The following is a 72089-nucleotide window of genomic DNA, read 5'->3' as shown; positions in this document are numbered from 1 at the left end:
GTGTTCATATGTAGTAAAAACCTGAGAAATTCGTCCGTTTTCGTCATTTGTTATCGAATCGACTTAAAGCCAGATCGTCACATTGGCCGCTCCTCTCTCTGAAACGCTTGTACTTATCGTCTGCAAAGCTATGTCGCATGCTGCGGTATGCTGAGACACTACAAGCAGCATAGTAGAACACAGATGAGGCTTCTAAGTTGATGTAATAGCCAGTAAGAATTAGTACAATTCAAGTTTTAGGTATCGATTATTGACGTTTTAGCTAGCTTTGGTGCCTTGGACATGAGCTAGGACCTTAAGATTCTGCATGAAAGGAGGACTAGCAGCCGAGTAGCACGGGAGAATGTGAAAAGTGTTCATATGTAGTAAAAACCTGAGAAATTCGTCCGTTTTCGTCATTTGTTATCGAATCGACTTAAAGCCAGATCGTCACATTGGCCGCTCTTCTCTCTGAAACGCTTGTACTTATCGTCTGCAAAGCTATTTTGCATGCTGCGGTATGCTGAGATACTACAAACAGCATAGTAGAACACAGATGAGGCTTCTAAGTTGATGTAATAGCCAGTAAGAAGTAGTACAATTCAAGTTTTAGGTATCGATTATTGACTTTTTAGCTGGCTTTGGTGTGTTGGACATGAGCTAGGACCTTAAGATTCAGCATGAAAGGAGGACTAGCAGCCGAGTTGCACGGGAGAATGTGAAAAGTGTTCATATGTAATAAAAACCTGAGAAATCCGTCCGTTTTCGTCATTTGTTATCGAATCGACTTAAAGCCAGATCGTCACATTGGCCGTTCTGCTCTCGGAAACGGTTGTACTTATCGTCTACTAAGCTATGTCGCGTGCTGCGGTATGTGGAGACACTAAAAGCACCATAGTAGAACACAGATGAAGCTTCTAAGTTAATGTAATAGCCAGTAAGAAGTAGTAGAATTCAAGTTTTAGGTATCGATTATTGACTTTTTAGCTGGCTTTGGTGCCTTGGACATGAGCTAGGACCTTATGATTCTGCATGAAAGGAGGACTAGCAGCCATGTTGCACGGGAGAATGTGAAAAGTGTTCATATGTAATAAACACCTGAGAAATCCGTCCGTTTTCGTCATTTGTTATCGAATCGACTTAAAGCCAGATCGTCACATTGGTCGCTCTGCTCTCGGAAACGGTTGTACTTATCGTCTACTAAGCTATTTCGCGTGCTGCGGTATGCGGAGACACTAAAAGCACCATAGTAGAACACAGATTAAGCTTCTAAGTTAATGTAATAGCCAGTAAGAAGTAGTACAATTCAAGTCTTAGGTATCGATTATTGACTTTTTAGCTGGCTTTGGTGCCTTGGACATGAGCTAGGACCTTAACATTCTGCATGAAAGGATTACTAGCAGCCGAGTTGCACGGGAGAATGTGAAAAGCGTTCATATGTAGTAAAAACCTTAGAAATCCGTCCGTTTTCGTAATTTGTTATCGAATCGACTTAAAGCCAGATCGTCACATTGGCCGCTCTTCTCTCTGAAACGGTTGTACTTATCGTCTGCAAAGCTATGTCGCGTGCTGCGGTATGTGGACACACTAAAAGCACCATAGTAGAACACAGATGAAGCTTCTAAGTTGATGTAATAGCCAGTAAGAAGTAGTAGAATTCAAGGTTTTGGTATCGATTATTGACTTTTTAGCTGGCTTTGGTGCCTTGGACATGAGCTAGGACCTTAAGATTCTGCATGAAAGGAGGACTAGCAGCCGAGTTGCACGGGAGAATGTGAAAAGTGTTCATATGTAGTAAAAACCTGAGAAATCCGTCCGTTTTCGTCATTTGTTATCGAATCGACTTAAATCAGATCGTCACATTGGCCGCTCTTCTCTCTGAAACGGTTGTACTTATCGTCTACAAAGCAATGTCGCGTGCTGCGGTATGCGGAGACACTAAAATCACCATAGTACAACACAGATGAAGCTTCTAAGTTGATGTAATAGCCGGTAAGAAGTAGTACAATTCAAGTTTTAGGTATCGATTATTGACTTTTTAGCTAGCTTTGATGCCTTGGACATGAGCTAGGACCTTAAGATTCTGCATGAAAGGAGGACTAACAGCCGAGTAGCACGGGAGAATGTGAAAAGTGTTCATATGTAGTAAAAACCTGAGAAATTCGTCCGTTTTCATCATTTGAAATCGAATCGACTTAAAGCCAGATCGTCACATTGGCCGCTCTTCTCTCTGAAACGCTTGTATTTATCGTCTGCAAAGCTATGTCGCGTACTGCGGTATGTGGAGACACTAAAAGCACCATAGTAGAACACAGATGAACCTTCTAAGTTGATGTAATAGCCAGTAAGAAATAGTACAATTCAAGTTTTAGATATCGATTATCGACTTTTTAGCTGGCTTTAGTGCCTTGGACATGAGCTAGGACCTTAAGATTCTGCATGAAAGGAGGACTAGCAGCCGAGTTGCACGGGAGAATGTGAAAAGTGTTCATATGTAGTAAAAACCTGAGAAATCCGTCCGTTTTCGTCATTTGTTATCGAATCGACTTAAAGCCAGATCGTCACATTGGCCGCTCTTCTCTCTGAAACGGGTGTACTTATCGACTGCAAAGCTATGTCGCGTGCTGCGGTATGTGGAGACACTAAAATTACCATAGTAGAACACAGATGAAGCATCTAAGTTGATGTAATAGCCAGTAAGAAGTAATCCAATTCAAGTTTTAGGTATCGATTATTGACTTTTTAGCTGGCTTTGGTGCCTTGAACATGAGCTAGGACCTTAAGATTCTGCATGAAAGGAGACCTAGCAGCCGAGTTGCACGGGAGAATGTGAAAAGTGTTCATATGTAATAATAACCTGAGAAATCCGTCCGTTTTCGTCATTTGTTATCGAATCGACTTAAAGCCAGATCGTCACATTGGCCCCTCTTCTCTCCGAAACGCTTGTACTTATCGTCTGCAAAGCTATGTCGCGTGCTGCGGTATGCGGAGACACTAAAATCACCATAGTAGAACACAGACCAAGCTTCTAAGTTGATGTAATAGCCAGTAAGAAGTAGTACAATTCAAGTTTTAGGTATCTATTATTGACTTTTTAGCTGGCTTTGGTGCCTTGGACATGAGCTAGGACCTTAAGATTCTGCATGAAAGGAGGACTAGCAGCCGAGTTGCAGGGGAGAGTGTGAAAAGTGTTCATATGTAGTAAAAAGCTGAGAAATCCGTCCGTTTTCGTAATTTGTTATCGAATCGACTTAAAGCTAGATCGTCACATTGGCCGCTCTTCTCTCTGAAACGCTTGTACTTATCGTCTGCAAAGCTATGTCGCATGCTGCGGTATGCTGAGACACTACAAGCAGCATAGTAGAACACAGATGAGGCTTCTAAGTTGATGTAATAGCCAGTAAGAAGTAATCCAATTCAAGTTTTGGGTATCGATTATTGACTTTTTAGCTGGCTTTGGTGCCTTGGACATGAGCTAGGACCTTAAGATTCAGCATGAAAGGAGGACTAGCAGCCGAGTTGCACGGGAGAATGTGAAAAGTGTTCATATGTAATAAAAACCTGAGAAATCCGTCCGTTTTCGTCATTTGTTATCGAATCGACTTAAAGCCAGATCGTCACATTGGCCGCTCTGCTCTCTGAAACGGTTGTACTTATCGTCAACTAAGCTATGTCGCGTGCTGCGGTATGCGGAGACACTAAAAGCACCATAGTAGAACACAGATGAAGCTTCTAAGTTAATGTAATAGCCAGTAAGAAGTACAATTCAAGTTTTGGGTATCGATTATTGACTTTTTAGCTGGCTTTGGTGCCTTGGACATGAGCTAGGACCTTACGATTCTGCATGAAAGGAGGACTAGCAGCCGACTTGCACGGGAGAATGTTAAAAGTGTTCATATGTAGTAAAAACCAGATAAATCCGTCCGTTTTTGTCATTTGTTATCGAATCGACATAAAGCCAGATCGTCACATTGGAAGCTCTTCTCTCTGAAACGGTTGTACTTACCGTCTACTAAGCTATGTCGCGTGCTGCGGTATGCGGAGACACTAAAAGCACCATAGTAGAACACAGACGAAGCTTCTAAGTTAATGTAATAGCCAGTAAGAAGTAGTACAATTCAAGTTTTAAGTATCGATTATTGACTTTTTAGCTGGCTTTGGTGCCTTGGACATGAGCTAGGACCTTAAGATTCTGCATGAAAGGAGGACTAACAGCCGAGTTGCACGGGAGAATGTGAAAAGTGTTCATATGTAGTAAAAACCTGAGAAATTCGTCCGTTTTCGTCTTTTGTTATCGAATCGACTTAAAGCCAGATCGTCACATTGGCCGCTCTTCTCTCTGAAACGCTTGTACTTATCGTCTACTAAGCTATGTCGCGTGCTGCGGTATGTGGAGACACTAAAAGCACCATAGTAGAACACAGATGTAGCTTCAAAGTTAATGTAATAGCCAGTAAGAAGTAGTAGAATTCAAGTTTTAGGTATCGATTATTGACTTTTTAGCTGGCTTTGGTGCCTTGGACATGAGCTAGGACCTTAAGATTCTGCATGAAAGGAGGACTAGCAGCCGTGTTGCACGGGAGAATGTGAAAAGTGTTCATATGTAATAAAAACCTGAGAAATCCGTCCGTTTTCGTCATTTGTTATCGAATCGACTTAAAGCCAGATCGTCACATTGGTCGCTCTGCTCTCGGAAACGGTTGTACTTATCCTCTACAAAGCTATGTCGCGTGCTGCGGTATGCGGAGACACTAAAAGCACCATAGTAGAACACAGATTAAGCTTCTAAGTTAATGTAATAGCCAGTAAGAAGAAGTACAATTCAAGTCTTAGGTATCGATTATTGACTTTTTAGCTGGCTTTGGTGCCTTGGACATGAGCTAGGACCTTAAGATTCAGCATGAAAGGAGGTCTAGCAGCCGAGTTGCACAGGAGAATGTGAAAAGTGTTCATATGTAATAAAAACCTGAGAAATCCGTCCGTTTTCGTCATTTGTTATCGAATCGACTTAAAGCCAGATCATCACATTGGCCGCTCTTCTCTCTGAAACGCTTGTACTTATCGTCTGCAAAGCTATGTCGCGTACTGCGGTATGTGGAGACACTAAAAGCACCATAGTAGAACACAGATGAACCTCCTAAGTTGATGTAATAGCCAGTAAGAAATAGTACAATTCAAGTTTTAGGTATCGATTATTGAATTTTTAGCTGGCTTTGGTGCCTTGGACATGAGTTAGGACCTTAAGATTCTGCATGAAAGAAGGACTAGCAGCCGAGTTGCACGGGAGAATGTGAAAAGGTTCATATGTAGTAAAAACCTGAGAAATCCGTCCGTTTTCGTCATTTGTTATCGAATCGACTTAAAGCCAGATCGTCACATTGGCCGCTCTTCTCTCTGAAACGGGTGTACTTATCGTCTGCAAAGGTATGTCGCGTGCTGCGGTATGTGGAGACACTAAAATTCCCTTAGTAGAACACAGGTGAAGCATCTAAGTTGATGTAATAGCCAGTAAGAAGTAATCCAATTCAAGTTTTGGTTATCGATTATTGACTTTTTAGCTGGCTTTGGTGCCTTGGACATGAGCTAGGACCTTACGATTCTGCATGAAAGGAGGACTAGCAGCCGAGTTGCACGGGAGAATGTGAAAAGTCTTCATATGTAGTAAAAACCTGAGAAATCCGTCCGTTTTCGTCATTTGTTATCGAATCGACTTAAAGCCAGATCATCACATTGGCCGCTCTTCTCTCTGAAACGGTTGTACTTATCGTCTGCAAAGCTATGTCGCGTACTGCGGTATGTGGAGACACTAAAAGCACCATAGTAGAACACAGATGAACCTTCTAAGTTGATGTAATAGCCAGTAAGAAACAGTACAATTCAAGTTTTAAATATCGATTATTGACTTTTTAGCTGGCTTTAGTGCCTTGGACATGAGCTAGGACCTTAAGATTCTGCATGAAAGGAGGACTAGCAGCGGAGTTGCACGTGAGAATGTGAAAAGTGTTCATATGTAGTAAAAACCTGAGAAATCCGTCCGTTTTCGTCATTTGTTATCGAATCGACTTAAAGCCAGATCGTCACATTGGCCGCTCTTCTCTCTGAAACGGGTGTACTTATCGACTGCAAAGCTATGTCGCGTGCTGCGGTATGTAAAGACACTAAAATTACCATAGTAGAACACAGATGAAGCATCTAAGTTGATGTAATAGCCAGTAAGAAGTAATCCAATTCAAGTTTTAGGTATCGATTATTGACTTTTTAGCTGGCTTTGGTGCCTTGAACATGAGCTACTACCTTAAGATTCTGCATGAAAGGAGGACTAGCAGCCGAGTTGCACGGGAGAATGTGAAAAGTGTTCATATGTAATAAAAACCTGAGAAATCCATCCGTTTTCGTCATTTGTTATCGAATCGACTTAAAGCCAGATAGTCACATTGGCCCCTCTTCTCTCCGAAACGCTTGTACTTATCGTCTGCAAAGCTATGTCGCGTGCTGCGGTATGGGGAGACACTAAACTCACCATAGTAGAACACAGAACAAGCTTCTAAGTTGATGTAATAGCCAGTAAGAAGTAGTACAATTCAAGTTTTAGGTATCGATTATTGACTTTTTAGCTGGCTTTGGTGCCTTGGACATGAGCTAGGACCTTAAGATTCTGCATGAAAGGAGGACTAGCAGCCGAGTTGCAGGGGAGAATGTGAAAAGTGTTCATATGTAGTAAAAAGTTGAGAAATCCGTCCGTTTTCGTAATTTGTTATCGAATCGACTTAAAGCCAGATCGTCACATTGGCCGCTCTTCTCTCTGAAACGCTTGTACTTATCGTCTGCAAAGCTATGTCGCATGCTGCGGTATGCTGAGACACTACAAGCAGCATAGTAGAACACAGATGAGGCTTCTAAGTTGATGTAATAGCCAGTAAGAAGTAGTATAATTCAAGTTTTAGGTATCGATTATTGACATTTTAGCTGGTTTTGGTGCCTTGGACATGAGCTAGGACCATAAGATTCAGCATGAAAGGAGGACTAGCAGAAGAGTAGCACGGGAGAATGTGAAAGGTGTTCATATGTAATAAAAACCTGAGAAATCCGTCCGGTTTCTTCATTTGATATCGAATCGACTTAAAGCCAGATCGTCACATTGGCCGCTCTTCTCTCTGAAACGGTTGTACTTATCGTCTACTACGCAATGTCGCGTGCTGCGTTATGCGGAGACACTAAAAGCACGATAGTAGAACACAGCTGAAGCTTCTAAGTTAATGTAATAGCCAGTAAGAAGTAGTACAATTCAAGTTTTGGGTATCGATTATTGACTTTTTAGCTGGCTTTGGTGCCTTGGACATGAGCTAGGACCTCACGATTCTGCATGAAAGGAGGACTAGCAGCCGAGTTGCACGGGAGAATGTGAAAAGTGTTCATATGTAGTAAAAACCTGATAAATCCGTCCGTTTTCGTCATTTGTTATCGAATCGACATAAAGCCAGATCGTCACATTGGCCGCTATTCTCTCTGAAACGGTAGTACTTATCGTCTACAAAGCAATGTCGCGTGTTGCGATATGCGGAGACACTAAAAGCACCATAGTAGAACACATATGAAGCTTCTATGTTGATGTAATAGCTAGTAAGAAATAGTACAATTCAAGTTTTAGGTATCGATTATTTACTTTTTAAATAGCTTTGATGCCTTGGACATGAGCTACGACCTTAAGATTCTGCATGAAAGGAGGACTAGCAGCCGAGTAGCACGGGAGAATGTGAAAAGTGTTCATATGTAGTAAAAACCTGAGAAATTCGTCCGTTTTCGTCATTTGATATGGAATCGACTTAAAGCCAGATCATCACATTGGCCGCTCTTCTCTCTGAAACGCTTGTACTTATCGTCTGCAAAGCTATGTTGCATGCTGCGGTATGCTGAGATACTACAAGCAGCATAGTAGAACACAGATTAAGCTTCTAAGTTAATGTAATAGCCAGTAAGAAGTAGTACAATTCAAGTCTTAGGTATCGATTATTGACTTTTTAGCTGGCTTTGGTGCATTGGACATGAGCTAGGACCTTAACATTCTGCATGAAAGGATTACTAGCAGCCGAGTTGCACGGGAGAATGTGAAAAGTCTTCATATGTAGTAAAACCTGAGAAATCCGTCCGTTTTCGTAATTTGTTATCGAATCGACTTAAAGCCAGATCGTCACATTGGCCGCTCTTCTCTCTGAAACGGTTGTACTTATCGTCTGCAAAGCTATGTCGCGTGCTGCGGTATGTGGACACACTAAAAGCACCATAGTAGAACACAGATGAAGCTTCTAAGTTGATGTAATAGCCAGTAAGAAGTAGTAGAATTCAAGTTTTTGGTATCGATTATTGACTTTTTAGCTGGCTTTGGTGCCTTGGACATGAGCTAGGACCTTAGGATTCTGCATGAAAGGAGGACTAGCAGCCGAGTTGCACGGGAGAATGTGAAAAGTGTTCATATGTAGTAAAAACCTGAGAAATCCGTCCGTTTTCGTCATTTGTTATCGAATCGACTTAAATCAGATCGTCACATTGGCCGCTCTTCTCTCTGAAACGGTTGTACTTATCGTCTACAAAGCAATGTCGCGTGCTGCGGTATGCGGAGACACTAAAATCACCATAGTAGAACACAGATGAAGCTTCTAAGTTGATGTAATAGCCGGTAAGAAGTAGTACAATTCAAGTTTTAGGTATCGATTATTGACTTTTTAGCTAGCTTTGATGCCTTGGACATGAGCTAGGACCTTAAGATTCTGCATGAAAGGAGGACTAGCAGCCGAGTTGCACGGGAGAATGTGAAAAGTGTTCATATGTAGTAAAAACCTTAGAAATTCGTCCGTTTTCGTCATTTGTTATCGAATCGACTTAAAGCCAGATCGTCACATTGGCCGCTCTTCTCTCTGAAACGGGTGTACCTATCGTCTGCAAAGCTATGTCGCGTGCTGCGGTATGTGGAGACACTAAAATTACCATAGTAGAACACAGATGAAGCATCTAAGTTGATGTAATAGCCAGTAAGAAGTAGTAGAATTCAAGTTTTTGGTATCGATTATTGACTTTTTAGCTGGCTTTAGTGCCTTGGACATGAGCTAGGACCTTAAGATTCTGCATGAAAGGAGGACTAGCAGCCGAGTTGCACGGGAGAATGTGAAAAGTGTTCATATGTAATAATAACCTGAGAAATCCGTCCGTTTTCGTCATTTGTTATCGAATCGACTTAAAGCCAGATCGTCACATTGGCCGCTCTTCTCTCTGAAACGCTTGTACTTATCGTCTGCAAAGCTATGTTGCATGCTGCGGTATGCTGAGATACTACAAGCAGCATAGTAGAACACAGATGAGGCTTCTAAGTTGATGTAATAGCCAGTAAGAAGTAGTACAATTCAAGTTTTAGGTATCGATTATTGACTTTTTAGCTAGCTTTGGTGCCTTGGACATGAGCTAGGACCTTAAGATTCTGCATGAAAGGAGGACTAGCAGCCGAGTAGCACGGGAGAATGTGAAAAGTGTTCATATGTAGTAAAAACCTGAGAAATTCGTCCGTTTTCTTCATTTGTTATCTAATCGGCTTAAAGCCAGATCGTCACATTGGCCGCTCTTCTCTCTGAAACGCTTGTATTTATCGTCTGCTAAGCTATGTCGAGAGCTGCGGTATGCGGAGACACTAAAATCACCATAGTAGGAAACAGATGAAGCACATAAGTTGATGTAATAGCCAGTAAGAAGTAATCCAATTCAAGTTTTAGGTATCGATTATTGACTTTTTAGCTGGCTTTGGTGTGTTGGACATGAGCTAGGACCTTAAGATTCAGCATGAAAGGAGGACTAGCAGCCGAGTTGCACGGGAGAATGTGAAAAGTGTTCATATGTAATAAAAACCTGAGAAATCCGTCCGTTTTCGTCATTTGTTATCGAATCGACTTAAAGCCAGATCGTCACATTGGCCGTTCTGCTCTCGGAAACGGTTGTACTTATCGTCTACTAAGCTATGTCGCGTGCTGCGGTATGTGGAGACACTAAAAGCACCATAGTAGAACACAGATGAAGCTTCTAAGTTAATGTAATAGCCAGTAAGAAGTAGTAGAATTCAAGTTTTAGGTACCGATTATTGACTTTTTAGCTGGCTTTGGTGCCTTGGACATGAGCTAGGACCTTATGATTCTGCATGAAATTAGGACTAGCAGCCGTGTTGCACGGGAGAATGTGAAAAGTGTTCATATGTAATAAAAACCTGAGAAATCCGTCCGTTTTCGTCATTTGTTATCGAATCGACTTAAAGCCAGATCGTCACATTGGTCGCTCTGCTCTCGGAAACGGTTGTACTTATCGTCTACTAAGCTATTTCGCGCGCTGCGGTATGCGGAGACACTAAAAGCACCATAGTAGAACACAGATTAAGCTTCTAAGTTAATGTAATAGCCAGTAAGAAGTAGTACAATTCAAGTCTTAGGTATCGATTATTGACTTTTTAGCTGGCTTTGGTGCCTTGGACATGAGCTAGGACCTTAACATTCTGCATGAAAGGATTACTAGCAGCCGAGTAGCACGGGAGATTGTGAAAAGCGTTCATATGTAGTAAAAACCTTAGAAATCCGTCCGTTTTCGTAATTTGTTATCGAATCGACTTAAAGCCAGATCGTCACATTGGCCGCTCTTCTCTCTGAAACGGTTGTACTTATCGTCTGCAAAGCTATGTCGCGTGCTGCGGTATGTGGACACACTAAAAGCACCATGGTAGAACACAGATGAAGCTTCTAAGTTGATGTAATAGCCAGTAAGAAGTAGTAGAATTCAAGTTTTTGGTATCGATTATTGACTTTTTAGCTGGCTTTGGTGCCTTGGACATGAGCTAGGACCTTAAGATTCTGCATGAAAGGAGGACTAGCAGCCGAGTTGCATGGGAGAATGTGAAAAGTGTTCATATGTAGTAAAAACCTGAGAAATCCGTCCGTTTTCGTCATTTGTTATCGAATCGACTTAAATCAGATCGTCACATTGGCCGCTCTTCTCTCTGAAACGGTTGTACTTATCGTCTACAAAGCAATGTCGCGTGCTGCGGTATGCGGAGACACTAAAATCACCATAGTAGAACACAGATGAAGCTTCTAAGTTGATGTAATAGCCGGTAAGAAGTAGTACAATTCAAGTTTTAGGTATCGATTATTGACTTTTTAGCTAGCTTTGATGCCTTGGACATGAGCTAGGACCTTAAGATTCTGCATGAAAGGAGGACTAACAGCCGAGTAGCACGGGAGAATGTGAAAAGTGTTCATATGTAGTAAAAACCTGAGAAATTCGTCCGTTTTCATCATTTGTAATCGAATCGACTTAAAGCCAGATCGTCACATTGGCCGCTCTTCTCTCTGAAACGCTTGTATTTATCGTCTGCAAAGCTATGTCGTGTACTGCGGTATGTGGAGACGCTAAAAGCACCATAGTAGAACACAGATGAACCTTCTAAGTTGATGTAATAGCCAGTAAGAAATAGTACAATTCAAGTTTTAGATATCGATTATCGACTTTCTAGCTGGCTTTAGTGCCTTGGACATGAGCTAGGACCTTAAGATTCTGCATGAAAGGAGGACTAGCAGCGGAGTTGCACGTGATAATGTGAAAAGTGTTCATATGTAGTAAAAACCTGAGAAATCCGTCCGTTTTCGTCATTTGTTATCGAATCGACTTAAAGCCAGATCGTCACATTGGCCGCTCTTCTCTCTGAAACGGGTGTACTTATCGACTGCAAAGCTATGTCGCGTGCTGCGGTATGTGGAGACACTAAAATTACCATAGTAGAACACAGATGAAGCATCTAAGTTGATGTAATAGCCAGTAAGAAGTAATCCAATTCAAGTTTTAGGTATCGATTATTGACTTTTTAGCTGGCTTTGGTGCCTTGAACATGAGCTAGGACCTTAAGATTCTGCATGAAAGGAGACCTAGCAGCCGGGTTGCACGGGAGAATGTGAAAAGTGTTCATATGTAATAAAAACCTGAGAAATCCGTCCGTTTTCGTCATTTGTTATCGAATCGACTTAAAGCCAGATCGTCACATTGGCCCCTCTTCTCTCCGAAACGCTTGTACTTATCGTCTGCAAAGCTATGTCGCGTGCTGCGGTATGCGGAGACACTAAAATCACCATAGTAGAACACAGACCAAGCTTCTAAGTTGATGTAATAGCCAGTAAGAAGTAGTACAATTCAAGTTTTAGGTATCTATTATTGACTTTTTAGCTGGCTTTGGTGCCTTGGACATGAGCTAGGACCTTAAGATTCTGCATGAAAGGAGGACTAGCAGCCGAGTTGCAGGGGAGAATGTGAAAAGTGTTCATATGTAGTAAAAAGCTGAGAAATCCGTCCGTTTTCGTAATTTGTTATCGAATCGACTTAAAGCTAGATCGTCACATTGGCCGCTCTTCTCTCTGAAACGCTTGTACTTATCGTCTGCAAAGCTATGTCGCATGCTGCGGTATGCTGAGACACTACAAGCAGCATAGTAGAACACAGATGAGGCTTCTAAGTTGATGTAATAGCCAGTAAGAAGTAGTACAATTCAAGTTTTAGGTATCGATTATTGACTTTTTAGCTAGCTTTGGTGCCTTGGACATGAGCTAGGACCTTAATATTCTGCATTAAAGGAGGACTAGCAGCAGAGTAGCACGGGAGAATGTGAAAAGTGTTCATATGTAGTAAAAACCTGAGAAATTCGTCCGTTTTCGTCATTTGTTATCGAATCGACTTAAAGCCAGATCGTCACATTGGCCGCTCTTCTCTCTGAAACGCTTGTATTTATCGTCTGCAAGGCTATGTCGCGAGCTGCGGTATGCGGAGACACTAAAGTCACCATAGTAGGAAACAGATGAAGCATCTAAGTTGATGTAATAGCCAGTAAGAAGTAATCCAATTCAAGTTTTGGGTATCGATTATTGACTTTTTAGCTGGCTTTAGTGCCTTGGACATGAGCTAGGACCTTAAGATTCAGCATGAAAGGAGGACTAGCAGCCGAGTTGCACGGGAGAATGTGAAAAGTGTTCATACGTAATAAAAACCTGAGAAATCCGACCGTTTTCGTCATTTGTTATCGAATCGACTTAAAGCCAGATCGTCACATTGGCCGCTCTGCTCTCTGAAACGGTTGTACTTATCGTCAACTAAGCTATGTCGCGTGCTGCGGTATGCGGAGACACTAAAAGCACCATAGTAGAACACAGACGAAGCTTCTAAGTTAATGTAATAGCCAGTAAGAAGTAGTACAATTCAAGTTTTAAGTATCGATTATTGACTTTTTAGCTGGCTTTGGTGCCTTGGACATGAGCTAGGACCTTAAGATTCTGCATGAAAGGAGGACTAACAGCCGAGTTGCACGGGAGAATGTGAAAAGTGTTCATATGTAGTAAAAACCTGAGAAATTCATCCGTTTTCGTCTTTTGTTATCGAATCGACTTAAAGCCAGATCGTCACATTGGCCGCTCTGCTCTCGGAAACGGTTGTACTTATCGTCTACTAAGCTATGTCGCGTGCTGCGGTATGTGGAGACACTAAAAGCACCATAGTAGAACACAGATGAAGCTTCTAAGTTAATGTAATAGCCAGTAAGATGTAGTAGAATTCAAGTTTTAGGTATCGATTATTGACTTTTTAGCTGGCTTTGGTGCCTTGGACATGAGCTAGGACCTTAAGATTCTGCATGAAAGGAGGACTAGCAGCCGTGTTGCACGGGAGAATGTGAAAAGTGTTCATAAGTAATAAAAACCTGAGAAATCCGTCCGTTTTCGTCATTTGTTATCGAATCGACTTAAAGCCAGATCGTCACATTGGTCGCTCTGCTCTCTGAAACGGTTGTACTTATCGTCTACTAAGCTATTTCGCGTGCTGCGGTATGCGGAGACACTAAAAGCACCATAGTAGAACACAGATTAAGCTTCTAAGTTAATGTAATAGCCAGTAAGAAGTAGTACAATTCAAGTCTTAGGTATCGATTATTGACTTTTTAGCTGGCTTTGGTGCCTTGGACATGAGCTAGGACCTTAACATTCTGCATGAAAGGATTACTAGCAGCCGAGTTGCACGGGAGAATGTGAAAAGTGTTCATATGTAGTAAAAACCTTAGAAATCCGTCCGTTTTCGTAATTTGTTATCGAATCGACTTAAAGCCAGATCGTCACATTGGCCGCTCTTCTCTCTGAAACGGTTGTACTTATCGTCTGCAAAGCTATGTCGCGTGCTGCGGTATGTGGACACACTAAAAGCTCCATAGTAGAACACAGATGAAGCTTCTAAGTTGATGTAATAGCCAGTAAGAAGTAGTAGAATTCAAGTTTTTGGTATCGATTATTGACTTTTTAGCTGGCTTTGGTGCCTTGGACATGAGCTAGGACCTTAAGATTCTGCATGAAAGGAGGACTAGCAGCCGAGTTGCACGGGAGAATGTGAAAAGTGTTCATATGTAGTAAAAACCTGAGAAATCCGTCCGTTTTCGTCATTTGTTATCGAATCGACTTAAATCAGATCGTCACATTGGCCGCTCTTCTCTCTGAAACGGTTGTACTTATCGTCTACAAAGCAATGTCGCGTGCTGCGGTATGCGGAGACACTAAAATCACCATAGTAGTACACAGATGAAGCTTCTAAGTTGATGTAATAGCCAGTAAGAAGTAGTACAATTCAAGTTTTAAGTATCGATTATTGACTTTTTAGCTAGCTTTGATGCCTTGGACATGAGTTAGGACCTTAAGATTCTGCATGAAAGGAGGACTAGCAGCCGAGTAGCACGGGAGAATGTGAAAAGTGTTCATATGTAGTAAAAACCTGAGAAATTCGTCCGTTTTCGTCATTTGTTATCGAATCGACTTAAAGCCAGATCGTCACATTGGCCGCTCTTCTCTCTGAAACGCTTGTATTTATTGTCTGCAAAGCTATGTCGCGAGCTGCGGTATGCGGAGACACTAAAATCACCATAGTAGGAAACAGATGAAGCATCTAAGTTTATGTAATAGCCAGTAAGAAGTAATCCAATTCAAGTTTTCGGTATCGATTATTGACTTTTTAGCTGGCTTTGGTGCCTTGGACATGAGCTAGGACCTTAAGATTCAGCATGAAAGGAGGTCTAGCAGCCGAGTTGCACAGGAGAATGTGAAAAGTGTTCATATGTAATAAAAACCTGAGAAATCCGTCCGTTTTCGTCATTTGTTATCGAATCGACTTAAAGCCAGATCATCACATTGGCCGCTCTTCTCTCTGAAACGGTTGTACTTATCGTCTGCAAAGCTATGTCGCGTACTGCGGTATGTGGAGACACTAAAAGCACCATAGTAGAACACAGATGAACCTCCTAAGTTGATGTAATAGCCAGTAAGAAATAGTACAATTCCAGTTTTATGTATCGATTATTGAATTTTTAGCTGGCTTTGGTGCCTTGGACATGAGCTAGGACCTTAAGATTCTGCATGAAAGAAGGACTAGCAGCCGAGTTGCACGGGAGAATGTGAAAAGGTTCATATGTAGTAAAAACCTGAGAAATCCGTCCGTTTTCGTCATTTGTTATCGAATCGACTTAAAGCCAGATCGTCACATTGGCCGCTCTTTTCTCTGAAACGGGTGTACTCATCGTCTGCAAAGGTATGTCGCGTGCTGCGGTATGTGGAGACACTAAAATTCCCTTAGTAGAACACAGGTGAAGCATCTAAGTTGATGTAATAGCCAGTAAGAAGTAATCCAATTCAAGTTTTGGTTATCGATTATTGACTTTTTAGCTGGCTTTGGTGCCTTGGACATGAGCTAGGACCTTACGATTCTGCATGAAAGGAGGACTAGCAGCCGAGTTGCACGGGAGAATGTGAAAAGTCTTCATATGTAGTAAAAACCTGAGAAATCCGTCCGTTTTCGTCATTTGTTATCGAATCGACTTAAAGCCAGATCATCACATTGGCCGCTCTTCTCTCTGAAACGGTTGTACTTATCGTCTGCAAAGCTATGTCGCGTACTGCGGTATGTGGAGACACTAAAAGCACCATAGTAGAACACAGATGAACCTTCTAAGTTGATGTAATAGCCAGTAAGAAACAGTACAATTCAAGTTTTAGATATCGATTATTGACTTTTTAGCTGGCTTTAGTGCCTTGGACATGAGCTAGGACCTTAAGATTCTGCATGAAAGGAGGACTAGCAGCGGAGTTGCACGTGAGAATGTGAAAAGTGTTCATATGTAGTAAAAACCTGAGAAATCCGTCCGTTTTCGTCATTTGTTATCGAATCGACTTAAAGCCAGATCGTCACATTGGACGCTCTTCTCTCTGGAACGGGTGTACTTATCGACTGCAAAGCTATGTCGCGTGCTGCGGTATGTAAAGACACTAAAATTACCATAGTAGAACACAGATGAAGCATCTAAGTTGATGTAACAGCCAGTAAGAAGTAATCCAATTCAAGTTTTAGGTATCGATTATTGACTTTTTAGCTGGCTTTGGTGCCTTGAACATGAGCTACTACCTTAAGATTCTGCATGAAAGGAGGACTAGCAGCCGAGTTGCACGGGAGAATGTGAAAAGTGTTCATATGTAATAAAAACCTGAGAAATCCGTCCGTTTTCGTCATTTGTTATCGAATCGACTTAAAGCCAGATAGTCACATTGGCCCCTCTTCTCTCCGAAACGCTTGTACTTATCGTCTGCAAAGCTATGTCGCGTGCTGCGGTATGCGGAGACACTAAACTCACCATAGTAGAACACAGACCAAGCTTCTAAGTTGATGTAATAGCCAGTAAGAAGTAGTACAATTCAAGTTTTAGGTATCTATTATTGACTTTTTAGCTGGCTTTGGTGCCTTGGACATGAGCTAGGACCTTAAGATGCTGCATGAAAGGAGGACTAGCAGCCGAGTTGCAGGGGAGAATGTGAAAAGTGTTCATATGTAGTAAAAAGTTGAGAAATCCGTCCGTTTTCGTAATTTGTTATCGAATCGACTTAAAGCCAGATCGTCACATTGGCCGCTCTTCTCTCTGAAACGCTTGTACTTATCGTCTGCAAAGCTATGTTGCATGCTGCGGTATGCTGAGACACTACAAGCAGCATAGTAGAACACAGATGAGGCTTCTAAGTTGATGTAATAGCCAGTAAGAAGTAGTACAATTCAAGTTTTAGGTATCGATTATTGACTTTTTAGCTAGCTTTGGTGCCTTGGACATGAGCTAGGACCTTAATATTCTGCATTAAAGGAGGACTAGCAGCCGAGTAGCACGGGAGAATGTGAAAAGTGTTCATATGTAGTAAAAACCTGAGAAATTCGTCCGTTTTCGTCATTTGGTATCGAATCGACTTAAAGCCAGATCGTCACATTGGCCGCTCTTCTCTCTGAAACGCTTGTATTTATCTTCTGCAAGGCTATGTCGCGAGCTGCGGTATGCGGAGACACTAAAGTCACCATAGTAGGAAACAGATGAAGCATCTAAGTTGATGTAATAGCCAGTAAGAAGTAATCCAATTCAAGTTTTGGGTATCGATTATTGACTTTTTAGCTGGCTTTGGTGCCTTGGACATGAGCTAGGACCTTAAGATTCAGCATGAAAGGAGGACTAGCAGCCTAGTTGCACGGGAGAATGTGAAAAGTGTTCATATGTAATAAAAACCTGAGAAATCCGTCCGTTTTCGTCATTTGTTATCGAATCGACTTAAAGCCAGATCGTCACATTGGCCGCTCTTCTCTCTGAAACGGTTGTACTTATCGTCAACTAAGCTATGTCGCGTGCTGCGGTATGCGGAGACACTAAAAGCACCATAGTAGAACACAGATGAAGCTTCTAAGTTAATGTAATAGCCAGTAAGAAGTAGTACAATTCAAGTTTTGGGTATCGATTATTGACTTTTTAGCTGGCTTTGGTGCCTTGGACATGAGCTAGGACCTTACGATTCTGCATGAAAGGAGGACTAGCAGCCGAGTTGCACGGGAGAATGTTAAAGTGTTCATATGTAGTAAAAACCAGAAAAATCCGTCCGTTTTCGTCATTTGTTATCGAATCGACATAAAGCCAGATCGTCACATTGGCCGCTCTTCTCTCTGAAACGGTTGTACTTATCGTCTACTAAGCTATGTGGCGTGCTGCGGTATGCGGAGACACTAAAAGCACCATAGTAGAACACAGATGAAGCTTCTAAGTTAATGTAATAGCCAGTAAGAAGTAGTACAATTCAAGTTTTAAGTATCGATTATTGACTTTTTAGCTGGCTTTGGTGCCTTGGACATGAGCTAGGTCCTTAAGATTCTGCATGAAAGAAGGACTAGCAGCCTAGTTGCACGGGAGAATGTGAAAAGTGTTCATATGTAATAAAAACCTGAGAAATCCGTCCGTTTTCGTCATTTGTTATCGAATCGACTTAAAGCCAGATCGTCACATTGGCCGCTCTTCTCTCTGAAACGCTTGTACTTATCGTCTGCAAAGCTATGTCGCATGCTGCGGTATGCTGAGACACTACAAGCAGCATAGTAGAACACAGATGAGGCTTCTAAGTTGATGTAATAGCCAGTAAGAAGTAGTATAATTCAAGTTTTAGGTATCGATTATTAACATTTTAGCTGGTTTTGGTGCCTTGGACATGAGCTAGGACCATAAGATTCAGCATGAAAGGAGGACTAGCAGCCGAGTAGCACGGGAGAATGTGAAAAGTGTTCATATGTAATAAAAACCTGAGAAATCCGTCCGGTTTCTTCATTTGATATCGAATCGACTTAAAGATAGATCGTCACATTGGCCGCTCTTCTCTCTGAAACGGTTGTACTTATCGTCTACTACGCTATGTCGCGTGCTGCGTTATGCGGAGACACTAAAAGCACCATAGTAGAACACAGCTGAAGCTTCTAGTTAATGTAATAGCCAGTAAGAAGTAGTACAATTCAAGTTTTGGGTATCGATTATTGACTTTTTAGCTGGCTTTGGTGCCTTGGACATGAGCTAGGACCTCACGATTCTGCATGAAAGGAGGACTAGCAGCCGAGTTGCACGGGAGAATGTGAAAAGTGTTCATATGTAGTAAAAACCTGATAAATCCGTCCGTTTTCGTCATTTGTTATCGAATCTACATAAAGCCAGATCGTCACATTGGCCGCTATTCTCTCTGAAACGGTTGTACTTATCGTCTACAAAGCTATGTCGCATGCTGCGGTATGCTGAGATACTACAAGCAGCATAGTAGAACACAGATTAAGCTTCTAAGTTAATGTAATAGCCAGTAAGAAGTAGTACAAGTCAAGTCTTAGGTATCGATTATTGACTTTTTAGCTGGCTTTGGTGCATTGGACATGAGCTAGGACCTTAACATTCTGCATGAAAGGATTACTAGCAGCCGAGTTGCACGGGAGAATGTGAAAAGTGTTCATATGTAGTAAAAACCTTAGAAATCCGTCCGTTTTCGTAATTTGTTATCGAATCGACTTAAAGCCAGATCGTCACATTGGCCGCTCTTCTCTCTGAAACGGTTGTACTTATCGTCTGCAAAGCTATGTCGCGTGCTGCGGTATGTGGACACACTAAAGCACCATAGTAGAACACAGATGAAGCTTCTAAGTTGATGTAATAGCCAGTAAGAAGTAGTAGAATTCAAGTTCTAGGTATCGATTATTGACTTTTTAGCTGGCTTTGGTGCCTTGGACATGAGCTAGGACCTTAAGATTCTGCATGAAACGAGGACTAGCAGCCGAGTTGCACGGGAGAATGTGAAAAGTGTTCATATGTAGTAAAAACCTGAGAAATCCGTCCGTTTTCGTCATTTGTTATCGAATCCACTTAAAGCCAGATCGTCACATTGGCCGCTCTTCTCTCTGAAACGGTAGTACTTATCGTCTGCAAAGCTATGTCGCGAGCTGCGGTATGCGGTGACACTAAAATCACCATAGTAGAACACAGATGAAGCATCTAAGTTGATGTAATAGCCAGTAAGAAGTAATCCAATTCAAGTTTTCGGTATTGATTATTGACTTTTTAGCTGGCTTTGGTGCCTTGGACATGAGCTAGGACCTTAAGATTCAGCATGAAAGGAGGTCTAGCAGCCGAGTTGCACAGGAGAATGTGAAAAGTGTTCATATGTAATAAAAACCTGAGAAATCCGTCCGTTTTCGTCATTTGTTATCGAATCGACTTAAAGCCAGATCATCACATTGGCCGCTCTTCTCTCTGAAACGGTTGTACTTATCGTCTGCAAAGCTATGTCGCGTACTGCGGTATGTGGAGACACTAAAAGCACCATAGAAGAACACAGATGAACCTTCTAAGTTGATGTAATAGCCAGTAAGAAATAGTACAATTCAAGTTTTAGGTATCGATTATTGACTTTTTAGCTGGCTTTGGTGCCTTGGACATGAGCTAGGACCTTAAGATTCTGCATGAAAGGAGGACTAGCAGCCGAGTTGCACGGGAGAATGTGAAATGTGTTCATATGTAATAAAAACCTGAGAAATCCGTCCGTTTTCGTCATTTGTTATCGAATCGACTTAAAGACAGATCGTCACATTGGCCGCTCTTCTCTCTGAAACGGTTGTACTTATCGTCTACTAAGCTATGTCGCGTGCTGCGGTATGCGGAGACACTAAAAGCACCATAGTAGAACACAGATGATGCTTCTAAGTTAATGTAATAGCCAGTAAGAAGTAGTACAATTCAAGTTTTAGGTATCGATTATTGACTTTTTAGCTGGCTTTGGTGTCTTGGACATGAGCTAGGACCTTACGATTCTGCATTAAAGGAGGACTAGCAGCCTAGTTGCACGGGAGAATGTGAAAAGTCTTCATATGTAGTAAAAACCTGAGAAATCCGTCCGTTTTTGTCATTTGTTATCGAATCGACTTAAAGCCAGATCATCACATTGGCCGCTCTTCTCTCTGAAACGGTTGTACTTATCGTCTGCAAAGCTATGTCGCGTACTGCGGTATGTTGAGACACTAAAAGCACCATAGTAGAACACAGATGAACCTTCTAAGTTGATGTAATAGCCAGTAAGAAATAGTAAAATTCAAGTTTTAGATATCGATTATTGACTTTTTAGCTGGCTTTAGTGCCTTGGACATGAGCTAGGACCTTAAGATTCGGCATGAAAGGAGGACTAGCAGCCGAGTTGCACGGGAGAATGTGAAAAGTGTTTATATGTAATAAAAACCTGAGAAATCCGTCCGTTTTCGTCATTTGTTATCGAATCGACTTAAAGCCAGATCGTCACATTGGCCCCTCTTCTCTCCGAAACGCTTGTACTTATCGTCTGCAAAGCTATGTCGCGTGCTGCGGTATGCGGAGACACTAAAATCACCGTAGTAGAACACAGACCAAGCTTCTAAGCTGATGTAATAGGCAGTAAGAAGTAGTACAATTCAAGTTTTAGGTATCTATTAATGACTTTTTAGCTGGCTTTGGTGCCTTGGACATGAGTTAGGACCTTAAGATTCTGCATGAAAGGAGGACTAGCAGCCGAGTTGCAGGGGAGAATGTGAAAAGTGTTCATATGTAGTAAAAAGCTGAGAAATCCGTCCGTTTTCGTAATTTGTTATCGAATCGACTTAAAGCCAGATCGTCACATTGGCCGCTCTGCTCTCGGAAACGGTTGTACTTATCGTCTGCAAAGCTATGTCGCATGCTGCGGTATGCTGAGACACTACAAGCAGCATAGTAGAACACAGATGAGGCTTCTAAGTTGATGTAATAGCCAGTAAGAAGTAATCCAATTCAAGTTTTGGGTATCGATTATTGACTTTTTAGCTGGCTTTGGTGCCTTGGACATGAGCTAGGACCTTAAGATTCAGCATGAAAGGAGGACTAGCAGCCGAGTTGCACGGGAGAATGTGAAAAGTGTTCATATGTAATAAAAACCTGAGAAATCCGTCCGTTTTCGTCATTTGTTATCGAATCGACTTAAAGACAGATCGTCACATTGGCCGCTCTGCTCTCGGAAACGGTTGTACTTATCGTCTACTAAGCTATGTCGAATACTGCGGTATGCGGAGACACTAAAAGCACCATAGTAGAACACAGATGAAGCTTCTAAGTTAATGTAATAGCCAGTAAGAAGTAGTACAATTCAAGTTTTAGGTATCGATTATTGACTTTTTAGCTGTCTTTGGTGCCTTGGACATTAGCTAGGACCTTACGATTCGGCATGAAAGGAGGATTAGCAGCCGAGTTGCACGGGAGAATGTGAAAAGTCTTCATATGTAGTAAAAACCTGAGAAATCCGTCCGTTTTCGTCATTTGTTATCGAATCGACTTAAAGCCAGATCATCACATTGGCCGCTCTTCTCTCTGAAACGGTTGTACTTATCGTCTGCAAAGCTATGTCGCGTACTGCGGTATGTGGAGACACTAAAAGTACCATAGTAGAACACAGATGAACCTTCTAAGTTGATGTAATAGCCAGTAAGAAATAGTACAATTCAAGTTTTAGGTATCGATTATTGACTTTTTAGCTGGCTTTAGTGCCTTGGACATGAGCTAGGACCTTACGATTCTGCATGAAAGGAGGACTAGCAGCCGAGTTGCACGGGAGAATGTGAAAAGTGTTCATATGTAGTAAAAACCTGAGAAATCCGTCCGTTTTCGTCATTTGTTATCGAATCGACTTAAAGCCAGATCGTCACATTGGCCGCTCTTCTCTCTGAAACGGGTGTACATATCGTCTGCAAAGCTATGTCGCATGCTGCGGTATGTGGAGACACTAAAATTAATATAGTAGAACACAGATGAAGCATCTAAGTTGATGTAATAGCCAGTAAGAAGTAATCCAATTCAAGTTTTGGGTATCGATTATTGACTTTTTAGCTGGCTTTGGTGCCTTGGACATGAGCTAGGACCTTAAGATTCTGCATGAAAGGAGGACTAGCAGCCGAGTTGCACGGGAGAATGTGAAAAGTGTTCATATGTAATAAAAACCTGAGAAATCCGTCCGTTTTCGTCATTTGTTATCGAATCAACTTAAAGCCAGATCGTCACATTGGCCGCTCTTCTCTCTGAAACGGTTGTACTTATCGTCTACTAAGCTATGTCGCGTGCTGCGGTATGCGGAGACACTAAAAGCACCATAGTAGAACACAGATGAAGCTTCTAAGTTAATGTAATAGCCAGTAAGAAGTAGTACAATTCAAGTTTTGGGTATCGATTATTGACTTTTTAGCTGGCCTTGGTGCCTTGGACATGAGCTAGTACCTTACGATTCTGCATGAAAGGAGGACTAGCAGCCGAGTTGCACGGGAGAATGTGAAAAGTGTTCATATGTAGTAAAAACCTGAGAAATCCGTCCGTTTTCGTCATTTGTTATCGAATCGACTTAAAGCCAGATCGTCACATTGGCCGCTCTTCTCTCTGAAACGGTTGTACTTATCGTCTGCAAAGCTATGTCGCGTACTGCAGTATGTGGAGACACTAAAAGCACCATAGTAGAACACAGATGAACCTTCTAAGTTGATGTAATAGCCAGTAAGAAATAGTAGAATTCAAGTTTTACTTATCGATTATTGACTTTTTAGCTGGCTTTGGTGCCTTGGACATGAGCTAGGACCTTAAGATTCTGCATGAAAGGAGGACTAGCTGCCGAGTTGCACGGGAGAATGTGAAAAGTGTTCATATGTAATAAAAACCTGAGAAATCCGTCCGTTTTCGTCATTTGTTATCGAATCGACTTAAAGCCAGGTAGTCACATTGGCAGCTCTTCTCTCCGAAACGCTTGTACTTATCGTCTGCAAAGCTATGTCGCGTGCTGCGGTATGCGGAGACACTAAAATAACCATAGTAGAACACAGACCAAGCTTCTAAGTTGATGTAATAGCCAGTAAGAAGTAGTACACTTCAAGTTTTAGGTATCTATTATTGACTTTTTAGCTGGCTTTGGTGCCTTGGACATGAGCTAGGACCTTAAGATTCTGCATGAAAGGAGGACTAGCAGCCGAGTTGCAGGGGAGAATGTGAAAAGTGTTCATATGTAGTAAAAACCTGAGAAATCCGTCCGTATTCGTAATTTGTTATCGAATCGACTTAAAGCCAGATCGTCACATTGGCCGCTCTGCTCTCGGAAACGGTTGTACTTATCGTCTGCAAAGCTATGTCGCGTGTTGCCGTAGGCGGAAACAGGAAAAGCACCATAGTAGAACACAGATGAAGCTTCTAAGTTGATGTAATAGCCAGTAAGAAGTAGTCCAATTCAAGTTTTAGGTATCGATTATTGAATTTTTAGCTGGCTTTGGTGCCTTGGACATGAGCTAGGACCTTAAGATTCTGCATGAAAGGAGGACTAACAGCCGAGTTGCACGGGAGAATGTGAAAAGTGTTCATATGTAATAAAAACCTGAGAAATCCGTCCGTTTACGTCATTTGTTATCGAATCGACTTAAAGACAGATCGTCACATTGGCCGCTCTGCTCTCGGAAACGGTTGTACTTATCGTCTACTAAGCTCTGTCGCGTACTGCGGTATGCGGAGACACTAAAAGCACCATAGTAGAACACAGATAAAGCTTCTAAGTTAATGTAATAGCCAGTAAGAGGTAGTACAATTCAAGTTTTAGGCATCGATTATTGACTTTTTAGCTGGCTTTGGTGCCTTGGACATTAGCTAGGACCTTACGATTCTGCATGAAAGGAGGATTAGCAGCCGAGTTGCACGGGAGAATGTGAAAAGTCTTCATATGTAGTAAAAACCTGAGGAATCCGTCCGTTTTCGTCATTTGTTATCGAATCGACTTAAAGCTAGATCACCACATTGGCCGCTCTTCTCTCTGAAACGGTTGTACTTAACGTCTGCAAAGCTATGTCGCGTACTGCGGAATGTGGAGACACTAAAAGCACCATAGTAGAACACAGATGAACCTTCTAAGTTGATGTAATAGCCAGTAAGATATAGTACAATTCAAGTTTTAGGTATCGATTATTGACTTTTTAGCTGGCTTTGGTGCCTTGGACATGAGCTAGGACCTTAAGTTCTGCATGAAAGGAGGACTAGCAGCCGAGTTGCACGGGAGAATGTGAAAAGTGTTCATATGTAGTAAAAACCTGAGAAATCCGTCCGTTTTCGTCATTTGTTATCGAATCGACTTAAAGCCAGATCGTCACATTGGCCGCTCTTCTCTCTGAAACGGGTGTACCTATCGTCTGCAAAGCTATGTCGCGTGCTGCGGTATGTGGAGACACTAAAATTACCATAGTAGAACACAGATGAAGCATCTAAGTTGATGTAATAGCCAGTAAGAAGTAATCCAATTCAAGTTTTAGGTATCGATTATTGACTTTTTAGCTGGCTTTGGTGCCCTGGACATGAGCTAGGACCTTAAGATTCTGCATGAAAGGAGGACTAGCAGCCGAGTTGCAGGGGAGAATGTGAAAAGTGTTCATATGTAGTAAAAACCTGAGAAATCCGTCCGTTTTCGTAATTTGTTATCGAATCGACTTAAAGCCAGATCGTCACATTGGCCGCTCTGCTCTCGGAAACGGTTGTACTTATCGTCTGCAAAGCTATGTCGCGTGTTGCCGTAAGCGGAAACAGGAAAAGCACCATAGTAGAACACAGATGAAGCTTCTAAGTTGATGTAATAGCCAGTAAGAAGTAGTCCAATTCAAGTTTTAGGTATCGATTATTGACTTTTTAGCTGGCTTTGGTGCCTTGGACATGAGCTAGGACCTTAAGATTCTGCACGAAAGGAGGACTAGCAGCCGAGTTGCACGGGAGAATGTGAAAAGTGTTCATATGTAATAAAAACCAGAGAAATCCGTCCGTTTTCGTCATTTGTTATGGAATCGACTTAAAGCCAGATCGTCACCTTGGCCGCTCTGCTCTCGGAAACGATTGTACTTATCGTCTGCAAAGCTATGTCGCGTGTTGCCATAGGCGGAAACAGGAAAAGCACCATAGTAGAACACAGATGAAGCTTCTAAGTTGATGTAATAGCCAGTAAGAAGTAGTCCAATTCAAGTTTTAGGTATCGATTATTGACTTTTTAGCTGGCTTTGGTGCCTTGGACATGAGCTAGGACCTTAAGATTCTGCATGAAAGGAGGACTAACAGCCGAGTTGCACGGGAGAATGTGAAAAGTGTTCATATGTAGTAAAAACCTGAGAAATCCGTCCGTTTTCGTCATTTGTTATCGAATCGACTTAAAGCCAGATCGTCACATTGGCCGCTCTTCTCTCTGAAACGATTGTACTTATCGTCTGCAAAGCTATGTCACGTGCTGCGGTATGCGGAGACACTAAAATCACCACAGTAGAACACAGATGAAGCTTCTAAGTTGATGCAATATCCAGTAAGAAGTAGTACAATTCGCGTTTTAGGTATCGATTATTGACTTTTTAGCTGGCTTTGGTGCCTTGGACATGAGCTAGGACCTTAAGATTCTGCATGAAAGGAGGACTAGCAGTCGAGTTGCACGGGAGAATGTGAAAAGTGTTCATATGTAGTAAAAACCTGAGAAATCCGTCCGTTTTCGTCATTTGTTATCGAATCGACTTAAAGCCAGATCGTCACATTGGTCGCTCTTCTCTCTGAAACGGTTGTACTTATCGTCTGCAAAGCTATGTCGCATTCTGCGGTATGCTGAGACACTACAAGCAGCATAGTAGAACACAGATGAAGCTTCTAAGTTGATGTAATAGCCAGTAAGAAGTAGTACAATTCAAGTTTTAGGTATCGATTATTGACTTTTTAGCTAGCTTTGGTGCCTTGGACATGAGCTAGGACTTTAAGATTCAGCATGAAAGGAGGACTAGCAGCCGAGGAGCACGGGAGAATGTGAAAAGTGTTCATATGTAGTAAAAACCTGAGAAATCCGTCCGTTTTCGTCATTTGTTATCGAATCGACTTAAAGCCAGATCGTCACATTGGCCGCTCTTCTCTCTGAAAAAGTTGTACTTATCGTCTGCAAAGCTATGTCGCGTGCTGCGGTATGCGGACTCACTAAAAGCACCATAGTAGAACACAGATGAAGCTTCTAAGTTGATGTAATAGCCAGTAAGAAGTAGTACAATTAAAGTTTTAGGTATCGGTTAATGACTTTTACCCTTCTTTGGTGCCTTGGACACGAGCTAGGAAATTAAGATTTTGCATTAAGGAGGACTATCAGCCGAGTTGCACGGGAGAATGTGAAAACTGTTCATATGTAAAAAAATACTTGAGAAATCCGTCCGTTTTCGTCATTTGTTATCGAATCGACTTAAAGCCAGATCGTCACATTGGTCGCTCTTCTCTCTGAAAAGGTTGTACTTATCGTCTACAAAGCTACGTCGCGTGCTGCGGTATGCGGAGACACTAAAATCACCATAGTAGAACACAGATGAGGCTTCTAAGCTGATGTAATAGCCAGTAAGAAGTAATACAATTCAAGTTTCAGGTATCGATTATTGACTTTTTAGCTAGCTTTGGTGCCTTAGACATGAGCTAGGACCTTAAGATTCTGCATGAAAGGAGGACTAGCAGCCGAGTAGCACGGGAGAATGTGAAAAGTGTTCATATGTAGTAAAAACCTGAGAAATTCGTCCGTTTTCGTCATTTGTTATCGAATCGACTTAAAGCCAGATCGTCACATTGGCCGCTCTTCTCTCTGAAACGCTTGTACTTATCGTCTGCAAAGCTATGTCGCGTGCTGCGGTATGCGGAGACACTAAAATCACCATAGTAGAACACAGATGAAGCTTCTAAGTTGACGTAATAGAAAAGAAGAAGTAGTACAATTCAAGTTTTAGGTATCGATTATTGACTTTTTAGCTGGCTTTGGTGCCTTGGACATGAGCTAGGACCTTAACATTCTGCATGAAAGGAGGACTAGCAGCCGATTTGCATGGGAGAATGTGAAAAGTGTTCATATGTAGTAAAAACCCGAGAAATCCGTCCGTTTTCGTCATTTGTTATCGAATCGACTTAAAGCCAGATCGTCACATTAGCCGTTCTTCTCTCTGAAACGGTTGTACTTATCGATTGCAAAGGTATGTCGAATGTTGCGGTATGCGGAGACACTAAAAGCACCATAGTAGAACACAGATGAAACTTCTAAGTTGACTTAATAGCCAGGAAGAAGTAGTACAATTCAAGTTGTAGGTATCGATTATTGACTTTTTAGCTGGCTTTGGTGCCCTGGACATGAGCTAGGACCTTAACATTTTGCATGAAAGGAGGACTAGCAGCCGATTTGCATGGGAGAATGTGAAAAGTGTTCATATGTAGTAAAAACCCGAGAAATTCGTCCGTTTTAGTCATTTGTTATCGAATCGACTTAAAGCCAGATCGTCACATTAGCCGCTCTTCTCTCTGAAACGGTTGTACATGTCGTTTGCAAAGCTATGTCGCGTGCTGCGGTATGCTGAGACACTATAAGCACCATAGTAGAACACAGATCAAGCTTCTAAGTTGATGTAATAGCCAGTAAGAAGTAGTACAATTCAAGTTTTAGGTATTGAATATTGAATTTTTAGCTGGCTTTGGTGCCTTGGACATGAGCTAGGACCTTAATATTCTACATGAAAGGAGGATTAGCAGCCGAGTTGCATGGGAGAATGTGAAAAGTGTTCATATGTAGTAAAAACCTGAGAAATCCGTCCACTTTCGTCATTTGTTATCGAATCGACTTAAAGCCAGATCGTCACATTGGCCGCTCTTCTCTCTGAAAAAGTTGTACTTATCGTCTGCAAAGCTATGTCGCGTGCTGCGGTATGCGGAGACACTAAAAGCACCATAGTAGAACACAGATGAAGCTTCTAAGTTGATGTAATAGCCAGTAAGAAGTAGTACAATTAAAGTTTTAGGTATCGGTTAATGACTTTTTACCCTTCTTTGGTGCCTTGGACACGAGCTAGGAAATTAAGATTTTGCATGAAGGAGGACTAGCAGCCGAGTTGCACGGGAGAATGTGAAAAGTTTTCATATGTAGTAAAAACCCGAGAAATCCGTCCGTTTTCGTCATTTGTTATCGAATCGACTTAAAGCCAGATCGTCACATTGGCCGCTCTTCTCTCTGAAACGGTTGTACTTATCGTCTACAGAGCTATGTCGCGTGCTGCAATATGAGGAGACACTAAAAGCACCATAGTAGAACACAGATGATGCTTCTAAGTTGATGTAATAGCCAGTAAGAAGTAGTCCAATTCAAGATTTGAGTATCGATTATTAACTTTTTAGCTGGCTTTGGTGCCTTGGACATGAGCTAGGACTTTAAGATTCTGCATAAAAGGAGGACTAGCAGCCCAGTTGCACGGGAGAATGTGAAAAGTGTTCATATGTATTAAAAACCATAGAAATCCGTCCGTTTTCGTCATTTGTTATCGGATCCACTTAAACCAGATCGTCACATTGGCCGCTCTTCTCTCTGAAACGGTTGTACTTATCGTCTGCAAAACTATGTCGCGTGCTGCGGTATGCGGAGACACTAAAATCACCATAGTAGAACACAGATGAAGCTTCTAAGTTGATGTAATAGCCAGTAAGAAGTAGTAGAATTCAAGTTTTAGGTATCGATTATTGACTTTTTAGCTAGCTTTGGTGCCTTGGACATGAGCTAGGACCTTAAGATTCTGCATGAAAGGAGGACTAGCAGCCGAGTTGAAAGGGAGAATGTGAAAAGTGTTCATATGTAGTAAAAACCTGAGAAATCCGTCTGTTTTCGTCATTTGTTATCGAATCGACTTAAAAACAGATCGTCACATTGGCCGCTCTTCTCTCTGAAACGGTTGTACTTATCGTCTGCAAAGCTATGTCGCTTACTGCGGTATGTATAGACACTAAAAGCACCATAGTAGAACACAGATGAACCTTCTAAGCTGATGTAATAGCCAGTAAGAAGTAGTACAATTCAAGTTTTAGGTATCGATTATTGACTTTTTAGCTGGCTTTGGTGCCTTGGACATGAGCTAGGCCCTTAAGATTGTGCATGAAAGGAGGACTAGCAGCCGAGTTGCACGGGAGAATGTGAAAAGTGTTCATATGTAGTAAAAACCTGAGAAATCCGTCCGTTTTGGTCATTTGTTATCGAATCGACTTAAAGCAAAATCGTCACATTGGCCGCTCTTCTCTCTGATACCCTTGTACTTATCGTCTGCAAAGCTATGTCGCGTGCTGCGGTATGTGGAGACACTAAAAGCAGCATAGTAGAACACAGATGAAGCTTCTAAGTTGATGTAATAGCCAGTAAGAAGTAGTACAATTCAAGTTTTAGGTATCGATTATTGACTTTTTAGCTGGCTTTGTTGCCTTGGACATGAGCTAGGACCTTAACATTCTGCATGAAAGGAGGACTAGCAGCCAAGTTGCACGGGAGAATGTGAAGAGTGTTCATATGTAGTAAAAACCTTAGAAATCCGTCCATTTTCGTCATTTGTTATCGAATCGACTTAAAGCCAGATCGTCACATTGGCCGCTCTTCACTCCGAAACGCTTGTACTTATCGTCTGCAAAGCTATGTCGCGTGCTGCGGTATCCGGAGACACTGCACTCACCATAGTAGAACACAGTTCAAGCGTCTAAGTTGATATAATAGCCAGTAAGAAGTAGTACAATTCAAGTTTTAGGTATCGATTATTGACTTTTTAGCTGGCTTTGGTGCCTTGGACATGAGCTAGGACCTTAATATTCTGCATGAAAGGAGGACTAGCAGCCGAGTTGCAGGGGAGAATGTGAAAAGTGTTCATATGTAGTAAAAACCTGAGAAATCCGTCCGTTTTGGTCATTTGTTATCGAATCGACTTAAAGCCAGATCGTCACATTGGCCGCTCTTCCCTCTGAAACGGTTGTACTTATCGTCTACAAAGCTATGTCGCGTGCTGCGGTATGTGGAGACACTAAAATCACCATAGTAGAACACAGATGAAGCTTCTAAGTTGATGTAATAGCCAGTAAGAAGTAGTACAATTCAAGTTTTAGGTATCGATTATTGACTTTTTAGCTGGCTTTGTTGCCTAGGACATGAGGTAGGACCTTAAATTTCTGCATTAAAGGAGGACTAGCAGCCGCGTTGCACGGGAGAATGTGAAAAGTGTTCATATGTAGTAAAAACCTTACAAATCCTTCCGTTTTCGTCATTTGTTATCGAATCGACTTAAAGCCAGATCGTCACATTGGCCGCTCTTCTCTCTGAAACGCTTGTACTTATCGTCTGCAAAGCTATGTCGCGTGCTGCGGTATGCGGAGACACTAAAATCACCATAGTAGAACACAGATGAAGCTTTTAAGTTGATGTAATAGCCAGTAAGAAGTAGTACAATTCATGTTTTAGGTATCGATTGTTGACTGTTTAGCTGGCTTTGGTGCCTTGGACATGAGCTAGGTCCTTAACATTCTGCATGAAAGGAGGACTAGCAGACGAGTTGCACGGAAGAATGTTAAAAGTGTTCATATGTAGTAAAAACCTTAGAAATCCGTCCGTTTTCGACAAGTGTTATCGAATCGACTTAAAGCCAGATCGTCACATTGGCTGCTCTTCTCTCTGAAACGCTTGTACTTATCGTCTGCAAAGCTATGTCGCGTGCTGCGGTATGTGGAGACACTAAAAGCACCATAGTAGAACACAGATGAAGCTTCTAAGTTGATGTAATAGCCAGTAAGAAGTAGTACAATTCAAGTATTAGGTATCGATTATTGACTTTTTAGCTGGCTTTGTTGCCTTGGACATGAGCTAGGACCTTAACATTCTGCATGAAAGGAGGACTAGCAGCCGAGTTGCACGGGAGAATGTGAAAAGTGTTCATATGTAGTAAAAACCTTAGAAAACCGTCTATTTTCGTCATTTGTTATCGAATCGACTTAAAGCCAGATCATCACATTGGCCGCTCTTCTCTCCGAAACGCTTGTACTTATTGTCTGCAAAGCTATGTCGCGTGCTGCGGTATCCGGAGAAACTGCACTCACCATAGTAGAACACAGTTCAAGCTTCTAAGTTGATGTAATAGCCAGTAAGAAGTAGTACAACTCAAGTTTTAGGTATCGATTATTGACTTTTTAGCTGGGTTTGGTGCCTTGGACATGAGCTAGGACCTTACGATTGTGCATGAAAGGTGGACTGGCAGCCGAGTTGCAGGGGAGAATGTGAAAAGTGTTCATATGTAGTAAAAACCTGAGAAATCCGTCCGTTTTCATCATTTGTTATCGAATCGACTTAAAGCCAGATCGTCACATTGCCCGCTGTGCTCTCGGAAACGGTTCTACTTATCGTCTGCAAAGCTATGTCGCGTGTTGCCGTAGGCGGAAACAGGAAAAGCACCGTAGTAGAACACAGATGAAGCTTCTAAGTTGATGTAATAGCCAGTAAGAAGTAGTCCAATTCAAGTTTTAGGTATCGAATATTGACTTTTTAGCTGGCTTTGGTGCCTTGGACATGAGCTAGGACCTTAACATTCTGCATGAAAGGAGGACTAGCAGCCGCGTTGCACGGGAGAATGTGAAAAGTGTTCATATGTAGTAAAAACCTTAGAAATCCGTCCATTTTCGTCACTTGTTATCGAATCGACTTAAAGCCAGATCGTCACATTGGCCGCTCTTCTCTCTGAAACGGTTGTACTTATCGTCTGCAAAGCTTTGTCGCATGCTGCGGTATGCTGAGACACTACAAGCAGCATAGTAGAACACAGATGAAGCTTCTAAGTTGATGTAATAGCCAGTAAGAAGTAGTAGCATTCAAGTTTTAGGTATCGATTATTGACTTTTTAGCTGGCTTTGGTGCCTTGGACATGAGCTAGGACCTTAACATTCTGCATGAAAGGAGGACTAGCAGCCGAGTTGCAGGGGAGAATGTGAAAAGTGTTCATATGTAGTAAAAACCTGAGAAATCCGTCCGTTTTTGTCATTTGTTATCGAATTGACTTAAAGCCAGATCGTCACTTTGGCCGCTCTGCTCTCGGAAACGGTTGTACTTATCGTCTGCAAAGCTATGTCGAGTGTTGCCGTAGGCGGAAACAGGAAAAGCACCATAGTAGAACACAGATGAAGCTTCTACGTTGATGTAATAGCCAGTAAGAAGTAGTCCCATTCAAGTTTTAGGTATCGATTATTGACTTTTTAGCTGGCTTTGGTGCCTTGGACATGAGCTAGGACCTTAATATTCTGCATGAAAGGAGGACTAGCAATCGAGTAGCACGGGCGAATGTGAAAAGTGTTCATATGTAGTAAAAACCCGAGAAATCCGTCCGTTTTCATCATTTGTTATCGAATCGACTTAAAGCCAGATCGTCACATTGGCCGCTCTTCTCTCTGAAACGGTTGTACTTGTCGTTTGCAAAGCTATGTCGCGTGCTGCGGTATGCTGAGACACTAAAAGCACCATAGTAGAACACAGATGAAGCTTCTAAGTTGATGTAATAGCCAGTCAGAAGTAGTACAATTCAAGTTTTAGGTATCGATTATTGACTTTTTAGCTGGCTTTGGTACCTTAGACATGAGCTAGGACCTTAAGATTCTGCATGAAAGGAGGACTAGCAGCCGAGTTGCATGGGAGAATGTGAAAAGTGTTCATATGTAGTAAAAACCTGAGAAATCCGTCCGTTTTCGTCATTTGTTATCGAATCGACTTAAAGCCAGATCGTCACATTGGCCGCTCTTCTCTCTGAAACGGTTGTACTTATCGTCTGCAAAGCTATGTCGCGTGCTGCGGTATGCGGAGACACTAAAAGCACCATAGTAGAACACAGATGAAGCTTCTAAGTTGATGTAATAGCCAGTAAGAAGTAGTCCAATTCAAGTTTTAGGTATGGATTATTGACTTTTTAGCTGGCTTTGGTGCCTTGGACATGAGCTAGGACCTTAACATTCTGCATGAAAGGAGGACTAGCAGCCGAGTTGCACGGGAGAATGTGAAAAGTGTTCATATGTAGTAAAAAGCTTAGAAATCTGTCCGTTCTCGTCATTTGTTATCGAATCGACTTGAAGCCAGATCGTCACATTGGCCGCTCATCTCTCTGAAACGGTTGTACTTATCGTCTGCAAAGCTATGTCGCGTGCTGCGGTATGTGGAGACACTAAAACACCATAGTAGAACACAGATGAAGCTTCTAAGTTGATGTAATAGCCAGTAAGAAGTAGTAGCATTCAAGTTTTAGGTATCGATTATTGACTTTTTAGCTGGCTTTGGTGCCTTGGACATGAGCTAGGACCTTAACATTCTGCATGAAAGGAGGACTAGCAGCCGAGTTGCATGGGAGAATGTGAAAAGTGTTCATATGTAGTAAAAACCTGAGAAATCCGTCCGTTTTCGTCATTTGTTATCAAATCGACTTAAAGCCAGATCGTCACATTGGCCGCTCTTCACTCCGAAACGCTTGTACTTATCGTCTGCAAAGCTATGTCGCGTGCTGCGGTATCCGGAGACACTGCACTCACCATAGTAGAACACAGTTCAAGCTTCTAAGTTGATGTAATAGCCAGTAAGAAGTAGTACAATTCAAGTTTTAGGTATCGATTATTGACTTTTTAGCTGGCTTTGGTGCCTTGGACATGAGCTAGGACCTTAATATTCTGCATGAAAGGAGGACTAGCAGCCGAGTTGCAGGGGAGAATGTGAAAAGTGTTCATATGTAGTAAAAACCTGAGAAATCCGTCCGTTTTGGTCATTTGTTATCGAATCGACTTAAAGCCAGATCGTCACATTGGCCGCTCTTCCCTCTGAAACGGTTGTACTTATCGTCTACAAAGCTATGTCGCGTGCTGCGGTATGTGGAGACACTAAAATCACCATAGTAGAACACAGATGAAGCTTCTAAGTTGATGTAATAGCCAGTAAGAAGTAGTACAATTCAAGTTTTAGGTATCGATTATTGACTTTTTAGCTGGCTTTGTTGCCTAGGACATGAGGTAGGACCTTAAATTTCTGCATTAAAGGAGGACTAGCAGCCGCGTTGCATGGGAGAATGTGAAAAGTGTTCATATGTAGTAAAAACCTTACAAATCCTTCCGTTTTCGTCATTTGTTATCGAATCGACTTAAAGCCAGATCGTCACATTGGCCGCTCTTCTCTCTGAAACGCTTGTACTTATCGTCTGCAAAGCTATGTCGCGTGCTGCGGTATGCCGAGACACTAAAATCACCATAGTAGAACACAGATGAAGCTTTTAAGTTGATGTAATAGCCAGTAAGAAGTAGTACAATTCATGTTTTAGGTATCGATTGTTGACTTTTTAGCTGGCTTTGGTGCCTTGGACATGAGCTAGGTCCTTAACATTCTGCATGAAAGGAGGACTAGCAGACGAGTTGCACGGAAGAATGTTAAAAGTGTTCATATGTAGTAAAAACCTTAGAAATCCGTCCGTTTTCGACAAGTGTTATCGAATCGACTTAAAGCCAGATCGTCACATTGGCTGCTCTTCTCTCTGAAACGCTTGTACTTATCGTCTGCAAAGCTATGTCGCGTGCTGCGGTATGTAGAGACACTAAAAGCACCATAGTAGAACACAGATGAAGCTTCTAAGTTGATGTAATAGCCAGTAAGAAGTAGTACAATTCAAGTTTTAGGTATCGATTATTGACTTTTTAGCTGGCTTTGTTGCCTTGGACATGAGCTAGGACCTAAACATTCTGCATGAAAGGAGGACTAGCAGCCGAGTTGCACGGGAGAATGTGAAAAGTGTTCATATGTAGTAAAAACCTTAGAAAACCGTCCATTTTCGTCATTTGTTATCGAATCGACTTAAAGCCAGATCATCACATTGGCCGCTCTTCTCTCCGAAACGCTTGTACTTATTGTCTGCAAAGCTATGTCGCGTGCTGCGGTATCCGGAGAAACTGCACTCACCATAGTAGAACACAGTTCAAGCTTCTAAGTTGATGTAATAGCCAGTAAGAAGTAGTACAACTCAAGTTTTAGGTATCGATTATTGACTTTTTAGCTGGGTTTGGTGCCTTGGACATGAGCTAGGACCTTACGATTGTGCATGAAAGGTGGACTGGCAGCCGAGTTGCAGGGGAGAATGTGAAAAGTGTTCATATGTAGTAAAAACCTGAGAAATCCGTCCGTTTTCATCATTTGTTATCGAATCGACTTAAAGCCAGATCGTCACATTGCCCGCTGTGCTCTCGGAAACGGTTCTACTTATCGTCTGCAAAGCTATGTCGCGTGTTGCCGTAGGCGGAAACAGGAAAAGCATCGCAGTAGAACACAGATGAAGCTTCTAAGTTGATGTAATAGCCAGTAAGAAGTAGTCCAATTCAAGTTTTAGGTATCGAATATTGACTTTTTAGCTGGCTTTGGTGCCTTGGACATGAGCTAGGACCTTAACATTCTGCATGAAAGGAGGACTAGCTGCCGCGTTGCACGGGAGAATGTGAAAAGTGTTCATATGTAGTAAAAACCTTAGAAATCCGTCCATTTTCGTCACTTGTTATCGAATCGACTTAAAGCCAGATCGTCACATTGGTCGCTCTTCTCTCTGAAACGGTTGTACTTATCGTCTGCAATGCTATGTCGCGTGCTGCGGTAAGCGGAGACACTAAAATCAACATAGTAGAACACAGATGAAGCATCTAAGTTGATGTAATAGCCAGTAAGAAGTAATCCAATTCAAGTTTTAGGTATCGTTTATTGACTTTTTAGCTGGCTTTGGTGCCTTGGACATGAGCTAGGACCTTAACATTCTGCATGAAAGGAGGACTAGCAGCCGAGTTGCACGGGAGAATGTTAAAAGTGTTCATATGTAGTAAAAACCTTAGAAATCCGTCCGTTTTCGTCATTTGTTATCGAATCGACTTAAAGCCAGATCGTCACATTGGCCGCTCTTCTCTCTGAAACGCTTGTACTTATCGTCTGCAAAGCTATGTCGCGTACTGCGGTATGTGGAGACACTAAAAGCACCATAGTAGAACACAGATGAAGCTTCTAAGTTGATGTAATAGCCAGTAAGAAGTAGTACAATTCAAGTTTTAGGTATCGATTATTGACATTTTAGCTGGCTTTGTTGCCTTGGACATGAGCTAGGACTTTAACATTCTGCATGAAAGGATTACTAGCAGCCGAGTAGCACGGGAGAATGTGAAAAGTGTTCATATGTAGTAAAAACCTTAGAAATCCGTCCATTTTCGTCATTTGTTATCGAATCGACTTAAAGCCAGATCGTCACATTGGCCGCTCTTCTCTCCGAAACGCTTGTACTTATCGTCTGCAAAGCTATGTCGGGTGCTGCGGTATCTGGAGACACTGCACTCACCATAGTAGAACACAGTTCAAGCTTGTAAGTTGATGTAATAGCCAGTAAGAAGTAGTACAATTCAAGTTTTAGGTATCGATTATTGACTTTTTAGCTGGCTTTGGTGCCTTGGACATGAGCTAGGACCTTAAGATTCTGCATGAAAGGAGGACTAGCAGCCGAGTTGCAGGGGAGAATGTGAAAAGTGTTCATATGTAGTAAAAACCTGAGAAATCCGTCCGTTTTCGTAATTTGTTATCGAATCGACTTAAAGCCAGATCGTCACATTGGCCGCTCTGCTCTCGGAAACGGTTGTACTTATCGTCTTCAAAGCTATGTCGCGTGTTGCCGTAGGCGGAAACAGGAAAAGCACCATAGTAGAACACAGATGAAGCTTCTAAGTTGATGTAATAGCCAGTAAGAAGTAGTCCAATTCAAGTTTTAGGTATCGATTATTGACTTTTTAGCTGGCTTTGGTGCCTTGGACATGAGCTAGGACCTTAAGATTCTGCTTGAAAGGAGGACTAGCAGCCGAGTTGCACGGGAGAATGTGAAAAGTGTTCATATGTAGTAAAAACCTGAGAAATCCGTCCGTTTTGGTCATTTGTTATCGAATCGACTTAAAGACAGATCGTCACATTGGCCGCCCTTCTCTCTGAAACGGTTGTACTTATCGTCTGCAAAGCTATGTCGCGTGCTGCGGTATGCGGAGACACTAAAATCACCATAGTAGAACATAGATCAAGCTTGTAAGTTGATGTAATAGCCAGTAAGAAGTAGTACAATTCTAGTTGTAGGTATCGATTATTGACTTTTTAGCTGGCTTTGGTGCCTTGGACATGAGCTAGGACCTTAAGAATCTGCATGAAAGGAGGACTAGCAGCCGAAATGCACGGGAGAATGTGAAAAGTGTTCATATGTAAAAAAATACCTGAGAAATCCGTCCGTTTTCGTCATTTGTTATCGAATCGACTTAAAGCCAGATCGTCACATTGGTCGCTCTTCTCTCTGAAACGGTTGTACTTATCGTCTGCAAAGCTTTGTCGCATGCTGCGGTATGCTGAGACACTACAAGCAGCATAGTAGAACACAGATGAAGCTTCTAAGTTGATGTAATAGCCAGTAAGAAGTAGTAGCATTCAAGTTTTAGGTATCGATTATTGACTTTTTAGCTGGCTTTGGTGCCTTGGACATGAGCTAGGACCTTAATATTCTGCATGAAAGGAGGACTAGCAATCGAGTAGCACGGGCGAATGTGAAAAGTGTTCATATGTAGTAAAAACCTGAGACATCCGTCCGTTTTCGTCATTTGTTATCGAATCGACTTAAAGCCAGATCGTCACATTGGCCGCTCTTCTCTCTGAAACGGTTGTACTTATCGTCTGCAAAGCTATGTCGCGTGCTGCGGTATGCGGAGACACTAAAAGCACCATAGTAGAACACAGATGAAGCTTCTAAGTTGACGTAATAGCCAGGAAGAAGTAGTACAATTCAAGTTTTAGGTATTGAATATTGACCTTTTAGCTGGCTTTGGTGCCTTGGACATGAGCTAGGACCTTAACATTCTTCATGAAAGGAGGACTAGAAGCCGATTTGCATGGGAGAATGTGAAAAGTGTTCATATGTAGTAAAAACCCGAGAAATCCGTCCGTTTTCATCATTTGTTATCGAATCGACTTAAAGCCAGATCGTCACATTGGCCGCTCTTCTCTCTGAAACGGTTGTACTTGTCGTTTGCAAAGCTATGTCGCGTGCTGCGGTATGCTGAGACACTAAAAGCACCATAGTAGAACACAGATGAAGCTTCTAAGTTGATGTAATAGCCAGTCAGAAGTAGTACAATTTTTTAGCTGGCTTTGGTACCTTAGACATGAGCTAGGACCTTAAGATTCTGCATGAAAGGAGGACTAGCAGCCGAGTTGCATGGGAGAATGTGAAAAGTGTTCATATGTAGTAAAAACCTGAGAAATCCGTCCGTTTTCGTCATTTGTTATCGAATCGACACAAAGCCAGATCGTCACATTGGCCGCTCTTCTCTCTGAAACGGTTGAACTTATCGTCTGCAAAGCTATGTCGCGTGCTGCGGTATGCGGAGACACTAAAAGCACCATAGTAGAACACAGATGAAGCTTCTAAGTTGATGTAATAGCCAGTAAGAAGTAGTACAATTCAAGTTTTAGGTATGGATTATTGACTTTTTAGCTGGCTTTGGTGCCTTGGACATGAGCTAGGACCTTAACATTCTGCATGAAAGGAGGACTAGCAGCCGAGTTTCACGGGAGAATGTGAAAAGTGTTCATATGTAGTAAAAAGCTTAGAAATCTGTCCGTTCTCGTCATTTGTTATCGAATCGACTTGAAGCCAGATCGTCACATTGGCCGCTCTTCTCTCTGAAACGGTTGTACTTATCGTCTGCAAAGCTATGTCGCGTGCTGCGGTATGTGGAGACACTAAAACACCATAGTAGAACACAGATGAAGCTTCTAAGTTGATGTAATAGCCAGTAAGAAGTAGTAGCATTCAAGTTTTAGGTATCGATTATTGACTTTTTAGCTGGCTTTGGTGCCTTGGACATGAGCTAGGACCTTAACATTCTGCATGAAAGGAGGACTAGCAGCCGAGTTGCACGGGAGAATGTGAAAAGTGTTCATATGTAGTAAAACCCTTAGAAATCTGTCCGTTTTCGTCATTTGTTATCGAATCGACTTAAAGCCAGATCGTCACATTGGCCGCTCTTCTCTCTGAAACGGTTGTACTTATCGTCTGCAAAACTATGTCGCGTGCTGCGGTATGCGGAGAAACTAAAAGCACCATAGTAGGAAACAGATGAAGCATCTAAGTTGATGTAATAGCCAGTAAGAAGTAATCCAATTCAAGTTTTGGGTATCGATTATTGACTTTTTAGCTGGCTTTGGTGCCTTGGACATGAGCTAGGACCTTAAGATTCTGCATGAAAGGAGGACTAGCAGCCGAGTTGCACGGGAGAATGTGAAAAGTTTTCATATGTAGTAAAAACCTGAGAAATCCGTCCGTTTTCGTCATTTGTTGTCGAATCGACTTAAAGCCAGATCGACACATTGGCCGCTCTTCTCTCTGAAACGGTTGTACATATCGTCTGCAAAGCTATGTCGCGTGCTGCGGTATGCTGAGACACTACAAGCACCATAGTAGAACACAGATGAAGCTTCTAAGTTGATGTACTAGCCAGTAAGAGGTAGTGCAATTCAAGTTTTAGGTACTGAATATTGACCTTTTAGCTGGCTTTGGTGCCTTGGACATGAGCTAGGACCTTAAGATTCTGCATGAAAGGAGGACTAGCAGCCAAGTTGCACGAGAGAATGTGAAGAGTGTTCATATGTAGTAAAAACCTTAGAAATCCGTCCATTTTCGTCATTTGTTATCGAATCGACTTAAAGCCAGATCGTCACATTGGCCGCTCTTCACTCCGAAACGCTTGTACTTATCGTCTGCAAAGCTATGTCGCGTGCTGCGGTATCCGGAGACACTGCACTCACCATAGTAGAACACAGATGAAGCTTCTAAGTTGATGTAATAGCCAGTAAGAAGTAGTACAATTCAAGTTTTAGGTATCGATTATTGACTTTTTAGCTGGCTTTGGTGCCTTGGACATGAGCTAGGACCTTAATATTCTGCATGAAAGGAGGACTAGCAGCCGAGTTGCAGGGGAGAATGTGAAAAGTGTTCATATGTAGTAAAACCTGAGAAATCCGTCCGTTTTGGTCATTTGTTATCGAATCGACTTAAAGCCAGATCGTCACATTGGCCGCTCTTCCCTCTGAAACGGTTGTACTTATCGTCTACAAAGCTATGTCGCGTGCTGCGGTATGTGGAGACACTAAAATGACCATAGTAGAACACAGATGAAGCTTCTAAGTTGATGTAATAGCCAGTAAGAAGTAGTACAATTCAAGTTTTAGGTATCGATTATTGACTTTTTAGCTGGCTTTGTTGCCTAGGACATGAGGTAGGACCTTAAATTTCTGCATTAAAGGAGGACTAGCAGCCGCGTTGCACGGGAGAATGTGAAAAGTGTTCATATGTAGTAAAAACCTTACAAATCCTTCCGTTTTCGTCATTTGTTATCGAATCGACTTAAAGCCAGATCGTCACATTGGCCGCTCTTCTCTCTGAAACGCTTGTACTTATCGTCTGCAAAGCTATGTCGCGTGCTGCGGTATGCGGACACTAAAATCACCATAGTAGAACACAGATGAAGCTTTTAAGTTGATGTAATAGCCAGTAAGAAGTAGTACAATTCATGTTTTAGGTATCGATTGTTGACTTTTTAGCTGGCTTTGGTGCCTTGGACATGAGCTAGGTCCTTAACATTCTGCATGAAAGGAGGACTAGCAGACGAGTTGCACGGAAGAATGTTAAAAGTGTTCATATGTAGTAAAAACCTTAGAAATCCGTCCGTTTTCGACAAGTGTTATCGAATCGACTTAAAGCCAGATCGTCACATTGGCTGCTCTTCTCTCTGAAACGCTTGTACTTATCGTCTGCAAAGCTATGTCGCGTGCTGCGGTATGTGGAGACACTAAAAGCACCATAGTAGAACACAGATGAAGCTTCTAAGTTGATGTAATAGCCAGTAAGAAGTAGTACAATTCAAGTTTTAGGTATCGATTATTGACTTTTTAGCTGGCTTTGGTGCCTTGGACATGAGCTAGGACCTTAACATTCTGCATGAAAGGAGGACTAGCAGCCGAGTTGCACGGGAGAATGTGAAAAGTGTTCATATGTAGTAAAAACCTTAGAAAACCGTCCATTTTCGTCATTTGTTATCGAATCGACTTAAAGCCAGATCATCACATTGGCCGCTCTTCTCTCCGAAACGCTTGTACTTATTGTCTGCAAAGCTATGTCGCGTGCTGCGGTATCCGGAGAAACTGCACTCACCATAGTAGAACACAGTTCAAGCTTCTAAGTTGATGTAATAGCCAGTAAGAAGTAGTACAACTCAAGTTTTAGGTATCGATTATTGACTTTTTAGCTGGGTTTGGTGCCTTGGACATGAGCTAGGACCTTACGATTGTGCATGAAAGGTGGACTGGCAGCCGAGTTGCAGGGGAGAATGTGAAAAGTGTTCATATGTAGTAAAAACCTGAGAAATCCGTAAGTTTTCATCATTTGTTATCGAATCGACTTAAAGCCAGATCGTCACATTGCCCGCTGTGCTCTCGGAAACGGTTCTACTTATCGTCTGCAAAGCTATGTCGCGTGTTGCCGTAGGCGGAAACAGGAAAAGCATCGTAGTAGAACACAGATGAAGCTTCTAAGTTGATGTAATAGCCAGTAAGAAGTAGTCCAATTCAAGTTTTAGGTATCGAATATTGACTTTTTAGCTGGCTTTGGTGCCTTGGACATGAGCTAGGACCTTAACATTCTGCATGAAAGGAGGACTAGCTGCCGCGTTGCACGGGAGAGTGTGAAAAGTGTTCATATGTAGTAAAAACCTTAGAAATCCGTCCATTTTCGTCACTTGATATCGAATCGACTTAAAGCCAGATCGTCACATTGGCCGCTCTTCTCTCTGAAACGGTTGTACTTATCGTCTGCAATGCTATGTCGCGTGCTGCGGTAAGCGGAGACACTAAAATCAACATAGTAGAACACAGATGAAGCATCTAAGTTGATGTAATAGCCAGTAAGAAGTAATCCAATTCAAGTTTTAGGTATCGATTATTGACTTTTTAGCTGGCTTTGGTGCCTTGGACATGAGCTAGGACCTTAACATTCTGCATGAAAGGAGGACTAGCAGCCGAGTTGCACGGGAGAATGTTAAAAGTGTTCATATGTAGTAAAAACCTTAGAAATCCGTCCGTTTTCGTCATTTGTTATCGAATCGACTTAAAGCCAGATCGTCACATTGGCCGCTCTTCTCTCTGAAACGCTTGTACTTATCGTCTGCAAAGCTATGTCGCGTACTGCGGTATGTGGAGACACTAAAAGCACCATAGTAGAACACAGATGAAGCTTCTAAGTTGATGTAATAGCCAGTAAGATGTAGTACAATTCAAGTTTTAGGTATCGATTATTGACATTTTAGCTGGCTTTGTTGCCTTGGACATGAGCTAGGACCTTAACATTCTGCATGAAAGGATTACTAGCAGCCGAGTAGCACGGGAGAATGTGAAAAGTGTTCATATGTAGTAAAAACCTTAGAAATCCGTCCATTTTCGTCATTTGTTATCGAATCGACTTAAAGCCAGATCGTCACATTGGCCGCTCTTCTCTCCGAAACGCTTGTACTTATCGTCTGCAAAGCTATGTCGGGTGCTGCGGTATCCGGAGACACTGCACTCACCATAGTAGAACACAGTTCAAGCTTGTAAGTTGATGTAATAGCCAGTAAGAAGTAGTCCAATTCAAGTTTTAGGTATCGATTATTGACTTTTTAGCTGGCTTTGGTGCCTTGGACATGAGCTAGGACCTTAAGATTCTGCTTGAAAGGAGGACTAGCAGCCGAGTTGCAGGGGAGAATGTGAAAAGTGTTCATATGTAGTAAAAACCTGAGAAATCCGTCCGTTTTGGTCATTTGTTATCGAATCGACTTAAAGCCAGATCGTCACATTGGCCGTCCTTCTCTCTGAAACGGTTGTACTTATCGTCTGCAAAGCTATGTCGCGTGCTGCGGTATGCGGAGACACTAAAATCACCATAGTAGAACATAGATCAAGCTTCTAAGTTGATGTAATAGCCAGTAAGAAGTAGTACAATTCTAGTTGTAGGTATCGATTATTGACTTTTTAGCTGGCTTTGGTGCCTTGGACATGAGCTAGGACCTTAAGAATCTGCATGAAAGGAGGACTAGCAGCCGAAATGCACGGGAGAATGTGAAAAGTGTTCATATGTAGTAAAAACCTGAGAAATCCGTCCGTTTTTGTCATTTGTTATCGAATCGACTTAAAGCCAGATCGTCACATTGGTCGCTCTTCTCTCTGAAACGGTTGTACTTATCGTTTGCAAAGCTTTGTCGCATGCTGCGGTATGCTGAGACACTACAAGCAGCATAGTAGAACACAGATGAAGCTTCTAAGTTGATGTAATAGCCAGTAAGAAGTAGTAGCATTCAAGTTTTAGGTATCGATTATTGACTTTTTAGCTGGCTTTGGTGCCTTGGACATGAGCTAGGACCTTAACATTCTGCATGAAAGGAGGACTAGCAGCCGAGTTGCAGGGGAGAATGTGAAAAGTGTTCATATGTAGTAAAAACCTGAGAAATCCGTCCGTTTTTGTCATTTGTTATCGAATTGACTTAAAGCTAGATCGTCACTTTGGCCGCTCTGCTCTCGGAAACGGTTGTACTTATCGTCTGCAAAGCTATGTCGAGTGTTGCCGTAGGCGGAAACAGGAAAAGCACCATAGTAGAACACAGATGAAGCTTCTACGTTGATGTAATAGCCAGTAAGAAGTAGTCCCATTCAAGTTTTAGGTATCGATTATTGACTTTTTTGCTGGCTTTGGTGCCTTGGACATGAGCTATGACCTTAATATTCTGCATGAAAGGAGGACTAGCAATCGAGTAGCACGGGCGAATGTGAAAAGTGTTCATATGTAGTAAAAACCTGAGACATCCGTCCGTTTTCGTCATTTGTTATCGAATCGACTTAAAGCCAGATCGTCACATTGGCCGCTCTTCTCTCTGAAACGGTTGTACTTATCGTCTGCAAAGCTATGTCGCGTGCTGCGGTATGCGGAGACACTAAAAGCACCATAGTAGAACACAGATGAAGCTTCTAAGTTGACGTAATAGCCAGGAAGAAGTAGTACAATTCAAGTTTTAGGTATTGAATATTGACCTTTTAGCTGGCTTTGGTGCCTTGGACATGAGCTAGGACCTTAACATTCTTCATGAAACGAGGACTAGAAGCCGATTTGCATGGGAGAATGTGAAAAGTGTTCATATGTAGTAAAAACCCGAGAAATCCGTCCGTTTTCATCATTTGTTATCGAATCGACTTAAAGCCAGATCGTCACATTGGCCGCTCTTCTCTCTGAAACGGTTGTACTTGTCGTTTGCAAAGCTATGTCGCGTGCTGCGGTATGCTGAGACACTAAAAGCACCATAGTAGAACACAGATGAAGCTTCTAAGTTGATGTAATAGCCAGTCAGAAGTAGTACAATTTTTTAGCTGGCTTTGGTACCTTAGACATGAGCTAGGACCTTAAGATTCTGCATGAAAGGAGGACTAGCAGCCGAGTTGCATGGGAGAATGTGAAAAGTGTTCATATGTAGTAAAAACCTGAGAAATCCGTCCGTTTTCGTCATTTGTTATGGAATCGACTTAAAGCCAGATCGTCACATTGGCCGCTCTTCTCTCTGAAACGGTTGTACTTATCGTCTGCAAAGCTATGTCGCGTGCTGCGGTATGCGGAGACACTAAAAGCACCATAGTAGAACACAGATGAAGCTTCTAAGTTGATGTAATAGCCAGTAAGAAGTAGTACAATTCAAGTTTTAGGTATGGATTATTGACTTTTTAGCTGGCTTTGGTGCCTTGGACATGAGCTAGGATCTTAACATTCTGCATGAAAGGAGGACTAGCAGCCGAGTTGCACGGGAGAATGTGAAAAGTGTTCATATGTAGTAAAAAGCTTAGAAATCTGTCCGTTCTCGTCATTTGTTATCGAATCGACTTGAAGCCAGATCGTCACATTGGCCGCTCTTCTCTCTGAAACGGTTGTACTTATCGTCTGCAAAGCTATGTCGCGTGCTGCGGTATGTGGAGACACTAAAACACCATAGTAGAACACAGATGAAGCTTCTAAGTTGATGTAATAGCCAGTAAGAAGTAGTAGCATTCAAGTTTTAGGTATCGATTATTGACTTTTTAGCTGGCTTTGGTGCCTTGGACATGAGCTAGGACCTTAAGATTCTGCATGAAAGGAGGACTAGCAGCCGAGTTGCACGGGAGAATGTGAAAAGTTTTCATATGTAGTAAAAACCTGAGAAATCCGTCCGTTTTCGTCATTTGTTGTCGAATCGACTTAAAGCCAGATCGACACATTGGCCGCTCTTCTCTCTGAAACGGTTGTACATATCGTCTGCAAAGCTATGTCGCGTGCTGCGGTATGCTGAGACACTACAAGCACCATAGTAGAACACAGATGAAGCTTCTAAGTTGATGTACTAGCCAGTAAGAGGTAGTGCAATTCAAGTTTTAGGTACTGAATATTGACCTTTTAGTTGGCTTTGGTGCCTTGGACATGAGCTAGGACCTTAAGATTCTGCATGAAAGGAGGACTAGCAGCCGAGTTGCACGGGAGAATATGAAAAGTGTTCATATGTAGTAAAAACCTGAGACATACGTCCGTTTTCGTCATTTGTTATCGAATCGACTTAAAGCCAGATCGTCACATTGGCCGCTCTTCTCTCTGAAACGGTTGTACTTATCGTCTGCAAAGCTATGTCGCGTGCTGCGGTATGCGGAGACACTAAAATCACCATAGTAGAACACAGATGAAGCTTCTAAGTTCATGTAATAGCAGGTAAGAAGTAGTACAATTCAAGTTTTAGGTATCGATTATTGACTTTTTAGCTGGCTTTGGTGCCTTGGACATGAGCTAGGACCTTAACATTCTGCATGAAAGGAGGACTAGCAGCCGAGTTGCACGGGAGAATGTGAAAAGTGTTCATATGTAGTAAAACCCTTAGAAATCTGTCCGTTTTCGTCATTTGTTATCGAATCGACTTAAAGCCAGATCGTCACATTGGCCGCTCTTCTCTCTGAAACGGTTGTACTTATCGTCTGCAAAGCTATGTCGCGTGCTGCGGTATGCGGAGACACTAAAATCACCATAGTAGAACATAGATCAAGCTTCTAAGTTGATGTAATAGCCAGTAAGAAGTAGTACAATTCTAGTTGTAGGTATCGATTATTGACTTTTTAGCTGGCTTTGGTGCCTTGGACATGAGCTAGGACCTTAAGAATCTGCATGAAAGGAGGACTAGCAGCCGAAATGCACGGGAGAATGTGAAAAGTGTTCATATGTAGTAAAAACCTGAGAAATCCGTCCGTTTTTGTCATTTGTTATCGAATCGACTTAAAGCCAGATCGTCACATTGGTCGCTCTTCTCTCTGAAACGGTTGTACTTATCGTCTGCAAAGCTTTGTCGCATGCTGCGGTATGCTGAGACACTACAAGCAGCATAGTAGAACACAGATGAAGCTTCTAAGTTGATGTAATAGCCAGTAAGAAGTAGTAGCATTCAAGTTTTAGGTATCGATTATTGACTTTTTAGCTGGCTTTGGTGCCTTGGACATGAGCTAGGACCTTAACATTCTGCATGAAAGGAGGACTAGCAGCCGAGTTGCAGGGGAGAATGTGAAAAGTGTTCATATGTAGTAAAAACCTGCGAAATCCGTCCGTTTTTGTCATTTGTTATCGAATTGACTTAAAGCTAGATCGTCACTTTGGCCGCTCTGCTCTCGGAAACGGTTGTACTTATCGTCTGCAAAGCTATGTCGAGTGTTGCCGTAGGCGGAAACAGGAAAAGCACCATAGTAGAACACAGATGAAGCTTCTACGTTGATGTAATAGCCAGTAAGAAGTAGTCCCATTCAAGTTTTAGGTATCGATTATTGACTTTTTTGCTGGCTTTGGTGCCTTGGACATGAGCTATGACCTTAATATTCTGCATGAAAGGAGGACTAGCAATCGAGTAGCACGGGCGAATGTGAAAAGTGTTCATATGTAATAAAAACCTGAGACATCCGTCCGTTTTCGTCATTTGTTATCGAATCGACTTAAAGCCAGAAAGTCACATTGGCCGCTCTTCTCTCTGAAACGGTTGTACTTATCGTCTGCAAAGCTATGTCGCGTGCTGCGGTATGCGGAGACACTAAAAGCACCATAGTAGAACACAGATGAAGCTTCTAAGTTGACGTAATAGCCAGGAAGAAGTAGTACAATTCAAGTTTTAGGTATTGAATATTGACCTTTTAGCTGGCTTTGGTGCCTTGGACATGAGCTAGGACCTTAACATTCTTCATGAAACGAGGACTAGAAGCCGATTTGCATGGGAGAATGTGAAAAGTGTTCATATGTAGTAAAAACCCGAGAAATCCGTCCGTTTTCATCATTTGTTATCGAATCGACTTAAAGCCAGATCGTCACATTGGCCGCTCTTCTCTCTGAAACGGTTGTACTTGTCGTTTGCAAAGCTATGTCGCGTGCTGCGGTATGCTGAGACACTAAAAGCACCATAGTAGAACACAGATGAAGCTTCTAAGTTGATGTAATAGCCAGTCAGAAGTAGTACAATTTTTTAGCTGGCTTTGGTACCTTAGACATGAGCTAGGACCTTAAGATTCTGCATGAAAGGAGGACTAGCAGCCGAGTTGCATGGGAGAATGTGAAAAGTGTTCATATGTAGTAAAAACCTGAGAAATCCGTCCGTTTTCGTCATTTGTTATGGAATCGACTTAAAGCCAGATCGGCACATTGGCCGCTCTTCTCTCTGAAACGGTTGTACTTATCGTCTGCAAAGCTATGTCGCGTGCTGCGGTATGCGGAGACACTAAAAGCACCATAGTAGAACACAGATGAAGCTTCTAAGTTGATGTAATAGCCAGTAAGAAGTAGTACAATTCAAGTTTTAGGTATGGATTATTGACTTTTTAGCTGGCTTTGGTGCCTTGGACATGAGCTAGGATCTTAACATTCTGCATGAAAGGAGGACTAGCAGCCGAGTTGCACGGGAGAATGTGAAAAGTGTTCATATGTAGTAAAAAGCTTAGAAATCTGTCCGTTCTCGTCATTTGTTATCGAATCGACTTGAAGCCAGATCGTCACATTGGCCGCTCTTCTCTCTGAAACGGTTGTACTTATCGTCTGCAAAGCTATGTCGCGTGCTGCGGTATGTGGAGACACTAAAACACCATAGTAGAACACAGATGAAGCTTCTAAGTTGATGTAATAGCCAGTAAGAAGTAGTAGCATTCAAGTTTTAGGTATCGATTATTGACTTTTTAGCTGGCTTTGGTGCCTTGGACATGAGCTAGGACCTTAAGATTCTGCATGAAAGGAGGACTAGCAGCCGAGTTGCACGGGAGAATGTGAAAAGTTTTCATATGTAGTAAAAACCTGAGAAATCCGTCCGTTTTCGTCATTTGTTGTCGAATCGACTTAAAGCCAGATCGACACATTGGCCGCTCTTCTCTCTGAAACGGTTGTACTTATCGTCTGCAAAGCTATGTTGCGTGCTGCGGTATTCGGAGACACTAAAAGCACCATAGTAGGAAACAGATGAATCATCTAAGTTGATGTAATAGCCAGTAAGAAGTAATCCAATTCAAGTTTTGGGTATCGATTATTGACTTTTTAGCTGGCTTTGGTGCCTTGGACATGAGCTAGGACCTTAAGATTCTGCATGAAAGGAGGACTAGCAGCCGAGTTGCACGGGAGAATGTGAAAAGTTTTCATATGTAGTAAAAACCTGAGAAATCCGTCCGTTTTCGTCATTTGTTATCGAATCGACTTAAAGCCAGATAGTCACAATGGCCGCTCTTCTCTCTGAAACGCTTGTACTTATCGTCTGCAAAGCTATGTCGCGTGCTGCGGTATGCGGAGACACTAAAAGCACCATAGTAGAACGCAGATGAAGCTTCTAAGTTGATGTAATAGCAAGTAAGAAGTAGTACAATTCAAGTTTTAGGTATCGATTATTGACTTTTTAGCTGGCTTTGGTGCCTTGGACATGAGCTAGGACCTTAACATTCTTCATGAAAGGAGGACTAGCAGCCGAGTTGCACGGGAGAATGTGAAAAGTTTTCATATGTAGTAAAAACCTGAGAAATCCGTCCGTTTTCGTCATTTGTTATCGAATCGACTTAAAGCCAGATCGACACATTGGCCGCTCTTCTCTCTGAAACGGTTGTACTTATCGTCTGCAAAGCTATGTCGCGTGCTGCGGTATGCGGAGACACTAAAAGCACCATAGTAGAACACAGATGAAGCTTCTAAGTTGATGTAATAGCCAGTCAGAAGTAGTACAATTCAAGTTTTCGGTATCGATTATTGACTTTTTAGCTTGATTTGGTACCTTGGACATGAGCTAGGACCTTAAGATTCTGCATGAAAGGAGGACTAGCAGCCGAGTTGCATGGGAGAATGTGAAAAGTGTTCATATGTAGTAAAAACCTGAGAAATCCGTCCGTTTTCGTCATTTGTTATCGAATCGACTTAAAGCCAGATCGTCACATTGGCCGCTCTTCACTCCGAAACGCTTGTACTTATCGTCTGCAAAGCTATGTCGCGTGCTGCGGTATCCGGAGACACTGCACTCACCATAGTAGAACACAGATGAAGCTTCTAAGTTGATGTAATAGCCAGTAAGAAGTAGTACAATTCAAGTTTTAGGTATCGATTATTGACTTTTTAGCTGGCTTTGGTGCCTTGGACATGAGCTAGGACCTTAATATTCTGCATGAAAGGAGGACTAGCAGCCGAGTTGCAGGGGAGAATGTGAAAAGTGTTCATATGTAGTAAAAACCTGAGAAATCCGTCCGTTTTGGTCATTTGTTATCGAATCGACTTAAAGCCAGATCGTCACATTGGCCGCTCTTCCCTCTGAAACGGTTGTACTTATCGTCTACAAAGCTATGTCGCGTGCTGCGGTATGTGGAGACACTAAAATCACCATAGTAGAACACAGATGAAGCTTCTAAGTTGATGTAATAGCCAGTAAGAAGTAGTCCAATTCAAGTTTTAGGTATCGAATATTGACTTTTTAGCTGGCTTTGGTGCCTTGGACATGAGCTAGGACCTTAACATTCTGCATGAAAGGAGGACTAGCTGCCGCGTTGCACGGGAGAGTGTGAAAAGTGTTCATATGTAGTAAAAACCTTAGAAATCCGTCCATTTTCGTCACTTGATATCGAATCGACTTAAAGCCAGATCGTCACATTGGCCGCTCTTCTCTCTGAAACGGTTGTACTTATCGTCTGCAATGCTATGTCGCGTGCTGCGGTAAGCGGAGACACTAAAATCAACATAGTAGAACACAGATGAAGCATCTAAGTTGATGTAATAGCCAGTAAGAAGTAATCCAATTCAAGTTTTAGGTATCGATTATTGACTTTTTAGCTGGCTTTGTTGCCTTGGACATGAGCTAGGACCTTAACATTCTGCATGAAAGGAGGACTAGCAGCCGAGTTGCACGGGAGAATGTTAAAAGTGTTCATATGTAGTAAAAACCTTAGAAATCCGTCCGTTTTCGTCATTTGTTATCGAATCGACTTAAAGCCAGATCGTCACATTGGCCGCTCTTCTCTCTGAAACGCTTGTACTTATCGTCTGCAAAGCTATGTCGCGTACTGCGGTATGTGGAGACACTAAAAGCACCATAGTAGAACACAGATGAAGCTTCTAAGTTGATGTAATAGCCAGTAAGAAGTAGTACAATTCAAGTTTTAGGTATCGATTATTGACATTTTAGCTGGCTTTGTTGCCTTGGACATGAGCTAGGACCTTAACATTCTGCATGAAAGGATTACTAGCAGCCGAGTAGCACGGGAGAATGTGAAAAGTGTTCATATGTAGTAAAAACCTTAGAAATCCGTCCATTTTCGTCATTTGTTATCGAATCGACTTAAAGCCAGATCGTCACATTGGCCGCTCTTCTCTCCGAAACGCTTGTACTTATCGTCTGCAAAGCTATGTCGGGTGCTGCGGTATCCGGAGACACTGCACTCACCATAGTAGAACACAGTTCAAGCTTGTAAGTTGATGTAATAGCCAGTAAGAAGTAGTACAATTCAAGTTTTAGGTATCGATTATTGACTTCTTAGTTGGCTTTGGTGCCTTGGACATGCGCTATTACCTTAAGATTCTGCATGAAAGGAGGACTAGCAGCCGAGTTGCACGGGAGAATGTGAAAAGTGTTCATATGTAGTAAAAACCTGAGAAATCCGTCCGTTTTTGTCATTTGTTATCGAATTGACTTAAAGCTAGATCGTCACTTTGGCCGCTCTGCTCTCGGAAACGGTTGTACTTATCGTCTGCAAAGCTATGTCGAGTGTTGCCGTAGGCGGAAACAGGAAAAGCACCATAGTAGAACACAGATGAAGCTTCTACGTTGATGTAATAGCCAGTAAGAAGTAGTCCCATTCAAGTTTTAGGTATCGATTATTGACTTTTTAGCTGGCTTTGGTGCCTTGGACATGAGCTAGGACCTTAATATTCTGCATGAAAGGAGGACTAGCAATCGAGTAGCACGGGCGAATGTGAAAAGTGTTCATATGTAGTAAAAACCTGAGACATCCGTCCGTTTTCGTCATTTGTTATCGAATCGACTTAAAGCCAGATCGTCACATTGGCCGCTCTTCTCTCTGAAACGGTTGTACTTATCGTCTGCAAAGCTATGTCGCGTGCTGCGGTATGCGGAGACACTAAAAGCACCATAGTAGAACACAGATGAAGCTTCTAAGTTGACGTAATAGCCAGGAAGAAGTAGTACAATTCAAGTTTTAGGTATTGAATATTGACCTTTTAGCTGGCTTTGGTGCCTTGGACATGAGCTAGGACCTTAACATTCTTCATGAAAGGAGGACTAGAAGCCGATTTGCATGGGAGAATGTGAAAAGTGTTCATATGTAGTAAAAACCCGAGAAATCCGTCCGTTTTCATCATTTGTTATCGAATCGACTTAAAGCCAGATCGTCACACTGGCCGCTCTTCTCTCTGAAACGGTTGTACTTGTCGTTTGCAAAGCTATGTCGCGTGCTGCGGTATGCTGAGACACTAAAAGCACCATAGTAGAACACAGATGAAGCTTCTAAGTTGATGTAATAGCCAGTCAGAAGTAGTACAATTTTTTAGCTGGCTTTGGTACCTTAGACATGAGCTAGGACCTTAAGATTCTGCATGAAAGGAGGACTAGCAGCCGAGTTGCATGGGAGAATGTGAAAAGTGTTCATATGTAGTAAAAACCTGAGAAATCCGTCCGTTTTCGTCATTTGTTATGGAATCGACTTAAAGCCAGATCGTCACATTGGCCGCTCTTCTCTCTGAAACGGTTGTACTTATCGTCTGCAAAGCTATGTCGCGTGCTGCGGTATGCGGAGACACTAAAAGCACCATAGTAGAACACAGATGAAGCTTCTAAGTTGATGTAATAGCCAGTAAGAAGTAGTACAATTCAAGTTTTAGGTATGGATTATTGACTTTTTAGCTGGCTTAGGTGCCTTGGACATGAGCTAGGATCTTAACATTCTGCATGAAAGGAGGACTAGCAGCCGAGTTGCACGGGAGAATGTGAAAAGTGTTCATATGTAGTAAAAAGCTTAGAAATCTGTCCGTTCTCGTCATTTGTTATCGAATCGACTTGAAGCCAGATCGTCACATTGGCCGCTCTTCTCTCTGAAACGGTTGTACTTATCGTCTGCAAAGCTATGTCGCGTGCTGCGGTATGTGGAGACACTAAAACACCATAGTAGAACACAGATGAAGCTTCTAAGTTGATGTAATAGCCAGTAAGAAGTAGTAGCATTCAAGTTTTAGGTATCGATTATTGACTTTTTAGCTGGCTTTGGTGCCTTGGACATGAGCTAGGACCTTAAGATTCTGCATGAAAGGAGGACTAGCAGCCGAGTTGCACGGGAGAATGTGAAAAGTTTTCATATGTAGTAAAAACCTGAGAAATCCGTCCGTTTTCGTCATTTGTTGTCGAATCGACTTAAAGCCAGATCGACACATTCGCCGCTCTTCTCTCTGAAACGGTTGTACATATCGTCTGCAAAGCTATGTCGCGTGCTGCGGTATGCTGAGACACTACAAGCACCATAGTAGAACACAGATGAAGCTTCTAAGTTGATGTACTAGCCAGTAAGAGGTAGTGCAATTCAAGTTTTAGGTACTGAATATTGACCTTTTAGCTGGCTTTGGTGCCTTGGACATGAGCTAGGACCTTAAGATTCTGCATGAAAGGAGGACTAGCAGCCGAGTTGCACGGGAGAATATGAAAAGTGTTCATATGTAGTAAAAACCTGAGACATACGTCCGTTTTCGTCATTTGTTATCGAATCGACTTAAAGCCAGATCGTCACATTGGCCGCTCTTCTCTCTGAAACGGTTGTACTTATCGTCTGCAAAGCTATGTCGCGTGCTGCGGTATGCGGAGACACTAAAAGCACCATAGTAGAACACAGATGAAGCTTCTAAGTTGATGTAATAGCCAGTGAGATGTAGTACAATTCAAGTTTTAGGTATGGATTATTGACTTTTTAGCTGGCTTTGGTGCCTTGGACATGAGCTAGGACCTTAACATTCTGCATGAAAGGAGGACTAGCAGCCGAGTTGCACGGGAGAATGTGAAAAGTGTTCATATGTAGTAAAAAGCTTAGAAATCTGTCCGTTCTCGTCATTTGTTATCGAATCGACTTAAAGCCAGATCGTCACATTGGCCGCTCTTCTCTCTGAAACGGTTGTACTTATCGTCTGCAAAGCTATGTCGCGTGCTGCGGTATGTGGAGACACTAAAAGCACCATAGTAGAACACAGATGAAGCTTCTAAGTTGATGTAATAGCCAGTAAGAAGTAGTAGCATTCAAGTTTTAGGTATCGATTATTGACTTTTTAGCTGGCTTTGGTGCCTTGGACATGAGCTAAGACCTTAACATTCTGCATGAAAGGAGGACTAGCAGCCGAGTTGCACGGGAGAATGAGAAAAGTGTTCATATGTAGTAAAACCCTTAGAAATCTGTCCGTTTTCGTCATTTGTTATCGAATCGACTTAAAGCCAGATCGTCACATTGGCCGCTCTTCTCTCTGAAACGGTTGTACTTATCGTCTGCAAAACTATTGCGCGTGCTGAGGTATGCGGTGAAACTAAAAGCACCATAGTAGGAAACAGATGAAGCATCTAAGTTGATGTAATAGCCAGTAAGAAGTAATCCAATTCAAGTTTTGGGTATCGATTATTGACTTTTTAGCTGGCTTTGGTGCCTTGGACATGAGCTAGGACCTTAAGATTCTGCATGAAAGGAGGACTAGCAGCCGAGTTGCACGGGAGAATGTGAAAAGTTTTCATATGTAGTAAAAACCTGAGATATCCGTCCGTTTTCGTCATTTGTTGTGGAATCGACTTGAAACAAGATCGACACATTGGCCGCTCTTCTCTCTGAAACGGTTGTACTTATCGTCTGCAAAGCTATGTCGCGTGCTGCGGTATGCTGAGACACTACAAGCACCATAGTAGAACACAGATGAAGCTTCTAAGTTGATGTACTAGCCAGTAAGAGGTAGTACAATTCAAGTTTTAGGTACTGAATATTGACCTTTTAGCTGGCTTTGGTGCCTTGGACATGAGCTAGGACCTTAAGATTCTGCATGAAAGGAGGACTAGCAGCCGAGTTGCACGGGAGAATGTGAAAAGTGTTCATATGTAGTAAAACCCTTAGAAATCTGTCCGTTTTCGTCATTTGTTATCGAATCGATTTAAAGCCAGATCGTCACATTGGCCGCTCTTCTCTCTGAAACGGTTGTACTTATCTTCTGCAAAGCTATGTTGCGTGCTGCGGTATGTGGAGACACTAAAATCACCATAGTACAACACAGATCAAGCTTCTAAGTTGATGTAATAGCAAGTAAGAAGTAGTACAATTCAAGTTTTAGGTATGGATTATTGACTTTTTAGCTGGCTTTGGTGCCTTGGACATGAGCTAGGACCTTAACATTCTGCATGAAAGGAGGACTAGCAGCCGAGTTGCACGGGAGAATGTGAAAAGTTTTCATATGTAGTAAAAAGCTTAGAAATCTGTCCGTTCTCGTCATTTGTTATCGAATCGACTTAAAGCCAGATCGTCACATTGGCCGCTCTTCTCTCTGAAACGGTTGTACTTATCGTCTGCAAAGCTATGTTGCGTGCTGCGGTATGTGGAGACACTAAAAGCACCATAGTAGGAAACAGATGAAGCATCTAAGTTGATGTAATAGCCAGTAAGAAGTAATCCAATTCAAGTTTTGGGTATCGATTATTGACTTTTTAGCTGGCTTTGGTGCCTTGGACATGAGCTAGAACCTTAAGATTCTGCATGAAAGGAGGACAAGCAGCCGAGTTGCACGGGAGAATGTGAAAAGTTTTCATATGTAGTAAAAACCTGAGAAATCCGTCCGTTTTCGTCATTTGTTATCGAATCGACTTAAAGCCAGATCGACACATTGGCCGCTCTTCTCTCTGAAACGGTTGTACTTCTCGTCTGCAAAGCTATGTCGCGTGCTGCAGTATGCTGAGACACTACAAGCACCATAGTAGAACACAGATGAAGCTTCTAAGTTGATGTACTAGCCAGTAAGAGGTAGTACAATTCAAGTTTTAGGTACTGAATATTGACCTTTTAGCTGGCTTTGGTGCCTTGGACATGAGCTAGGACCTTAAGATTCTGCATGAAAGGAGGACTAGCAGCCGAGTTGCACGGGAGAATATGAAAAGTGTTCATATGTAGTAAAAACCTGAGACATACGTCCGTTTTCGTCATTTGTTATCGAATCGACTTAAAGCCAGATCGTCACATTGGCCGCTCTTCTCTCTGAAACCGTTGTACTTATCGTCTGCAAAGCTATGTCGCGTGCTGCGGTATGCTGAGACACTACAAGCACCATAGTAGAACACAGATGAAGCTTCTAAGTTGATGTACTAGGCAGTAAGAGGTAGTACAATTCAAGTTTTAGGTACTGAATATTGACCTTTTAGCTGGCTTTGGTGCCTTGGACATGAGCTAGGACCTTAAGATTCTGCATGAAAGGAGGACTAGCAGCCGAGTTGCACGGGAGAATATGAAAAGTGTTCATATGTAGTAAAAACCTGAGACATACGTCCGTTTTCGTCATTTGTTATCGAATCGACTTAAAGCCAGATCGTCACATTGGCCGCTCTTCTCTCTGAAACGGTTGTACTTATCGTCTACAAAGCTATGTCGCGTGCTGCGGTATGCGGAGACACTAAAAGCACCATAGTAGAACACAGATGAAGCTTCTAAGTTAATGTAATAGCCAGTAAGAAGTAGTACAATTCAAGTTTTAGGTATCGATTATTGACTTTTTAGCTGGCTTTGGTGCCTTGGACATGAGCTAGGACCTTAAGATTCTGCATGAAAGGAGGACTAGCAGCCGAGTTGCACGGGAGAATGTGAAAAGTGTTCATATGCAGTAAAAACCTGAGAAATCCGTCCGTTTTCGTCATTTGTTATCGAATCGACTTAAAGCCAGATCGTCACATTGGCCGATCTTCTCTCTGAAACGGATGTACTTATCGTCTGCAAAGCTATGTCGCGTGTTGCGGTATGCTGAGACACTAAAAGCAAAATAGTAGAACACAGATCAAGCTTCTAAGTTGATGTAATAGCCAGTAAGAAGTAGTACAATTCAAGTTTTAGGTATTGAATATTGAACTTTTAGCTGGCTTTGGTGCCTTGGACATGAGCTAGGACCTTAAGATTCTGCATGAAAGGAGGTCTAGCAGCTGAGTAGCACGGGAGAATGTGAAAAGTGTTCATATGTAGTAAAAACCTGAGACATCCGTCCGTTTTCGTCATTTGTTATCGAATCGACTTAAAGCCACATCGTCACATTGGCCGCTCTTCTCTCTGAAACGGTTGTACTTATCGTCTACAAAACTATGTCGCGTGCTGCGGTATGCGGAGAAACTAAAAGCACCGTAGTAGAACACAGATGAAGCTTCTAAGTTGATGTATTAGCCAGTAAGAAGTAGTACAATTCAAGTTTTAGGTATTGATTATTGACTTTTTAGCTGGCTTTGGTGCCTTGGACATGAGCTAGGACCTTAAGATTCTGCATCAAAGGAGGACTAGCAGCCAAGTTGCACGGGAGAATGTGAAAAGTGTTCATATGTAGTAAAAACCTGAGAAATCCGTCCGTTTTCGTCATTTGTTATCGAATCGACTTAAAGCCAGATCGTCACATTGGCCGCTCTTCTCTCTGAAACGGTTGTACTTGTCGTCTGCAAAACTATGTCGCGTGCTGCGGTATGCGGAGAAACTAAAAGCAACGTAGTAGAACACAGATGAAGCTTCTAAGTTGATGTAATAGCCAGTAAGAAGCAGTACATTTCAAGTTTTAGGTATTGATTATTGACTTTTTAGCTGGCTTTGGTGCCTTGGACATGAGCTAGGACCTTAAGATTCTGCATGAAAGGAGGACTAGCAGCCGAGTTGCACGGGAGAATGTGAAAAGTGTTCATATGTAGTAAAAACCTGAGAAATCCGTCCGTTTTCGTCTTTTGTTATCGAATCGACTTAAAGCCAGATCGTCACATTGGCCGCTCTTCTCTCTGAAACGGTTGTACTTATCGTCTGCAAAGCTATGTCGCGTACTGCGGTATTCGGAGACACTAAAAGAAACATAGTAGAACACAGATGAAGCTTCTAAAATGATGTAATAGCCAGTAAGAAGTAGTACAATTCAAGTTTTAGGTATTGATTATTGACTTTTTAGCTGGCTTTGGTGCCTTGGACATGAGCTAGGACCTTAAGATTCTGCATGAAAGGAGGACTAGCAGCCGAGTTGCACGGGAGAATGTGAAAAGTGTTCATATGTAGTAAAAACCTGAGAAATCCGTCCGTTTTCGTCATTTGTTACCAAATCGACTTAAAGCCTGATCGTCACATTGGCCGATCTTCTCTCTGAAACGGTTGTACTTATCGTCTGCAAAGCTACGTCGCGTGTTGCCGTAGGCGGAAACAGGAAAAGCACCATAATAGAACACAGATGAAGCTTCTAAGTTGATGTAATAGCCAGTAAGAAGTAGTCCAATTCAAGTGTTAGGTATCGGTTATTGACTTTTTAGCTGGCTTTGGTGCATTGACCATGAGCTAGGACCTTAATATTCTGCATGAAAGGAGGACTAGCAGCCGAGTTGCACGCCAGAATGAGAAAAGTGTTCATATGTAGTAAAAACCTGAGAAATCCGTCCGTTTTCGTCATTTGTTATCGAATTGACTTAAAGCCAGATCGTCACATTGGCCGCTCTTCTCTCTGAAACGGTTGTACTTATCGTCTGCAAAACTATGTCGCGTGCTGCGGTATGCGGAGAAACTAAAACCACCGTAGGAGAACACACATGAAGCTTCTAAGTTGATGTAATAGCCAGTAAGAAGTAGTAGAATTCAAGTTCTAGGTATTGATTATTGACTTTTTAGCTGGCTATGGTGCCTTGGACATGAGCTAGGACCTTAAGATTCTGCATGAAAGGAGGACTAGCAGCCGAGTTGCATGGGAGAATGTGAAAAGTGTTCATATGTAGTAAAAACCTGAGAAATCCGTCCGTTTTCGTCATTTGTTATCGAATCGACTTAAAGCCAGATCGACACATTGGCCGCTCTTCTCTCTGAAACGGTTGTACTTATCGTCTGCAAATTTTTGTCGCGTGCTGCGGTATGATGAGACACTACAAGCACCAAAGTAGAACACAGATGAAGCTTCTAAGTTGAGGTAATAGCCAGTAAGAGGTAGTACAATTCAAGTTTTAGGTATTGAATATTGACCTTTTAGCTGGCTTTGGTGCCTTGGACATGAGATAGGACCTTAAGATTCTGCATGAAAGGAGGACTAGCAGCCGAGTTGCACGGGGGAATGTGAAAAGTGTTCATATGTAATAAAAACCTGAGACATCCGTCCGTTTTCGTCATTTGTTATCGAATCGACGTAAAGCCAGATCGTCACATTGGCCGCTCTTCTCTCTGAAACGGTTGTACTTATCGTCTGCGAAACTATGTCGCGTGCTGCGGAATGCGGAGAAACTAAAAGCACCGTAGTAGAACACAGATGAAGCTTCTAAGTTGATGTAATAGCCAGTAAGAGGTAGTACAATTCAAGTTTTAGGTATTGATTATTGACTTTTTAGTTGGCTTTGGTGCCTTGGACATGAGCTAGGATCTTAATATTCTGCGTGAAAGGAGGACTAGCAGCCGAGTTGCACGGTAGAATGTGAAAAGTGTTCATATGTAGTAAAAACCTTAGAAATCCGTCCGTTTTCGTCAATTGTTATCGAATCGACTTAAAGCCAGATCGTCACATTAGCCGCTCTTCTCTCTGAAACGGTTGTACTTATCGTCTGCAAAGCTATGTCGCGTGCTGCGGTATTCGGAGACACTAAAATCACCACAGTAGAACACAGATAAAGCTGCTAAGTTGATGTAACAGCCAGTAAGAAGTAGTACAATTCAAGTTTTAGGTATTGAATATTGACCTTTTTGCTGGCTTTGGTGCCTTGGACATGTGCTAGGACCTTAAGATTCTGCATGAAAGGAGGACTAGCTGCCGAGTTGCACGGGAGAATGTGAAAAGTGTTCATATGTAGTAAAAACCTGAGAAATCCGTCCGTTTTCGTCATTTGTTATCGAATAGACTTAAAGCCAGATCGTCACATTGGCCGCTCTTCTCTCTGAAACGGTTGTACTTATCGTCTGCAAAGCTATGTCGCGAGCTGTGGTATGCGGAGACACTAAAATCACCATAGTAGGAACAGATGAAGCTTCTAAGTTAATGTAATAGCCAGTAAGAAGTAGTACAATTCAAGTTTTAGGTATCGATTATTGACTTTTTAGCTGGCTTTGGTGCCTTGGACATGAGCTAGGACCTTAAGATTCTGCATGAAAGGAGGACTAGCAGCCGAGTTGCACGGGAGAATGTGAAAAGTGTTCATATGCAGTAAAAACCTGAGACATCCGTCCGTTTTCGTCATTTGTTATCGAATCGTCTTAAAAGCCAGATCGTCACATTGGCCGCTCTTCTCTCTGAAACGGTTGTACTTATCGTCTGAAAGCTATGTCGCGTGCTGCGGTATGCTGAGACACTAAAAGCACCATAGTAGAACACAGATCAAGCTTCTAAGTTGATGTAATAGCCAGTAAGAAGTAGTACAATTCAAGTTTTAGGTATTGTATATTGACTTTTTAGCTGGCTTTGGTGCCTTGGACATGAGCTAGGACCTTAAGATTCTGCATGAAAGGAGGACTAGCAGCCAAGTTGCACGGGAGAATGTGAAAAGTGTTCATATGTAGTAAAAACCTGAGAAATCCGTCTGTTTTCGTCATTTGTTATCGAATCGACTTAAAGCCAGATCGTCACATTTGCCGCTCTTCTCTCTGAAACGGTTGTACTTATCGTCTGCAAAACTATGTCGCGTGCTGCGGCATGCGGAGAAACTAAAAGCACCGTAGTAGAACACAGATGAAGCTTCTAAGTTGATGTAATAGCCAGTAAGAAGCAGTACAACTCAAGTTTTAGGTATTGATTATTGACTTTTTAGCTGGCTTTGGTGCCTTGGACATGAGCTAGGACCTTAAGATTCTGCATGAAAGGAGGACTAGCAGCCGAGTTGCACGGGAGAATGTGAAAAGTGTTCATATGTAGTAAAAACCTGAGAAATCCGTCCGTTTTCGTCATTTGTTATCGAGTCGACTTAAAGCCAGATCGTCACATTGGCCGCTCTTCTCTCTGAAACGGTTGTACTTATCGTCTGCAAAGCTATGTCGCGTACTGCGGTATTCGGAGACACTAAAAGCACCATAGTAGAACACAGATGAAGCTTCTAAAATGATGTAATAGCCAGTAAGAAGTAGTACAATTCAAGTTTTAGGTATCGGTTATTGACTTTTTAGCTGGCTTTGGTGCCTTGGACATGAGCTAGGACCTTAAGATTCTGCATGAAAGGAGGACTTGCAGCCGAGTTGCACGGCAGAATGTGAAAAGTGTTCATATGTAGTAAAAACCTGAGAAATCCGTCCGTTTTCGTCATTTGTTATCGAATCGACTTTAAAGCCAGGTCGTCACATTGGCCGCTCTTCTCTCTGAAACGGTTGTACTTATCGTCTGCAAAGCTATGTCGCGTGCTGCGGTATGCTGAGACACTACAAGCACCGTAGTAGAACACAGATGAAGCTTCTAAGTTGATGTAATAGCCAGTAAGAGGTAGTACAATTCAAGTTATAGGTATTGAATATTGACCTTTTAGCTGGCTTTGGTGCCTTGGACATGAGCTAGGACCTTAAGATTCTGCATGAAAGGAGGACTAGCAGCCGAGTTGCACGGGAGAATGTGAAAAGTGTTCATATGTAGTAAAAACCTGAGACATCCGTCCGTTTTCGTCATTTGTTATTGAATCGATGTAAAGCCAGATCGTCACATTGGCCGCTCTTCTCTCTGAAACGGTTGTACTTATCGTCTGCAAAGTTATGTCGCGTACTGCGGTATTCGGAGGCACTAAAAGCACCACAGTAGAACACAGATGTAGCTTCTAAGTTGATGTAATATCCAGTAAGAAGTAGTACAATTCAAGTTTTAGGTATCGATTATTAACTTTTTAGCTGGCTTTGGTGCCTTGGACATGAGCTGTTACCTTAAGATTCTGCATGAAAGGAGGACTAGCAGCCGAGTTGCACGGGAGAATGTGAAAAGTGGTTATATGTAGCAAAAACCTGAGAAATCCGTCCGTTTTCGTCATTTGTTATCGAATCGACTTAAAGCCAGATCGTCACATTGGCCGCTCTTCTCTCTGAATCGGTTGTACTTATCGTCTGCAAAGCTATGTCGCGTGCTGCGGTATGCGGAGAAACTAAAAGCACCGTAGTAGAACACAGATGAAGCTTCTAAGTTGATGTAATAGCCAGTAAGAAGCAGTACAATTCAAGTTTTAGGTATTGATTATTGAATTTTTAGCTGGCTTTGGTGCCTTGGACATGAGCTAGGACCTTAAGATTCTGCATGAAAGGAGGACTAGCAGCCGAGTTGCACGGGAGAATGTGAAAAGTGTTCATATGTAGTAAAAACCTGAGAAATCCGTCCGTTTTCGTCATTTGTTATCGATCGACTTAAAGCCAGATCGTCACATTGGCCGCTCTTCTCTCTGAAACGGTTGTACTTATCGTCTGCAAAGCTATGTCGCGTACTGCGGTATTCGGAGACACTAATAGCACCATAGTAGAACACAGATGAAGCTTCTAAATTGATGTAATAGCCAGTAAGAAGTAGTACAATTCAAGTTTTATGTATCGGTTATTGACTTTTTAGCTGGCTTTGGTGCCTTGGACATGAGCTAGGACCTTAAGATTCTGCATGAAAGGAGGACTAGTAGCCGAGATGCACGGGAGAATGTGAAAAGTGTTCATATGTAGTAAAAACCAGAGAAATCCGTCCGTTTTCGTCATTTGTTATCGAAACGACTTAAAGCCAGATCGTCACATTGGCCGATCCTCTCTCAGAAATGGTTGTACTTATCGTCTGCGAAGCTATGTCGCGTGTTGCTGTAGGCGGAAACAGGAAAAGCACCATAATAGAACACAGATGAAGCTTCTAATTTGATGTAATAGCCAGTAAGAAGCAGTCCAATTCAAGTTTTAGGTATGGATTATTGACTTTTTAGCTGGCTTTGGTGCCTTGGACATGAGCTAGGACCTTAAGATTCTGCATGAAAGGAGGACTAGCAGCCGAGTTGCACGGGAGAATGTGAAAAGTGTTCATATGTATTAAAAACCTGAGAAATCCGTCCGTTTTCGTCATTTGTTATCGCATCGACTTAAAGCCATATCGACACATTGGCCGCTCTTCTCTCTGAAACGGTTGTACTTATCGTCTGCAAAGCTCTGTCGCGTGCTGCGGTATGCTGAGACACTACAAACACCATAGTAGAACACAGATGAAGCTTCTAAGTTGATGTAATAGCCAGTAAGAAGCAGTACAATTCAAGTTTTAGGTATTGCTTATTGACTTTTTAGCTCGCTTTGGTGCCTTGGACATGAGCTAGGACCTTAAGATTCTGCATGAAAGGAGGACTAGCAGCCGAGTTTCACGGGAGAATGTGAAAAGTGTTCATATGTAGTAAAAACCTGAGAAATCCGTCCGTTTTCGTCATTTGTTATCGAATCGACTTAAAGCCAGATCGTCACATTGGCCGCTCTTCACTCTGAAACGGTTGTACTTATCGCCTGCAAAGCTATGTCGCGTACTACAGTATTCGGAGACACTAAAAACACCATAGTAGAACACAGATGAAGCTTCTAAAATAATGTAATAGCCAGTAAGAAGTAGTACAATTCAAATTTTAGGTATCGGTTATTGACTTTTTAGCTGGCTTTGGTGCCTTGGACATGAGCTAGGAACTTAAGATTCTGCATGAAAGGAGGACTAGCAGCCGAGTTGCACGAGAGAATGTGAAAAATGTTCATATGTAGTAAGAAAATGAGACATCCGTCCGTTTTCGTCATTTGTTATCGAATCGACTTAAAGTCAGATCGTCACATTGGCCGCTCTTCTCTCTGAAACGGTTGTACTTATCGTCTGCAAAACTATGTCGCGTGCTGCGGTATGCGGAGAAACTAAAAGCACCGTATTAGAACACAGATGAAGCTTCTAAGTTGATGTGATAGCCAGTAAGAAGTAGTCCAATTCAAGTTTTATGTATCGGTTATTGACTTTTTAGCTGGCTTTGGTGCCTTGGACATGAGCTAGGACCTTAAGATTCTGCATGAAAGGAGGACTAGCAGCCGAGTTGCACGGGAGAATGTGAAAAGTGTTCATATGTAGTAAAAACCTGAGACATCCGTCCGTTTTCGTCATTTGTTATCGAATCGACTTAAAGCCACATCGTCACATTGGCCGCTCTTCTCTCTGAAACGGTTGTACTTATCGTCTGCAAAACTATGTCGCGTGCTGCGGTATGCGGAGAAACTAAAAGCACCGTAGTAGAACACAGATGAAACTTCTAAGTTGATATATTAGCCAGTAAGAAGTAGTACAATTAAAGTTTTAGGTATTGATTATTGACTTTTTAGCTGGCTTTGGTGCCTTGGACATGAGTTAGGACCTTAAGATTCTGCATGAAAGGAGGACTAGCAGCCAAGTTGCACGGGAGAATGTGAAAAGTGTTCATAAGTAGTAAAAACCTGAGAAATCCGTCTGTTTTCGTCATTTGTTATCGAATCGACTTAAAGCCAGATCGTCACATTGGCCGCTCTTCTCTCTGAAACGGTTGTACATATCGTCTGCAAAACTATGTCGCGTGCTGCGGCATGCGGAGAAACTAAAAGCACCGTAGTAGAACACAGATGAAGTTTCTAAATTGATGTAATAGCCAGTAAGAAGCAGTACAATTCAAGTTTTAGGTATTGATTATTGACTTTTTAGCTCGCTTTGGTGCCTTGGACATGAGCTAGGACCTTAAGATTCTGCACGAAAGGAGGACTAGCAGCCGAGTTGCACGGGAGAATGTGAAAAGTGTTCATATGTAGTAAAAACCTGAGACATCCGTCCGTTTTCGTCATTTGTTATTGAATCGATGTAAAGCCAGATTGTCACATTGGCCGCTCTTCTCTCTGAAACGGTTGTACTTATCGTCTGCAAAGTTATGTCGCGTACTGCGGTATTCGGAGACACTAAAAGCACCACAGTAGAACACAGATGTAGCTTCTAAGTTGATGTAATATCCAGTAAGAAGTAGTACAATTCAAGTTTTAGGTATCGATTATTAACTTTTTAACTGGCTTTGGTGCCTTGGACATGAGCTGTTACCTTAAGATTCTGCATGAAAGGAGGACTAGCAGCCGAGGTGCACGGGAGAATGTGAAAAGTGTTCATATGTAGTAAAAACCTGAGAAATCCGTCCGTTTTCGTCATTTGTTATCGAATCGACTTAAAGCCAGATCGTCACATTGGCCGCTCTTCTCTCTGAAACGGTTGTACTTATCGTCTGCAAAACTATGTCGCGTGCTGCGGTATGCGGAGAAACTAAAAGCACCGTAGTAGAACACAGATGAAGCTTCTAAGTTGATGTAATAGCCAGTAAGAAGCAGTACAATTCAAGTTTTAGGTATTGATTATTGACTTTTTAGCTGGCTTTGGTGCCTTGGACATGAGCTAGGACCTTAAGATTCTGCATGAAAGGAGGACTAGCAGCCGAGTTGCACGGGAGCATGTGAAAAGTTTTCATATGTAGTAAAAACCTGAGAAATCCGTCCGTTTTCGTCATTTGTTATCGATCGACTTAAAGCCAGATCGTCACATTGGCCGCTCTTCTCTCTGAAACGGTTGTACTTATCGTCTGCAAAGCTATGTCGCGTACTGCGGTATTCGGAGACACTAAAAGCACCATAGTAGAACACAGATGAAGCTTCTAAAATGATGTAATAGCCAGTAAGAAGTAGTACACTTCAAGTTTTAGGTATCGGTTATTGACTTTTTAGCTTGCTTAGGTGCCTTGGACATGAGCTAGGACCTTAAGATTCTGCATGAAAGGAGGACTAGCAGCCGAGTTGCACGGGAGAATGTGAAAAGTGTTCATATGTTATAAAAACCTGAGAAATCCGTCCGTTTTCGTCATTTGTTATCGAATCGACTTTAAAGCCAGATCGTCACATTGGCCGATCTTCTCTCTGAAACGGTTGTACTTATCGTCTGCAAAGCTATGTCGCGTGTTGCCGTAGGCGGAAACAGGAAAAGCACCGTAGTAGAACACAGATGAAGCTTGTAAGTTGATGTAATAGCCAGTAAGAAGTAGTCATATTCAAGTTTTATGTATCGGTTATTGACTTTTTAGCTGGCTTTGGTGCCTTGGACATGAGCTAGGACCTTAAGATTCTGCATGAAAGGAGGACTAGTAGCCGAGTTGCACGGGAGAATGTGAAAAGTGTTCATATGTAGTAAAAACCAGAGAAATCCGTCCGTTTTCGTCATTTGTTATCGAATCGACTTAAAGCCAGATCGTCACATTGGCCGATCTTCTCTCTGAAATGGTTGTACTAATCGTCTGCAAAGCTATGTCGCGTGTTGCTGTAGGCGGAAACAGGAAAAGCACCATAATAGAACACAGATGAAGCTTCTAAGTTGATGTAATAGCCAGTAAGAAGTAGTCCAATTCAAGTTTCAGGTATCGATTATTGACTTTTTAGCTGGCTTTGGTGCCTTGGACATGAGCTAGGACCTTAAGATTCAGCATGAAAGGAGGACTAGCAGCCGAGTTGCACGGGAGAATGTGAAAAGTGTTCATGTGTAGTAAAAACCTGAGACATCCGTCCGTTTTCGTCATTTGTTATTGAATCGATGTAAAGCCAGATCGTCACATTGGCCGCTCTTCTCTCTGAAACGGTTGTACTTATCGTCTGCAAAGCTATGTCGCGTACTGCGGTATTCGGAGACACTAAAAGCACCACAGTAGAACACAGATGTAGCTTCTAAGTTGATGTAATATCCAGTAAGAACTAGTACAATTCAAGTTTTAGGTATCGATTATTGACTTTTTAGCTGGCTTTGGTGCCTTGGACATGAGCTGTTACCTAAAGATTCTGCATGAAAGGAGGACTAGCAGCCGAGTTGCACAGGAGAATGTGAAAAAATGAGACATCCGTCCGTTTTCGTCATTTGTTATCGAATCGACTTAAAGCCAGATCGTCACATTGGCCGCTCTTCTCTCTGAAACGGTTGTACTTATCGTCTGCAAAACTATGTCGCGTGCTGCGGTATGCGGAGAAACTAAAAGCACCGTAGTAGAACACAGATGAAGCTTCTAAGTTGATGTAATAGCCAGTAAGAAGTAGTACAATTCAAGTTTTAGGTATTGATTATTGACTTTTTAGTAGGTTTTGGTGCCTTGGACATGAGCTAGGACCTTAATATTCTGCATGAAAGTAGGACTAGCAGCCGAGTTGCACGGGAGAATGTGAAAAGTGTTCATATGTAGTAAAAACCTTAGAAATCCGTCCGTTTTCGTCATTTGTTATCGAATCGACTTAAAGCCAGATCGTCACATTGGCCGCTCTTCTCTCAGAAACGGTTGTACTTGTCGTCTGCAAAGCTATGTCACGTGCTGCGGTATGCGCAGACACTAAAATCACCACAGTAGAACACAGATGAAGCTTCTAAGTTGATGTAATAGCCAGTAAGAAGTAGTACAATTCAAGTTTTACGTATTGAATATTGACCTTTTTGCTGGCTTTGGTGCCTTGGACATGTGCTAATACCTTAAGATTCTGCATGAAAGGAGGACTAGCAGCCGAGTTGCACGGGAGAATGTGAAAAGTGTTCATATGTAGTAAAAACCTGAGAAATCCGTCCGTTTCCGTCATTTGTTATCGAATCGACTTAAAGCCAGATCGTCACATTGGCCGCTCTTCTCTCTGAAACGTTTGTACTTATCGTCTACAAAGCTATGTCGCGTACTGCGGTATTCGGAGACACTAAAAGCACCATAGTAGAACACAGATGAAGCTTCTAAAATGTTGTAATAGCCAGTAAGAAGTAGTACAATTCAAGTTTTAGGTATCGGTTATTGACTTTTTAGCTTGCTTTGGTGCCTTGGACATGAGCTAGGAACTTAAGATACTGCATGAAAGGAGGACTATCAGCCGAGTTGCACGGGAGAAAGTGAAAAGTGTTCATATGTAGTAAAAACCTGAGAAATCCGTCCGTTTTCGTCATTTGTTATCGAATCGACTTAAAAGCCAGATCGTCACATTGGCCGATCTTCTCTCTGAAACGGTTGTACTTATCGTCTGCAAAGCTATGTCGCGTGTTACCGTAGGCGGAAACAGGAAAAGCACCATAATAGAACACAGATGAAGCTTCTAAGTTGATGTAACAGCCAGTAAGAAGTAGTCCAATTCAAGTTTTATGTATCGGTTATTGACTTTTTAGCTGGCTTTGGTGCCTTGGACATGAGCTAGGACCTTAAGATTCTGCATGAAAGGAGGACTAGCAGCCGAGTTGCACGGGAGAATGTGAAAAGTGTTCATATGTAAAAAAAACCTGAGAAATCCGTCCGTTTTCGTCATTTGTTATCGCATCGACTTAAAGCCATATCGACACATTGGCCGCTCTTCTCTCTGAAACGGTTGTACTTATCGTCTGCAAAGCTCTGTCGCGTGCTGCGGTATGCTGACACACTACAAGCACCATAGTAGAACACAGATGTAACTTCTAAGTTGATGTAATATCCAGTAAGAAGTAGTACAATTCAAGTTTTAGGTATCGATTATTGACTTTTTAGCTGGCTTTGGTGCCTTGGACATGACCTGTTACCTTAAGATTCTGCATGAAAGGAGGACTAGCAGCCGAGTTGCACGGGAGAATGTGAAAAGTGTTCATATGTAGTAAAAACCTGAGAAATCCGTCCGTATTCGTCATTTGTTATCGAATCGACTTAAAGCCAGATCGTCACATTGGCCGCTCCTCTCTGAAACGGTTGTACTTATCGTCTGCAAAGCTATGTCGCGTTCTGCGGTATGCGGAGAAACTAAAAGCACCGTAGTAGAACACAGATGAAGCTTCTAAGTTGATGTAATAGCCAGTAAGAAGCAGTACAATTCAAGTTTTAGGTATTGATTATTGACTTTTTAGCTGGCTTTGGTGCCTTGGACATGAGCTAGTACCTTAAGATTCTGCATGAAAGGAGGACTAGCAGCCGAGTTGCACGGGAGAATGTGAAAAGTGTTCATATGTAGTAAAAACCTGAGACATCCGTCCGTTTTCGTCATTTGTTATTGAATCGATGTAAAGCCAGATCGTCACATTGGCCGCTCTTCTCTCTGAAACGGTTGTACTTATCGTCTGCAAAGCTATGTCGCGTACTGCGGTATTCGGAGACACTAAAAGCACCACAGTAGAACACAGATGTAGCTTCTAAGTTGATGTAATATCCAGTAAGAAGTAGTACAATTCAAGTTTTAGGTATCGATTATTGACTTTTTAGCTGGCTTTGGTGCCTTGGACATGAGCTGTTACCTTAAGATTCTGCATGAAAGGAGGACTAGCAGCCGAGTTGCACAGGAGAATGTGAAAAAATGAGACATCCGTCCGTTTTCGTCATTTGTTATCGAATCGACTTAAAGCCACATCGTCACATTGGCCGCTCTTCTCTCTGAAACGGTTGTACTTATCGTCTGCAAAACTATGTCGCGTGCTGCGGTATGCGGAGAAACTAAAAGCACCGTAGTAGAACACAGATGAAGCTTCTAAGTTGATGTAATAGCCAGTAAGAAGTAGTACAATTCAAGTTTTAGGTATTGATTATTGACTTTTTAGTAGGTTTTGGTGCCTTGGACATGAGCTAGGACCTTAATATTCTGCATGAAAGTAGGACTAGCAGCCGAGTTGCACGGGAGAATGTGAAAAGTGTTCATATGTAGTAAAAACCTTAGAAATCCGTCCGTTTTCGTCATTTGTTATCGAATCGACTTAAAGCCAGATCGTCACATTGGCCGCTCTTCTCTCAGAAACGGTTGTACTTGTCGTCTGCAAAGCTATGTCACGTGCTGCGGTATGCGCAGACACTAAAATCACCACAGTAGAACACAGATGAAGCTTCTAAGTTGATGTAATAGCCAGTAAGAAGTAGTACAATTCAAGTTTTACGTATTGAATATTGACCTTTTTGCTGGCTTTGGTGCCTTGGACATGTGCTAATACCTTAAGATTCTGCATGAAAGGAGGACTAGCAGCCGAGTTGCACGGGAGAATGTGAAAAGTGTTCATATGTAGTAAAAACCTTAGAAATCCGTCCGTTTTCGTCATTTGTTATCGAATCGACTTAAAGCCAGATCGTCACATTGGCCGCTCTTCTCTCTGAAACGTTTGTACTTATCGTCTACAAAGCTATGTCGCGTACTGCGGTATTCGGAGACACTAAAAGCACCATAGTAGAACACAGATGAAGCTTCTAAAATGTTGTAATAGCCAGTAAGAAGTAGTACAATTCAAGTTTTAGGTATCGGTTATTGACTTTTTAGCTTGCTTTGGTGCCTTGGACATGAGCTAGGAACTTAAGATTCTGCATGAAAGGAGGACTAGCAGCCGAGTTGCACGGGAGAATGTGAAAAGTGTTCATATGTAGTAAAAACCTGAGAAATCCGTCCGTTTTCGTCATTTGTTATCGAATCGGCTTAAAAGCCAGATCGTCACATTGGCCCATCTTCTCTCTGAAACGGTTGTACTTATCGTCTGCAAAGCTATGTCGCGTGTTACCGTAGGCGGAAACAGGAAAAGCACCATAATAGAACACAGATGAAGCTTCTAAGTTGATGTAATAGCCAGTAAGAAGTAGTCCAATTCAAGTTTTATGTATCGGTTATTGACTTTTTAGCTGGCTTTGGTGCCTTGGACATGAGCTAGGACCTTAAGATTCTGCATGAAAGGAGGACTAGCAGCCGAGTTGCACGGGAGAATGTGAAAAGTGTTCATATGTAAAAAAAACCTGAGAAATCCGTCCGTTTTCGTCATTTGTTATCGCATCGACTTAAAGCCATATCGACACATTGGCCGCTCTTCTCTCTGAAACGGTTGTACTTATCGTCTGCAAAGCTCTGTCGCGTGCTGCGGTATGCTGAGACACTACAAGCACCATAGTAGAACACAGATGTAACTTCTAAGTTGATGTAATATCCAGTAAGAAGTAGTACAATTCAAGTTTTAGGTATCGATTATTGACTTTTTAGCTGGCTTTGGTGCCTTGGACATGAGCTGTTACCTTAAGATTCTGCATGAAAGGAGGACTAGCAGCCGAGTTGCACGGGAGAATGTGAAAAGTGTTCATATGTAGTAAAAACCTGAGAAATCCGTCCGTATTCGTCATTTGTTATCGAATCGACTTCAAGCCAGATCGTCACATTGGCCGCTCTTCTCTCTGAAACGGTTGTACTTATCGTCTGCAAAGCTATGTCGCATTCTGCGGTATGCGGAGAAACTAAAAGCACCGTAGTAGAACACAGATGAAGCTTCTAAGTTGATGTAATAGCCAGTAAGAAGCAGTACAATTCAAGTTTTAGGTATTGATTATTGACTTTTTAGCTGGCTTTGGTGCCTTGGACATGAGCTAGTACCTTAAGATTCTGCATGAAAGGAGGACTAGCAGCCGAGTTGCACGGGAGAATGTGAAAAGTGTTCATATGTAGTAAAAACCTGAGAAATCCGTCCGTTTTCGTCATTTGTTATCGATCGACTTAAAGCCAGATCGTCACATTGGCCGCTCTTCTCGC

This window comes from Schistocerca gregaria, unplaced genomic scaffold, assembly GCF_023897955.1.
Source record: "Schistocerca gregaria isolate iqSchGreg1 unplaced genomic scaffold, iqSchGreg1.2 ptg000198l, whole genome shotgun sequence".
Lineage (NCBI taxonomy): Eukaryota > Metazoa > Arthropoda > Insecta > Orthoptera > Acrididae > Schistocerca > Schistocerca gregaria.
Note: the sequence above shows the minus strand (reverse complement) of the source record.